We start from the raw sequence: 72089 nt of genomic DNA, 5'->3' as shown, positions 1-72089 counted from the left end.
CATGCTTCTTATTGTGAAAGTTGTGCACTTAGCTGCTAAATCATGGATTAAAATGCAATCTGATCTCTGTGTGCTCATAATCAGATATTAATGTGGTTGTAGCTAACAAAATAATTCAAAAAATCTTAACTAGGTTTCGTTAAATAGGTTTCAAATCTGCTGCTGTGAAAGAAACACATGTTAAAGTAAACCTGTGTTTTTATTTTCAAACATGACATCTGATACTGCAGCTATGGCCAAAAGTTTTGCATCACCTAGAATTTTAGGATTGAGACATAATTAAAGGGTGATGCAAAACATCTGGCCATAGCTAAATAAATATCATTCATTTGTAAATGTTAATCCAGAATATGTCCTGTTGCCCAGAGACAGCTGTTGAAAATGAACTCTGACAAATGACGAAATCTTTACAGCCTCATTTGTGCTGTTAGGACACGCAATACCCTATGACCTTTGATTTCTTATTCCTAAACTGACACATTAAACACATGCAGAAATTGTTACTGAAATGCATCTGTGCTACTTGGAAGTAATCCCAGGCAGAAAGGTGTTGGGTAAAGATAATATCCCATCTCCCAGCTGTCCTCATTTACACTGCATATCCTTCAAGTCTGCACTGGTATATTACATATAGAGATGCAATCAGAATACAGGGGCCACCAGCCAGCAAAGATAATTAACAACAGCAGTCGGTGTCTTGTACAGAGTTCAAAATGTCACCCCAGCATCTTTTATGTAAAGTTGATTTATACATAGCCATTAGTTAGCAATTTGAAATAAAGCCGAGGGTTATAGTTGACTGTCAGTCTTTTTCCGACACTATTGTTTAAATATATAATACACAGTTTTAACTACTAACAACCGTGTCTGAATCACTAGTTGGAATATAATCAACACATCTTAAATGACATTTTAACTCCTTTTTTTTGTATCAAACCTAGTATTTTCTATGTCTGAATAAAACATTAAAGTATCACATTTTTAAGATGAGTATGGATCTTTTCAAAACAACAACCTACATTTTTTTGATTTTATGAACACAGGGAAGTACTGTTTTATGTATTCAATTGCACTGGCATGTCACCAAAAATCACAGTGAAGCTACACAGCCACGAGGCAGATAAGGAGATAACGTCATTTAGATTAAAGAAATTCATTTGACTGTTTCGAATGAACTGTTTTTTATTTGAAATCAGAAATAAGTAATAAGTCATTTTTATTATCATGCCATTGGAGATGATTGTCTAGTTGGGATGAATTGTAATATGCAGTAGCTTTGCAGGGACTATTTATATAACACTTTCATAAAGGATTCTTGCCTTTCCCAAGACTGGAATTGCTAATAATGATTTGGTTGTGGAATCACATTCTGGAGATTAACAGTATGGAGGAAATTAAAGGAAAGTCAATATTTAATGAGTACAATATTCAGAACTATACTGTAGGTAAAGGGTATTTTTCATAATATATTTTATGCCAAAACTATGTTGCTTTTCATTGTAAATTATTAATTTTAACTTCATTTGAAACAAGTATTACATTAAGCTTCACTGCAGGTGGACCCATACATGATAGAACAAAAATGCAATAATAAGATTCAAACCTGTGGACAAAATTCACAGTTAATTAAACTGAATATAAAATGTAGTCTGAAAAAAATCAGCTCAACTAATAGACCCCATGGGAACCTATAAAATGAGGCAGAATAAATGGTGAAGGCCATTTCAGAATGGCTATTTTATATCACATTGAGGGGTTGAGTAAATAAAGTTATAAAAACCTGATATACATAATACATATGTTTGTATATACAGTAAGTTTCTTGTGATGTGTGATACAATGACATAAAGGCTTATACATTTCAAGTCAAAGTTCAGGTAAAACTTGTCTTAGGCTACCTGTTCTACAACAGGTTCAATTAATACAATTGACCAAATCTGTTCTCGAGGCAACGTATACACTGTAGGGCCCTAATTGACAAGAAAAAACATTTGCTGTTAACATTTTAGAAGAAACATATTCTATATAAAGAAAAACAGGCACTTGCAACACTGGACACCCTGGGATGGAGTTTTCTTCAGTACAATTTAGAAACACATGTGAGCATAAATACAAATATATCAATCTGATTAGCTTTATAAAATCTGTACTGTGAAAGATTGGAGGCATGCACATTAATATGAATAAAGATGCAGATCAATCGAATGCTCTTTGCACCACTTCCAATCTTGCACAGTCGTTTCAGAGTTGATCACATGCTTTGAAATACAGGTTACATCTTTATTTCATTTTATGTTTTTATTTCCCCTCAATATTCTGAATGGTCAGGCAACCCATTACCCAAAGCAAAACATTGATCCCTGAGGAATGAGTGACAGATGGAAGCACCCTGAGAGAGCAGAGCTACAAAAAGTTGTCTAAATACAATTCCTTTTCTAAAAGAAAATCAGGTGCTGGGGGCTTTGATTGTAAATCAATTTCCTTCTGCGTATCAGAGTTGCTTCTTTTAAAAATAGAAGCTGCAGAGCTAGATATAATAAACCTGTGCCAATGTCCATAGCATTCAATTTGCAATGCTTGTGTCTGCATACTTGTAGGTATCATTTCTCTCCCACGTGATCAGATAACTATTTTAAACCTAGACGCTGTTATCAAGGATTTATGGCATGTAGGAAACTGTTTAAAGATGGATAAAGGGTACATTTTATTCAATAAAACCAGAATTCACAGGGGGAAGTATTGTACTGCATCTGTTTATAACAAGAATGTGGTATTATATCAGAACTAACTGATCAATAATCAAGGTGTTATTTTAGGCAATATCATATACTCTCTCTATTCACTGTCACTATTTATTTCAGGTGCAACATGTCTTTAAACAAACAGTAACTTATTCAAATCATTTGACGTCTGAAGCAGATAGTCACTAAGGGGTAGCTGTCTGATTTTCTTATGTTCTTATGTTCTTATGAGAACATTCTAATTGACATAATGCAGTATATGATATTGCCTGCAACCCCTGACTTATTGACCCCTATACAGTGGTTAAAGAGTTTGCTGTTCATAAATCATTATGGCAGTTTAAACCATGTGCAGTAACTGTTTGTATTCATAATTATATACCCAAAGCAATGAGAGAGGTTTTAAAGTGCAGCACATCTGCACATCAAAGCACGGGGACGTTTATTAAACAGGATCACCGATTTGTTCTGATTTATGATCAAGAATATTTAGTGTTTGTTTCTATACTTAACCTATTAGGTACCCCAAAAAAAGGTAATTTGATAAAATCAGAAGCTGTATTTATGTAATGTAATAAATTACATTTAGACTTTTGCGGTTAACAAAATTACAGTAAGTTATCATAACAAAATAGTTAGAGAGAATTTTAATAACAGGTAGATGCCGGTTAAAAGTGCTCCAAAAAATTACAAAGTAGTAAAAATAATGTGATATCTTGTAACCATTGTAAGTCGCCCTGGATAAGGGCGTCTGCTAAGAAATAAATAATAATAATAATAATAATAATAATAGCCTGTCCTCAAATGAGGACAAAGGCACATAATGGGTTAATATTTACATTCTTACCTATGTTTTACCATGCTTTCTCTATACTTTATTACACTTTGCTATGCTTTTACTATGGTACACTTTTAAAAGGGAACGTCAAAATAATTATTCCAGCCCTGTATATTCAAAGAATGCACAGTCTTTCCCAATGAGGTAAAAAAAACACACACATCCTGGAAATGCTACAGACATGAACACCAAAAACATCTAAAACACTCTCACCTATATATTTATTTATCAGTACTGAAACCATAGCTCTTTACTCATTAAACCTGATCTCTCCAGAAACTCCCAGGATGTTCAAACCAAGCACGCTATTTGTGTAAATGAAATTAGAGCTCCTCATGTGAGCTCATGGTGTAAGATGTGAGATTTAAAGTATAAGTAGCAGCCTTAAAAACAGTGTTCCATCCTTCACACATCACATATACACTGGATATACGAAAAGAATATATATTATGAATAGATATATTTTTTAAAAAGCGATATTCATTTAATAGACTGAACAAAGTCAAAGCTTCTTGGATTGATTTGGCTCAGTTTAGAAACCTTCCCATTAAAAAAACCTTATTGTTCTTTTCTGACATACTCATGCTGCCTTTGCTATTTCTGATCCTGTGTAATGTTTTACACAGTAGGTGGAAATTGATCCAGACTGCAGCCCCTCCACACAATGGGGAGACAAAGCATTAACCTCAAACGGATGACTCTTCACACTGTTCAGCCTTACTGCTTCTTAAAAGCTGATCACAAACTAGTGAATCCTGGCCCATCAACAAAAATCTATTGGATGCAGACAAAGGAAGCAGGGGAAACAAATATTATATTTGTAGTTCAATTGATCAGAATTGTGAAAAAGTCAGTAGGATAAGTAAAATGATTGATTAGAATACAACAATTGGTAATTTGGTTAAATAGGTCAATGGACACTGTGCAATGATTTGTTGAAAATGACTGCTCTTTATTAGATACTGAATAGAACATGTTCATCTTGTTAGGTGCTTATCTGGAATTGTTATAGTACCCCTTCCATGCTCCATATACAAATGCTCTACTACAAATATCAGATATAATTTGTACCATACACAGCAGGCAAAGCTGTCTTTTCCATATAGTTAGAGACCAATATTCATATTAAATTCCATCCAATTCATCGACACTGGTGTTAGGGGGAGATACCACTGGATAAATGTTGGGATAAAAGTCAGGAAAATGCTTTTGTTCTTCAGAGAACAATTGGCTTGAGGACAAGGAAGAATTAAATTTATCATGCAATATGTTAGATAAGAAGGTTGTATCAGAAAATAATATTAACTCCTCATGTTACTATAAATCCTTTTTCATTTCTTTGTTTTGCTTCTTCAACAAGGAAACATCCTCATTTTCTGACTGCTTATAATAAATGTACTCTTCTTTGGTCACAATGCAATATGCGCCTTTCATTTAATTATAACAAATACAATATTAACTACATCAGAAGAAAACAAATAGATGTGCACATAAACTTACCGAGTGATAGGAATCAAATGAGAGAGCAATTGCTAATTAAAACAACCGTACATTAGCTGAGTAACAGTCTGCTGCATGCCTGCTAAACATTTTAAAGAAGATGGTGTTAAGGAAGGTTTTCATATATACTGTAGCAGTCTGCAATGCGGTACCACATTTTAAAAGTAAAAATGTGCCAAAATCAATTAGATCATTTTTACTGGTTTATATGAGAAAAATACAGGTACACCTAGGTCAGTCCAATCCAAAATCTGCCACAAACATAGATATAAAAGGGAGGTTTCTCTGGATCAAGCGAAAGGCAAGTACTTTAGTAAAAGAACATTGTCATTATATGTATTTTTAGGTTCAGTTATATAGAACATTATATTAATGGATATTTGTCGAAACATGCATGATGTTGAAAACAATAATACCACTGTCGTCATAAACACATTTCGGGAATTCAAGGGCTACAAACCTGCTACTTTATTTAATCCAGGCCTAAGTGGCCGTATGTAGTATACTGTATTTGATGCAATGTTGTATCTCTTGAAGACTCTCGAACAAAATATTATCTGATGAATTTGCAAACATTTTTTTTTTGCTTATTGTCTTCACTAAGATCATTCAAGGCAGTAAGGTGAAGCAAAAAAGGCTGTTGAACAGATCAATTCAATTTTATCAGGATTTGTTTTATTGTTAGGATCCTGTTGTACTTGTGAAATTGGATTTGTTCAGCAAGTCTTTCCTAAAGTTCCCACAAGGAAAGCCTGTGAGAAAATAGATTTTTATACATTCTGAAGACCGTGGCCTTTCGAACACTATCTGTGGTATTCAGGTCCAGTGATTCAGCAGTTTAAGTTTGTACATGCTAGGTCACTTTGCACTTACAATGTTGACACATTGTTAACACAAATCATTTCCTTTAGATGTTTCCCAAAGGTCCTGCAGATGGGTGGTCCACATTTAGCCTGTGAGAAAGTTTGTTTTTGCCATGGTGGTACTGTTGAAATCAACATTAGGCTATTTTAAAATTATTATTATTATTATTATTATTATTATTATTATTATTATTATTATTATTATTATTATTTTTGTTTGCTTTGTTTAGATTTTCCTCTACTTGAGTAAACTAGTTTAGATGACAGGCCTACATTAAACTAGGGTATGTTTAGTTAGTTAAAATAATAATAATAATAATAATAATAATAATAATAATATAGCGTGGAAAGGGAAATAATAGAAATGTCAATTCAGTGCAGAGGAGGTAGGTTTATTTTCCCTTTCTTTTCTTAAAACAGTTTCTAAGAGTCGCAGGGCTGAACTCTTTAATATACAGTGCATTTATTTCTCTTCAACCAGCAAGACATCTAAACACTCATAGTCTCCTGATCCATGTAGGGCTTCTGTGAGGAAGATGAGTTCATTGCCCTTTAGGTTATCGATTTGGCCGATCCTGTGACTATCCCCTAAACAGCAACGCAACAGCGAGAGCCACCACTGTCTGAACTTCCTGTCTGGATCTGGATTCTACTGCGCCTCTTGTTATCCAAAATACCATGCATACAACCAAAACAGAAATGCATTTAATAAACTTAAATACTAATCATACAGCTCCTGCATTACAACTAAAATGTATTACTTTTATTGCTAATTCCTAAATATATATTTATTTTAGTTCTGCTGTATTTACTCCTACAATAATAATAATAATAATAATAATAATAATAATAATAATAATAATAATAATAATAATAATAATAATAATAATAGTCTTACTGCACACCCTGGAGTGGGTTATTGTGTGTACTGGTAAATCATGTGCATGCATCAATAGACGGAATTGGGGTTGAATACCGTCTCACAATGTGAAAAATGCAATGCCCCTAAAATATATATGTGAATTTAAGCATGGGAAAGCCGAAAACAATAAGAAGTTATGTACAAATACACTTTTTTACAGGTTATTTGTGAGGCCCCAAACAGTGATCAATCCAACACAACCCAATCCTATGCATAAACAAGCTGAGGCTAAAACTGTGAACAAACAACCTTCACTCTGGAAGTAAACATGAAATTAAATGAGAATTCACGATGACATAATGTAGTCTAGTGCCACAGATAGGAAGGGGCTCTTAGGGCTACCTCCCCCCAAAAGACAAAGCCTCCAAACCATGACTGGATAAAATAAAGATGATGAATGGTTAATGCAACAACTGCAGTGGCACAAAAAATAGGAAAAGGATGAATGAAAAGTAAGCAGCTGAGACACGGGTCCGCCCCCCAGAGCATGAAATGCACTGAGGGAGAACCCGGCCTCTCCAGCCTGCCACGCACCGTGCAGAAACTAAATATGAACCGCTCAACACTCAGGTAAGGATAAAAACCCTACTCGCTGGTAGGAGGAAACCTTAGAGAATCCATGGCTGAGGGTAGCCCTTCCTCCAGGCTCTAAAGATGGCCGTCTCCCTGTTTGCGTGCGTGACTGAAAGACCATACAAAAGAAAAACATAACTAATATTTAAGACTACCAATATATGTCTTATTGCTTTCAAGATCTAAATGTTTTAGATGGCGAGAAAGGGTAAAATAAAAATACAGTATCTGCACCTTTTGCTGATGGCTAAATGCAATGTGCTCGGATTTTAAATGAAAGGCTGTTACAAATCCTGAAAAGCATCAGCAAGGAATTGTAAACAGCAGTGCTAGATCTTAGACCAGCAAACTGATTACTTTTGTCAGTCATTTGGAGTTCAAGGATAACTAGTCAGTTAAATGAATAACCAAGGCCACTTGTTAGGATGGAATAGTGCCCTGCCATGGAACACGCGCTGAATGTCTGCACCTTGCCTGTAATGCTCTATCCTGAGCCCAGACTAAAGCACATCTCATATTAGGTACTGCTATGATAATGTATTGTGTTTTTACATGCAGTATATTTTGGCTCATGAATGCATGTTTAATTCCTCATGAATGCCTGCTAGCAGACCAATTAACCTCTTTCTGAAGTCTGAGCTAGTGGCCACTGCACTGATCAAAATAAATGCAACAAATCACTTCTATAGTTGTACCTGAAATGTTGTTTTATTTTTTTGTTAGGATCAGGATGTAATTTAAAGCACATTTTGTACAGATTTCAATACATAGCAATAAAACATACTTTTATTCATCCTACAGAGATGCACATTGATTCATTTTGGCCCTATCACTTTTTTAAGCAAAATACATGATTGACCGAGCTAACCTCTGTTTACTTTTAATACATAGTACAAGGATGTCACAACATTTTCAACTGACAGCATAACTTGACAACCTGTCGTCGAAAGAACAGAAGCATCACTTATCATATAACAGTCTCCCTCACCTCTGTCTCACATTTTACTCCACTAGGACATCTGTTATCTCTTCATAGTTTAAGGATTACCTAATTTAATTTAATAATGAGAAAAAAACAGTATAGCATGAGGTGTCACTCACACAAGATTACTTTGAAAGACACGGAGGATAAAACAAGTTTAACTGGAAGGAGACCATCAAGTGCACACATCTCTTGCATAACTGTTACACTATCTTTTCTAAGTCTTAATAAAGGCTTTGAACATAATGTCCCAGACAATTAAATATAATTAGACAATCTGCCGGTAAAGCCCAGTTCTCATTTATGAATGATTCCTCAGTATTGTTCTCTGTCATCACTCTGTTTGTTGTAAGACAATCAACACATACTGATAATGTTTTTATCTTGCACAAGTTAACTTGTAGAGTAATCATAGAGAAAGCTTATTATGAGAACAAAGCACTTGCTTGATAGAAACAAATATAGTATGGCCATTGTTTTTGTTGAAGGGAGTAAAGGAAGATGAGCTGTTGTTGCCAGTTCATGATCACAAAACTACATTTTAGGATGAATTTTATTTGAAATATTGTAGGGAGTTTTGGATGAGCCTAAATATTTTAGGTTACAGCTTCTCTGATATATCTATATCTTCTTTTACTTCGCCATCCTTTCTCGTCAGATCAGACAGAAGTCTGTTCTTCCTGTGTGGTGCATAACAGGTATATTACAAAAGTTAATAGAAAATGTTGTTTCTCTCAACAGTTTAACTAGCATACTGTACAGTGACACACACCCACACACACACACACACACACACAAACACACACACACACACACACATATATATATATATATTAAAAAACATCTTGACATCTAAACTCTGTATGCATTGTCAGAGAAAAAGAACAGATTAGAAAATAAAATAGGAGAAAATATAACAAATACTACCACTTTTTCAAACCAAAAGAAAAAAAAATAGTACTATCATACTTATTTTTTCATATTTTGTTGCCAACATGTATTGGTCCTCTTTATATGCTCTACTGTATATTTTCTCTCTTTAACAACAGCTGTTAATGAGTGGGGTGTTGTTTACCACTGATGTATGCTAGAACTGTTTCCAACCAGGCAGAACAAACTGTTGTAGAGAGCTGTAGGTTGTACTTTTGTTTTGTCGTTGTGTAATTTACCTTCTTTATTTTAAGGAATCGTGAGGCAAACCTAACTGCATACTGTACCTCTCAATTTCATTTTTGTCTGCCCTACATTTTGTGACCCCTAAAGAAGCAAACTAAAATCTGCTTTGTATATTAGACACACATACAGAAGTGCTCAAATTTGTTGGTACCCCTCCACAAAAAACGAAGAATGCACAATTTTCTCTGAAATAACTTGAAACTGACAAAAGTAATTGGCATCCACCATTGTTTATTCCATATTTAATAGAAATCAGACTTTGCTTTTGATTTTTTATTCAACATAATATTGTAAATAATAAAACAAATGAAAATGGCATGGACAAAAATGATGGGACCGCTAACCTAATATTTTGTTGCACAACCTTTAGAGGCAATCACTGCAAACGTTTTCTGTAGCTCTCAATGAGACTTCTGCACCTGGTAACAGGTAGTTTGGCCCACTCTTCCTGAACAAACTGCTCCAGCTGTCTCAGGTTTGATGTGTGCCTTCTCCAGACTGCAAGTTTCAGCTCTTTCCATAGATGTTCGATAGGATTCAGATCAGGACTCATAGAAGGCCACTTCAGAATAGTCCAATGTTTTGTTCTTATCCATTCTTGGGTGCTTTTAGCTGTGTGTTTTGGGTCATTATCCTGTTGGAGGACCCATGACCTGTGACTGAGACAGAGCTTTCTGACACTGGGCAGTACGTTTCGCACCAGAATGCCTTGATAGTCTTGAGATTTCATTGTGCCCTGCACAGATTCAAGGCACCCTGTGCCAGGCGCAGCAAAGCAGCCCCAAAACATAACCGAGCCTCCTCCATGTTTCACTGTAGGTATGGTGTTCTTTTCTTTGAAAGCTTCATTTTTTTGTCTGTGAACATAGAGCTGATGTGACTTGCCAAAAAGCTCCAGTTTGGACTCATCTGACCAAAGGACATTCTCCCAGAAGGATTGTGGCTTGTCAATATGCATTTTAACAAATTCCAGTCTGGCTTTTTTATGTTTTTCTTTCAAAAGTGGAGTCCTCCTGGGTCCTCTCCCATGGAGCCCACTTTCGCTCAAAAAGCGACGGATGGTGTGATCAGAAACTGACGTACCTTCAACTTGGAGTTCAGCTTGCATCTCTTTGGCAGTTATCCTTGGTTCTTTTTCTACCATTCGCACTATCCTTCTGTTCACTCTGGGGTCGATTTTCCTCTTGCGGCCGCGCCCAGGGAGGTTGGCTACAGTTCCATGGACCTTAAACTTCTTAATAATATTTGCAACTGTTGTCACAGGAACATCAAGCTGCTTGGAGATGGTCTTGTAGCCTTTACCTTTACCATGCTTGTCTATTATTTTCTTTCTGATCTCCTCAGACAACTCTCTCCTTTGCTTTCTCTGATTCATGTTCAGTGTGGTGCACACAATGATACCAAACAGCACAGTGACTACTTTTCTCCATTTAAATAGGCTGAATGACTGATTACAAGATTGGAGACATGTGTGATACTAATTAAAGAAACTAATTAGTTTGAAATATCACTATAATCCAATTATTTATTATCTTTTCTAAGGGGTACCAACAAATGTGTCCAGGCCATTTTAGAATATCTTTGTAGAATAAGCAATAATTCATCTCTTTTCACAGCTTCTTTGCTTTATTCTATGACATACCAAAGGCATGCAAGTATACATGATAAAACAGCTTTTTATTTCATCACTTTTCAGGAGGATTGAAGCATTATTTCAATGAGCTGTAAGGGTACCAACAAATTTGAGCATGTCTGTATCTGTTATCTATGTCAAATCTACAGATTGCAAAGTAGGAAAAAAAATTATATGCTTCATTTTGATTGTGAAGTGAGTAGATACCTGCAACCACTCACGCTTTAGGAGGGTATCTCTACGTATAAAAAAGGACAAAAGCAGCTGTTTTTTTCAGTTCTGTATCGTCAACAAAATTGAGAGGTGAGCTGTTAACACAGAAGTGTGAAGACAAGAAATTGAATGGGATTTGCTGCCCATTTTTCTGTTTCTTTCTCCACCAATTCCCATAAAATTGGTTATATTTTAGGGCCAACAACTTGAACTGAACTCCAACTGTACATTTTTTATAAGCCTGCCTGGTGCACTATTGGAGACCAAATGTTGTATGTAATCTCTCATCTTAGATCCCATCCATCATATCCACAAAAGGGAAAAAATATGCATACTGTTCATCTCCACTTCCACTTCCTCTCCTGTCTTCCCACTGTGTTGCTAGTGAGGGAATCTGGTGAGGCATATGGCCCACTTTAGGCTTGATAACCAAACAAGCGTGTGCTAATTACCATTATGTTAACGTCAAGAATCTTGTGGGTCTGGTAATTCAAGTTCCAAGCTAATCCAATCTGTTTATTGATTTTAGTTGTGCTGATAGTGGGATTTCTGACTTGAAAGCCTAGGTACATACATTTCTTCTCATGCCTATAATCAATCAATCAATCGATCAATCGTTGTGGTGTTTTACTTTTAGCTGTGAACCCATGATTATCTTTTAATAGGCCAACCTCAAATTTAATTTCTTTAAACCTCTTTTTGTATTATTAGAATTCATCGTATAATCTTTTTTCCTCTTTATATTAACATAAAAATGTGAATGCTTAATAATGCATTTGATGACAAAAAAAGAGCACTGCATGAGGCACTTCACAGAACTTATTTAACCAGATATTCTCAAAACCTTATTTGACAGACACACTTTAAGCCCTCTGAGAATTGCTGGGTGCCTTGGGTAAATATCACAACCTGCATATGCATGAAACATTACCATTTCTAATGATGGGAAGTGATTTTTACTTTCTGCTTGATAGACATGAAATCTCCAAGGCACATTGGAATCATGAGCACTGAAAGGGAATCGAGAACAGAATCATAATGGAATCCAGCTTCAGATATTGCCATTGTCATTAAAAATACAGGAAGTGTCATTCTCTACTACATTGCAACAGCGACAGTGCAATCTTAGAAATATATATTGTATTTTGATTGTCGGTTGATTTCAAAATCAATCTAAACCCTAATTAACAAACTATACTCATGGATACTCAGGTTTAATCAGAAACAAACAAATAAAACAAGTCTGGATCTTGTGGACATTAATCTTTCTCAAGAAGACCAGTGGGTCTCAATTCTGGTCCTCTGATCCATTCCTTTCTATTTTCTTAACCCTAACCCTTTTCAATCAGGTCCTACATGATTGCATTGATCCTTAGAAGGTTCCATTCAATAATTTAGGACATTTTTAGAATAAAGACCAGAACTGGAATCGAAAAGTACCGGAGTTGAGAACAACTTACGAAGGGAAGCAGCTGCTTCAGCTGATTTTAAATAATAGAATATGTGTTTATACTTTGGGCCTCATTTACGAAAAGGCGCTAAATGTAGTGGTAACATGCACGTTAAGTAGTGAGCCCATGAATCTAAATTTACTGTCCCATTTACTAATAGAGAACACATTCATTTATGTGCAAACTATTTTGCTAATTTTACATACCATAGCATGCACACTACATGTATTGTGAGTGATAATTTAAGACCACCGTGATATAAAAAGACCCAGCTGTCTTTTGGTCAGTGGCTTGTTGTGAAAGGTGGATGTGGCATACACTGACCGAAAATGAGCCATCAACAGACGCAGCCCTCCGCAGGGGAAAGGCAGAGGCAACGCAAACTAAAACTGCACGCAGAGGAATTAGAAATTCTAGTGGAGGACGTTGTTTTAAATTATAATACCTTGTTTGGTCCAGGGTTTTATTTAACCAGTCTATTATGAGTACCAATGTAATGAATTATAAAATAAAATAAAAAAAATTATAACATTAATTTACGTTTATTCACGCTTAATTTACAGGTAATTTTCACTGTTCTATATGAAAACTTTAATGAAAGTAATGCCTCCATGATGTAGGTAGATTTCAGCCCAGAAAAAATAGGTTTAAATAGTGCACCTATCAGTAGTTAAAGCCTGGTTTATATATATATAAAAAAAATACATATAATGCATCTCATCTTTTCCAGAAGTGTTATTGTTAGTTGACACAGCCCAATTATATTATGGTCATAGATTGTCCAGCTCAAAAGCAAGGTCATTATACCAACTTTGGCACTGAAAAACATTTGAGTAATTGTGCTCTTATGCCACTTCAATCCACCTTTTCTGATCCAAAATCAATACTGGCCAATTTGCTAACTAGCCCCCTTTTCAAAGGTCATTTTGTGAACAAATGAAAGCCACAAAGAAATAGCGAATAGTGGTAATTAGGTGCCTCAGGAGCTCTGTACTTTTCATTGAATAAAGTATTCTTGTCAGGATCTAAATTTACCAGCACAATTTCAATACAGACGGTGGTCCTTGCTCAAACGAAGTTGCACTGCAGCAACAAGTTTTATTTTATTTGTTCCCTAACACTGCTTCATGAATTTAAGTCCTGTTTAATTTAATTCATAGCACTAAGAGGCATTTAAAGTGAAGTTCAGTGCAGGTTTACCAAATGTTTGAATAATTAAAACACAGGTCACAAAAACCATCTGGGCCATTGGGGATGAAAAGAAAGAGTCAGAAGAAGAATCCAGAATAATTTTATTCTAATGAAAAAAATCTCATGTTAGAGCACCTCATAACGCACCTTTAAAAACGAAGAGCAGCTGCACCTTTCTTCACCACTGACAGTGCAATTTCTATCAGACTCTGCAGCTGTCAGCCAGATGGATTGATTTTTTGATAGATGATAGATGAAAGATTTACATATCCTATGGTTTAAATACATTTGTACTATTTCACATGCAAATTCGAGCAATGCAAAATGAATTCATACAAAAAAGCGGCACCTGCACAATAATGTGTTTTGGAATTAAATCTAAATTATTTGGGGCAAGTTAAAGGACATGAAAATATGATCAACGTCTGAACTTTGCCTCACTTAAGTATCAGTCCTTGTTGCCTCAGAAATGCAAGACGCTTTCATCAGATAAAGTAATGTACAGTACATCTGATTGCACTCCCACACATAAGGTAGATATTCGCTTCATTAAATCAGTCGCAGTGTTCCAATACTATCCCTTAGAAAAAAGATATATAGGTGATCTTTCAGTCTCATACTGTTTGTGACAGTTCCTTTGAGTTAGTTTTGCTCTGGACTCAGGTGTTTTGTGGATACGTGAAATGAAGGCAAAGCACAATCTTTGTAACCAGCCATTTCAGCTTCTGTTACTACTGAGTTAGTTCCATCTTTTCTCTTATGAAGACTAGACCATAGATTGTTACATATCAGATGTTCCCTTGTTATAGTATATTACCTTTCTCTTGCTATATATTTTGCCTATAACCTTAAAAAATGTACAAAGAAAACCCATACTGTGCAGTACATTTTATACAGCTTTTGATGTCAACTAAATTAGACTTCAGAAAATGATGGGTATGGATATATCTCTCTGCATATGTATAATGTTGATTGTTCATCTTGCTGATAGTCAGATGACTTCGTTTTTAATGAAGTGAAGCTTCAGAGGAGACAGATACACAGATTTGAGCTTTGGTTGCCTATCTCTATCACTCCTGTTCCACATGTCAAAATAATTGGGTCAACATTATAAACCACAGCCAGGCAGCATATTAAAGAACAACCTAATGTACTACACAAAGCATTTTGTTTATAAGACTACAGGTATGTATACAAATACTAATTTATTGATTTACTGTATGCGCTTATGTGTGTGATATTAGATGTTTTTCTTGAGTATATACTATGCTATTGTAATGAATCTCCCCTCGCTTCAGGCACAGCAGAGGGATCCAGGACAACAGCAGGCACTAATGCAGCAGCCTTCCTTCTTTACTTTGGCATATATTCTATTAGTGCTGGACTCCTTCACACATTGCAGAAGGTTCCCATTTCCAGAGATCAGCTCTTACATCAACAGAATCATTACAATTTCAAACGTTAAAAATCTCTATATAGCAATTACATAAAAAAAAAAAAAACTTCAATCAATATGAGATACTAACACTAACATCATTTTCAAATTATATAATGCTTTTTTTTGTCATGTGGAAACTTTTTCTCAGACATTAATATTTGTCTTACTTTTATTTCCATAGCTATATAAATGCATAAATACATCCATGCGACATGCAATAAAAGCAGTTTAAAGGCACCCTATCCTATAATTTAAATTGCCTACTATTCCATTTTTCTTCATTCCCCGCTCAGTAAGACTGATTGCAAAAACAATCTAATGTACTGAAATATTTCTACCAAGGATGTTATTCATTTTATACACATGTAAGCGTTGTTTTTACTGCTTTCCATGTGTTTTGCAGCAATGCAATTACATGCAACACGCAATGCTCAGTGTGTGTTTGAAACAGAGACTCACTTTTGCTCATTTATTTTGGATACAGTTTTTATTTTATGCTGTTTAAATAAAAAAAAGTGCCAAGAAAATATTGGGATTGTACAGTTTTCAAAATAAGTGCAAGATCAGCTTTCACTGCAGCTTGAAAAGTAAAGTAACTCCCTCAGTTTGTATGAGTGAATGAAAGTCTTTATTTCAGTATTCGATGAGCTGGGTTCACTGTGGTCTGGAATCCAATGTTTCATAAACTGTAGGTTACAATCAAACTGTAGGGTTACAACTGACTTTAACTTCACAAAAGTTTTTTTTTATTTGTATTTACAGTAATCTTTATCCTTCCACTGTAAAGTTATGTTTAAAATGATTCTGATACTATATTTAGTCCCGGTTATACTGCAGATTCTGCTTTGTACTCATCAACACTCGTGAATCGTCTGAAATGTTTGCATACAGCTGATAAAATAAGGTTGACACACTGATAATACTTATTGGGAGTAAAAGCCTTTAAGGACCAAATTAGCTATGGGGGGTCATTTGTCCACTTGGAGTGTGTGATAATGCTTTAATCACATTGTAGGTACTTTTCAATTGATGTGTATGGATATGCAGTATATCCGTGCATTTCCATTGAATCTGGGCCTGGATAGAGATAACTTTACAATGCAACAGATGGGGAGAATCCTCTCTATTACCTACATTCCCTAAAGGTTTCAATTTATCACAGCATTGGTTGTTAGCTACTGTTATATCATTTACATGTCTGGTTTTACTCTAGGCTAAGGTGAAATATTATATATAATTATTATTATTTTTTTATTACAAAGTCATCCCCTTTCACCTTTCCTTCTACTAGTTAAAGTATGTTAAGCTTTTTCAACATTATTTGAATATGTGGGCAATTTTAATAAATGAACGAATAAATTACCTACTAAAAAATAATGGCTTCATTCATACAGTTCATATTTTTTTTATTTGCAAATCAAGTAGAAGGAAATGCTTATGACATAATCCACAGACAAAAAGTCAGGGAGACCTGACAAGTGTTTTTGCATTACAGTACATAATCAAAGTGACAGGGTGGAGACTGAACATGAAGAAGGTTAGTTCTGCTTTACTAGCACTGTCAAAAATTAATACTGTCTAATAATCACATGACACCGTGAGGACCTTTCCTAATTAAACACTTATCTTTTGCTCAATGGGAACTGATTTTTCAGTTCATAACTTTGAATTGGTGGCACGACAGGTTTAAGAGCCAGGAAAATGTGCCAGCAATTAATTTATTTCATTCCTTTATGCATTGTTTCCTGGTAAGAATTTCTCCATTTCCCTTGTTCCAGCACATTCATTTCCAAAGTGATAAGTAGGAATTTGATAATTCTGTGTTGGTAAACTGGATAACAGCCCTGACCTAAAACTAAGGCCTGTTGCAACCTTCTGATGTTATATATGGACAGCCCAATTGTAGCAGCACCATTACTGCTAAGGCACACTTAATCAGGGGAATTAGGTTGCTGGAAAAGCGTGCAGGAAGATAACCCTGCCACAAGCCTTTACTGCGATTACAGGCTCTACATATAGAATCCTACTGTTAGCATTCTGCTTTTGTAATAAATATGTTTTATAATAAAATAGATGAATGTGTAAGTAAAATGTTATATTATATGGAAGGGTTTTAGGTATCTTGTGTACTGGTTGCAGTTATACTTTTAGAACTAATAGGAGGTTTTCAAACTGTTTCATTAAGTCATAACAAATCTCACACTTTGGACAAAGAGACTATCTACTGTGACAATAACAAAGAAATACTGCATTGTAATTTCTAAGGCAGTGAGTGGTAATTATGATGTTATGTCCACAAATGGCACACAACCACTGTACTTTCCATGTGACTAGTTCCCAGTAGTGTGTTGGAAACAGCCACACGGAGATTGAATGTCAGGCTTATGAGGAAATTATTTCTGATTATTGATTTCTTTAAGACATTTTTCATTCCTTGAACTTTTTCTGTGCAAATTCTACTCTGAAAGAAATAGCCTAGATGGTAATTTATAAATATGTTAACATTCATGAAAATAGATAGAGGGTCTAAATTCAACATATCCCCATGAAATAAAAAATAGGCAGGAAGTGAAAATGGTGGCGTTTACATGCACAGGTCATGACAGTTTTCAGGAAATGCGTTGCTATGCAGTTCTGATTTAGGAAAAAAAATTGGACGTACCAATGCAAATTACTCAATTCATAGTCATTTAAATGACCATGTCTGCTTACTAAGTAGTAAAAGAACGACTCTTCACATTTCTATCTGATTAAAAACTGCTTTCATTCTGTAAGAAGTAAAGTTGCAGATACTGCTAACTGTTTATTTTGAAGTGCTGTGCTGTACAAAACTAAACTGGCCAAACATTTTTAAAAAATGCATGAGGAGACCAGAAGTACAAAATAAAATACAAATAAAGCAAGTCCAAAGGCTAAGGGAAAAGATGCATCACCTGCAAGATCATTTTCTCCCTACATTTTATGGCAGTGGATTATTAGTACTGAAGAGAAATGACTACATTAATGGAGCCTACAGCTCCTTCTGTGTAAGAATAGATAAGGTAGGCCTTTGAAGAGACCATTAAACAGCTTAAAACTGATGTTTTCAACCACAGGCTATAACAAAATCCTTGTATTTTCTGTAGGCCATATCAAGTTAATTACATGAAAAAACCAGCTCTTAGAAAATGGTTTTTAATGTGTATTATCTATCAGGATGTGGATTCTGCTTAAGTTTAAAATCATTAAATTGTTCATATATCTTTATTACTATTGCAAAACAATTAACCCTAGAACTGTCAGCCAATTGGAAATACTGTAATAGGGCAAGGCTTGAGTTTGTAATTTCTTAATGAGATTAATATAAATGTACAATACACATAAATGACTGTAATTTATAGACTAATGTATATTTTAGGGAGGGAAAGTTAAGGTCATTCCTATTAATCGAAAACAATAGTTGTATGTCCATTCAGTGGAGAAGATTATTGTTTTCAAATTCTGACATTAGGGGAAAACATTTTAACGTTAAAAAAAAATGATGAAAGCATTAAACAGAAAAAAGTGGCATATCTGCAAAGCTTCAATCTACAATATGTACATCACTTAAATAAAAAAATGGCATCTGAAAAAAATAAATAAATAGAATTTCAATCAAGACTGTCTACAATACATTAAAAATAACCCTAATTATAAAATAAATTAAGCTGTTTGTTGATAATGCCTTCAATTGCTATGGTCTTATTGCATTAGAACTCTATACAGTAGTCTCCGCTTATAGAAACCCCTTCTAAGGGAACACCCTTGTGGTGAAACACATTTTTCTCATTGTAAATGCTCCAACTAAAGGAATAGGAACTTCGCTTAAAAGAGCACCTTCTTGGCACCAATAGCGGTTCGTTCACAATGGATACAGTAATATTTTATAAAAAAGTGACTTGTCATCGCGAGAGTGTCTTGAGGAACACTGATTGGTTTAATAAATCTTTGCAGGACCGCCGTTATATCATTGAATTGTTTTATATTATTTAACATACACTTGTCTATTGTTTTGCTTTTACTTATTCCGTTAATTTCAGATGTTGATGCACGTGCGTCATGACAAGTAATACATATGTATTTATTTGTTGATTCATATTGTGTCTGGTGGCTAACTCTGTCTTAGAGAACACTTCGGCTATAAGAACACTTTGCTTGCTTCCCGAGGGGTGTTCTTTTATCCAGAGACTCCTGTATGATAAAATTGTATAATGCAATGTGTTGAGAGGAGGGTAAAAGGATACCCCCTATAGTATTTCCAGTCATGTTTTTGGGCTGCACAACTGGGGACTAGATTGTCAGGCTTGTTTGGTGTAGGAATACATTAACCGACCTGGGAGCGCACTTTCACATTAATAATTGGGAGGGGTCCCCTGCTAAAATTGTCCCTGTTTATGTTGTCATTGGGTTATGTTATTGTCACTTTAGGCTGAGCATGGGGGTGGTTATCTAGATGACGGATGTGATTGGGTTGGGATAACGTCCGTCATAAGGTTTAGGCTACATAGATTCTGCTGGAGCATAGAATGGGAAAGAAAGTTAGTGCAGCTCCCACCCTTGTGTAAGTTGAGACTTTAATAAAGCACTATTAATCCCCGCCCAGGAGTCTAGGGCAGAAACTTTGTCTCTGTGAGGTGAGTCCGTGTTCGGAAGACAGAGTCCCAGTCTAAATTTATACACACACAATGGACATTTAAATCTGCCCCACATTTATGTTAGCTAAGTCCTAATTATTATAATGAAATTACCTAACTATGTTATTGCACTGTTGATATGTACCATTTAAGATAAGTAATACTCTATAGTTTCCCATTGTTATGCTCCTTTAATTAAGCAATTTGAACAATGAAAACATCTTGCATATCATATAATTTGATGAAAATTGCCAATAATTGTAATTAAAAGCCTGCCTGAGTGCTAAAAGCTTAATTATTGGACTCAAATGATATGTACTACCACTATGTTAAAATATGTGTTGTGTTGGGGGGGAAAATGTTTAGTTATACTAATACAGTTGCATGTTAATGGATATGTTTGCATCAGAATAATTGTTGGCCTTGCTAAACACCCATAATAGGATCCTCTAGATTAACAACAGAAAGCTTTATTACATGTATCATTGAGAGACTTTAAATATGTTACAAAAACATATGTAAGTATACTATTGAAGATTATATAAACCTAAAGATCAGTGGATTCTTTACCTCATTGCCCAAATCAAAAACAAACATGTGTGAAAATATGTTTTTTTTTACTCTATATAACCTCCACGGTTATACTCATACCTAAAACATTTTGAACAACATCAATATTAAAATGAAAGATAAACTATCGGATACAACTCAAAAGTTTTATTCAAGCACATCATATCAAACATCTGCACAGCCGAAACGCTGTATTTAAATGAACAATTAAACATAAAAGGGTTTATTTTCTAACCACATATAAAGCACTACTTCAAAAATTGAAACACTATAATAAAATTTTTAAAAAAAATTAAATCTAGTGTGTAAACAGGTATATGTACATACATAAAAACTAAAGTAACATGTGTTTTCTCTTGTGTGTGTGTCACTCGGTGCAGCATAGAATCCAGGTACAGCTGCTGCAGTCTGCTGCTTTGTAGTTTTCTGATCGAAATGTTTCTGCTGAAGTGCTGTGGCTAGCTTCAAGATGAAATCTCTCCTACTGATATTTTCTCTGGTGCATTCCTTGTACAAAACGAAAGAATGGGTGGCTGACAGGTCCAGTAGAGATAACAACAGGCTTGTATATAAAAAAAAAAACAGAATACTGCAGGTTAGATTCAAAATAAAAAACATGCACTGTAAAAGGCAGTAGAGGGGATTATTACTTGTTTTTATTTTTGCGATCCTGCCTTTCAAACTCCATCAGGGTATTTAATACATGTATTTAGGAAAAGCAAAGAACGGATAACTGCATCTCTTTCGCACACGCAGAGTAATTTAAATTTTAAGAGTGAAAACCGTCAATGTAGGTAAGTCGCTGGTCATAGTCAAGCAACTTAATAACAGTAACTGCTGCTGAAAGGGAACCATGAGAAACCATCCAACCAGAGGTCACTGCCTGTCAGTTCTAACTCCTGATATAGGATGAGTAAACGTGCTTAAAGCAAGAGATTCAACTGTCATACTGATATTTTTTTTTTTACCTTACTATATCTCTTTGGAGATGTACATGAGCCTGGCACACAATCTCTGGATGTATGCCAGTGTGCCCGTAGAGCTGTTAGTGCTGATGGTATTCAAACTCATGATCTCAACCCTAATGTATTTCTTAAATGGCATGCCTCACACAGACGCTAGTCAAGGAAGAGTTTCAATCACTTTTAACATGTTTTATTAGTAACAAGCTCATTTTAAATAATTACCAGAAGGAAACATCATATTAATTATGGCATATCCTAGACTTAAATATTTTTTAAAACATATTAAGATATGGGCACAAATTGAATGCCGCTTCTAATTATGAATATACTGTTAATTGCCAACTTTTATTTATAAATATTCATACTGAAAAAAAAGAAATCTTGGATTGAAAACTGGTCATAACAACTAATTAAACTTCAGTTAAATCGTTTTGAGAAGATGTATACACACTAACACTATAAATTAATCAGTACACAATGAATTGCTGTGAAATATTTGTTATGTAAAATATGATTTAAAAAGATTAAAAAAAAAAAAAAAAACTGTATCCTTATATATGTTTATCTATATCCCTACAAGCTAGAATTGCATAAACCCCACAGTTCTCCAATTCTAAGTGATAGAAGGCATGTCTTAAAAGACTGCAGTGCCTGAGGATGAAGTTTCATTTTTTTCTGTCTGAAATCAATATGTGCTGTGTTGGGAACAGTGTCAGAACAGAAAACAGCAACAAGTCCCTTCAGTGGGCAGTTTCCTGTGTTTCACCTTTGCCTCAGCCCTTGTCTCAACAGCTTTCTGATAACTCACAAAAATACCTGCTGGCTACAACTCTTTCAACAAGTAAACAGAGCATGTCTCACCTCTTCTTTCTTTGTGCTAAGGTAACACAATAAAATACAGTGCCAATGGATATAACATACAATTTCCTGAGGGAACAATTAACATAATACTGATAACTAAAGTGCATGAAGAAATAATGTGTGGTTTAGATACTGCAGATTGTATGTGTAGTTCATTACACGTAAAGGCATTCAATTTAGTGCATGGTTGGCAACAGGTTAATTTAAATACAGAACATCTGCCAAATTCAAATTCAATGCAATTCAAATTCTGCCAAGTTCAAATTCAATGGTTCAGATGCCGTGAAAGAGATGTTTGTATTTAAAGCACACACTACATAAATGCATGAAGCTTTAATACTGGTATTTCGCTTAAGTTACAATGTTTTTCAATAAACAGTTTGATCATCTAGCATATACAGTATATATATATATTTATATATATATATATATATATATATATATATATATATATATATATATATATTATTTTTATTACAAAGTCATCTCCTTTCACCTTTTCCTTCTACTAGTCAGCTATTGTCTTCCAATTTGTTCTTCCCAATTATCTTTTTCATTTTAAAGTTGCTGTTCAGATCCTAAAACCACTGGCAAATGTTTAATTAACTTGATTATCACACCCTACAAAGGCCCCTGACATTTTTTTTAGATACTTCTGAGAGTTTGCTTTCATAACAGTTGCTATCATTTTTTAATATGCTGCAGAATGACTGCTTTGATCCCATAGCCGACAACGCTATCTGTACACTGTGATCCTAAGAAAAGAAACACAGTCCTAGTGGTAAAACCTCCTCCTCAACCAGAATATGTTGTAGTTAAGGAGCTGAAGATCTATATCCTCTCCAAGAACAAAGACTTTTTTTTTTTGTTTGTTTTTATTTGCTGTCCTTTCACAGCTTAAATGCACCAACACAGATGTATTTGTAGAAGAACAAACTGGAACAAGATCAGGCCTCGTACATTCTTCTACATTTGGCAAGGGCACAAAGAACATGTTTGTGTCAGAATGAAAAATATGCCTACCCTTGTACTTATCAAAACCTTCCTGACTCAACTAATATTGAAAAGCTAATTTTCAATGCTGCTATTCATCAGATAATCTAAACAAGCATTGTGTTTCAGTTAAGTATATCATTTATTTATTTTTGCATAGTTTTTCTACAAAGTATGCCAGATACAACTTGGCAGAGCATCTCCAGCTGTCATTGTTTTCCGTTTTAAAGAGTAAGCCCTAGCCCTTTTAAGATATTAGATACCTTCTGTACATTAAATCCAGAAGGAGACATGGCTTCACTGTATTCAGGGTCAATGTGTAAGTGTTGTCAGTTATAGGCTGAGATTCTGCCTGATAAATTCCATTGCAGATAAGCTTTGACATATTTGGGTCTTTAGTTGATATATTTTAAGAAATTCGAACTATTTAAATTCCATGTCTCTTAAATAAACAGAACTCGCCTGTCATAGCAATAAAAGGTGTAATTTATGTTCAGTATCTCAACTGAAGAAGTATTGTTTTATGTTGTTTATATAATGAGTCAGAAATGTAACCATTCTGATTAGAAGGTTAAACTGCCCTTAAGCAAAATGACTAGTACTACTATAGCACCGGCCAGAAAAGCTTAATCTACAGAACACTGAAGCATTTAAATAATTTTATCTAATAAAGAATGGAACAATCGCTTATTGTTATAGATGTTTTTAAAATGATGAAAGTACTCATTGTTTTACTGGAGGTTCACACACACAGCAGTTTCTGTTTAGTACTACTTGAAATACAAAAACAAAAGTATGAAATGTGCTGTTTATATAATATCCAGGAACACTGTTATCATATGCTGTTTTACTTGGCAAAATAATACTGCATTTTGTGCCAAGAAGAGAGGAGAATTTAAATGTAAGCAATTTTGTCTGTAATCTTACAATCACGCATTAACATACTACAGTAAAATGACTGAATGAAATATTATTGTATATAGACTTGTTAACATCCAGAACTAATGTTACCATTATGGATCTTCTAAGCCATGGTAAACTAGCATAATTGGATTGAAAATCTAAAGCTCTAAAGGATTTCATGATTTGTCCAATTTGAACAAACAGGAAATAGGTACTCAAACTAGGAGGTGACTGAAAGGACAGGGTCACAGCAAAACAGCAGAATCAGCTTTTCAATGAATGGAACATTTTAGGAATCCTTTTAAAATATTGGATGTCCCTGTGCAGAATCTAGCCAGGATAAATCGTAAGTGCAGCACTGAACCAAGAGATTGTTCTACATTATCCATTATGAAATATAATTTTAAATGTAGTGGTTTCAGATTGAAACGTTGTCCATCAGGCATCTGGCTAAGAGCATCAAAACAATCATGCCAATCAGCAATGGATTCCTACATTATGTTCTTTGTGTTTTAGATCAGGGGTCACCAACCTTTTTGTGCAAGAGAGCCAAGCTGAATAGAAATTTAGAGCAAGTGGCTTGCAAAGAGCCAGTTATTACAGCAAATCAAACCCCTTACAAAACAGGCTCCAGAAACACCAATCAGATCAAAGGGTAGGTGAACATAAAAGAACAGTGAGGTAGTAGTTGATGACTATGAGTCGAATGTGTGAATGACTAAGAGAGACATATTTGGTCAATTGAAGAGCTTTATAAAGAGTCACAAGAAAGCCTTCAACACCAGACAAAATACATCTTTTCCATTGGAACCATGCACTGGAATCTACATATTGTGAGTGTAGTTCAGAGTCGATTTTGAAATACTTTGATGTTGATGTTACAGACACAGAATAAATATATTCATACAAACATACTCTTTCACCTCATTTTCACCTCATTATCTCTACCTCTATGTCTATCCCTGCTCAAACATGGATCAGATAGAGTCAGTCACTCTGCATGGAGTTATTCCTCCTCCCAGTATAACATTTTGATAATAAAGAAAAGCTTCCCATTCTATTTACTGTGAACGTTACTTTGACATATTAACCATCATGAGCAGTTTCACTTCTCCAGATTATGCTCCAGCTGTCCTCCACTCACATTTGACCTATTGCAGATAGTTGTTCACTGAGCAATTTGCTTCCTCACAAGCTGCTCATTTTACCTCAACTATTCCCCTTAAAGGCAAAATGCAAACAAGAAAGCAGATCTAAAAAAGGGAACCTTTCATGCTTTTTAGCACTTACATTTGAGCCCCTAACCAACCTGCAATGGAGGTCCCTTGTAAAGCTAAGCTAAGTAACAGAGCAGAAAATAGTACCGTAGATATACTGTACATATAGTAAATAGCACATCCCCTAAGTTAACAGAGGAGGCTTTTCAGGGGGTTGTGACACTACTGTAAAAGCATGTGTCAAATTACACTCCATATCAGTTTATAAAGAAACAAAAGAAACAATGTAATTACACCCTTTTACAAAGACAATATATGGCATCTTAACAGTGCTGGGTCTGTAAATATTTAAGTGAACCAAATAGCTATCATATAACTGTCTCTGTGCCCAGTCATTACTTTAAAATGATCATCCAGTTGTATCTAAACAATATAACATCTTTTAAAGCACATTTGTGTATAAATTATTATTTATAACAGATCAAAAGAGACACTAACACTTCATATGAATTATCTCTATATAGAGAAATATCTAAAATAAGTAAATGAAATAAAAAAAACATAAACAATTACAATTAAAATAAATGTAAAAAAAAGAAAACTACACTAGGCAGAAAAGGAGGACCATAAAATCATATAACTTGGCTAACAACTCCCAGTGCAGACTGTAACAAAAAATTTAATCTGATGTCTATTGAAAATGTGATGCTGAAATGAGTTCCAGATTTGTAATGGCTGTGGGCACAAAGCAGTCTGAACCAACACTAAACCTAAAGGGTGGTATGGGAAAGCAAAGCTATTGTTATGTTTGGTATTTTGCCACCACTGGGGTCTGAAGATAAATGTGTTACAAATAGCAGCTGTTCAATGTGTTCTATAAGCAGGGCGGACAGAGAAAACATCTTTGTGCCAAAACAAACAACTTTATTTTTAGAACCTAAAAAAACTGTTAGGGCTACTATGTTCAACTAAAACTATTACTAAAAGTACCAGTAGTGGTGATGATGATTATAATAAAAGAGACGTGCCTTGGCACCATTGAACCGCTATAAATTAAACCATGTTATTTATAATACATGTTTCAATTTTCCATTGCTATTCGCACTAACAGAATCTCTTGCACTGCTTGTAATCTCTTTTGGTGTTGGTTTAGAATGATGTAATCATATTCAAGTAAAGGTCATACCAGATGAATATGAAGTGCCATTGAAAATTGCAGTTGATTAATCTTGGAAAGTTTATTACGGTACATAAAAAGCCAGTTAGCCTGGTGTTAAATGGATGTGTTTCCCAATCACACCAATTGCAATACAAACTCTTGCTGGCAATAGGTGTAATCTGGGATGCAACCGATGAATGAACTCAGTGGCTTATCAGTTTTAGACATATTTTATTTTTGTATTTTTAGACAGTGTCATTTTTACATTTTTATAAAATGCCTATTGTAACAGCAATTGATTAAATCAAATAAAAAGACCAGAAGTGTGTTTTCAAGAACATGCCTTGGCTGTCAACTTGTGCCAGTCTTTGTTAGACATCGCATGTCCTGTTTCTAACCACAAGCCTGGTCATTCCAAACTGTACTGGCATTGTGGGGAAATTCATTCATTCATTCATTCATTCATTCATTCATTCATTCATTCATTCATTCTTTAAGATATGGTAACATTACTGTAATAACAGAAAACAAAAATAATTATGAACACACATTTCAATTATAAAAATATCAAACAGCTCTGAAAAACACCCTTTGCAAGTATCTTTCTGCATATTGTGGCAGCAAGAAGTAAAACAGAACAGCATTTCACTTTTCTATGTGTGGCAACATGGAAAGATACCAACCATAACTCACCATACCACAGTAAACCCTAAATCTAAAAAACAAAAAAACAAATATACTATACAGAATACTATTACCCAAGTATACTGTGTACCTTGCACAACCTGTATTTTACACGCACAGATTCTCTAACTTCTTTACCTTTTATATATTGCATCAAGTAATTGTTTTCCCAGCAATTGCTGTATATGTGAAATGTGTAAACAAACTGTGTAAACAATGTTAATATTATATGCGATAAAGATAATTGTATTATATTTTAATCTGCAGACTCTATTCTGTCTCTACAACCATTAATGTAATTAAATGTATTTTGCAGCCTGTATCCTAGGTGTATCTATTTTCTATTTATCACCATAACAACCTAATGCTTATATTCCAAATCCAATTGAGTGCCATCTGTGTTAAAAATAAGCTTGGATTTACCACTTGCAAAAATAGCTTTAACATCAGGAGCATGTAGAGGAGAGGTGACATAATCCATTGAAACAACTTTAAGACTTTTCTATGTATTGCAGTTGCTAGTTTGGGTCAGATAAAAAAAAAAAAAAAAACATTTTCTATCTGAAAAATCACTTGCGGTTTTAATTGCATAGAAGGCCATTCAGAAATAAACAATAGGTCTCAGAACTTCGAGTCCTTGGGATTTTAGTAAATTCACGGAACTGACTCATCTGCTAGGAGAGGTGCAGTCACATCTGATTAATGACTCAGTGGGCAGGGCATTTGTCTCTGGGTGAAATACTGCTTAGATGTAATCAGTGTAACCTATTATTTATTCTTTCATCAATACCAAAATATTCTTATTAACAGATATTACAAATCCACCCATGTTTTTAAACTCCCCAATAAGATAGCAAACTTTGGAAAAGAGCATGCTTTCTAAAAAGATAGAACTGAACTATGAAGAAAGTAATGTTCTGCAACACCCTCCTCAGTGGACCACTAAGCATTCATTTCAAAGCATGTATGATGTCTTAAAAAAACTCTTATTATGAAATGTTGTTCAAAGATCTGTATCTCCTGATGATCTGCCTTCAAAGGCTTTGAATGTAAATACTTGTATTATTTTGACATGTAAACTTATTTTAAGCCTATTCGTTAAACACTGTAGTTCCATAGAGCAATAGAGTATCTAATTGTCCTGAACAGCATGATTACCAAACCTTGTATCTTCATTTTATTTTCACCATGCCTCTGTAAATTCGTATATGTTGCAGCTATCTTCATGGGAGCTTTCTAACCTTCCATATACTCCAGTATGTGCTGATCTTTCCCTGGCATTCTTCTCTTTGTTCTGCAATCCTCCTGAACATGCATGACAGCTCTTGGCCTAAACCTGATTCCACTGTGAGCTCATCATCAAAAGACTGGCTGCCAAATCTGCAGGCTAGCTGAGTGTGAAGGGTTAAATTACACTGCGAGTATTAGGAAACAGAGAGGTGTTGATCTCACTGAGTAGGCGTCTGCAGATACTGAGCAGCTCAAGCACAGTACAGCTCAGTTGAGTGAGTCTCAGTTTCTGTAAAAAGTTTTTTTTTTTTTTTTGCAGAGCTTATCCCAAAGAATGTATGTGTGGGGACCGGTTTACTAATCTCATTCTTACCAGCAGGTTCGTCAAGGTAAGTGCCTTTCTTGTAATTAGTAGGATAACGAAATGTTATAACAAAGCAAGGAAAGTGTAGAATGATTTGGTACACCAAAATGTGTAGGCACTCTGAGTAGATTGCCAGGTAAATTTTTTAGATTAATGTGTCTGAAACCAAAAGGTGTGAATGTATTTCCTTCAACAAAACAAACTGGAACCCTGGGGAAAGAACATGTCACAGGAAAAAAATATAAACTGTAATACTGGATTAGGAGTTATTAAAACATTTCATTTAAATTACAAACATACATCATATCATTAAATGACATCTTTAGACTATAAGTATGTGAGTATTATAAACAAATTGGTCCAAAAACATGTATAATGTAAGTATGAACAGGAGACTATTAGTTAATATGCTACTGATGAATAATCTACAAATATACTCTATTTAAGCTTGCCTTTGTGTTATATCATCATTTGTAAAGCATACAATCTTACAGTGTTCCTTTGAGTTTACAGCGTTCCTTTGAGTTTACAGTGTTTCTTTGAGTTTACAGCGTTCCTTTGAGTTTACAGCGTTCCTTTGAGTTTACAGCGTTCCTTTGAGTTTTAAGTGCAGTTAAGGTACAACTCAGTGCTTTCTTAGTAGTAAGCAGGGAGAAATCTATAGAGTTTTTTTTTCTTTCTGGTAATACTACTGTATTTCAAAATTCCTGAACTTGGAAAAATAATGTAATTCTAATGAAAGTCAAGACATTGGAATCAGAAGTATACACAGGTACAGCACCAACAGGTTTCGAGTTTCTTTTGACTGATCAAAAACTTGAACCTATCAGTGTTTTTTCTGTCAGGGACACTTTCTTGAGTTAGAGAGTAATACTATTCCTATAAATTCCAAGTCCACATTTCAGCCAAGGCTGCTGATTATATAAATTGTGTGATTGTAGATTGTAACTAACTCTTTTAAATAGGATGTACTTTAAGTGCACAGACAGAAAGTAATATTACCAAACAAAGATAGATTAAGAACACTACCACTACAATAGGTCATTGTATTTTATTTTATTAAAACAGTAAAGCAGTCATCACAGCAATTCTTTAAAGGTGAATACCTACCTTGTGTGTGTGTCAGTAAATAGGGATGAAAATAAAAAAAGTTATTCATGAAGTCTCTATCGGCCTGTAATTGTTACATAGTGTTGCCAAAGACTGTCAACTGTCACTGTACAGCACTTCATATTTGCATTCCGCTTAAAATTCAAATATAGACTTTTATATTCATTGGACACATCAATAAAAAACTGTTCCATGTTCTGCATGAATATAAGCAATGGGGATCTGCAATGTCAGGTTTTTAAACATATGGTTTAATTAAAAACTGTTTATTGAATTGTTCTTGCAGATAAAACAACGATGCTTCCTCAATATGTTCTGCTGACATAAGATACAAATGTGTACTGTTTTATATTTTAGAACATTTTACTTATACAATTATTGTACATGGTCATAATATAAGCAGGACAGATACACTATTTAAAAACACACACACACACACATATATATATATATATAAATCAAACCTCTTGTTTTATTTGAATTAAACACAGTGGGCAGGATTTTCAAAAGGTCGTAAATGATAACTTCAGTGTGAATCGGTATGTAGCATTGATTTTGGCATTTTCAAGCAGTCGTTATGTGTATTTTGTTATTAAATAATTGTGCTAATGTGATTTCCGAAATTGTGCTGAATTCTGAAATAATGTTAATATCTTAACAAGCAGTGCTTCTTGTGACCATTTATTTTGTTTGGAATTTAAAAGGGAATCTGTGTTAATTGTCATCATTTATCAGGAGTTAATTTGCACTTGGAAAAGGAGGGTTTTAATTAACGCTAGAGTATATATCTCACTTTGAAACAGAAATTTAACAGACCGTGGCTTTGATGCCGACGATACAGAGAGAGAGAGTGTACAGGACCACGGTTAATTTCTTACAGACTACAATATTTGTAGTTATAAAAATATTTTAGCCTTTTCTATACTTATGGTTATGAATGAGATTTATTCACTTGTTATAACCATTTGTAACCTTACGGGACGTTAATTGTATTACTAAATTAATATAATGTTATTTGCTACCAAGAAATTATCAATGCAACTGTAGCACTCTGAGCTCTGGATACGTACATTATGACAGCTGACCTCTACTGTACATTTCATTTGAATTATACAAATAAAAACCTAAGAGTAAATAATGAAATCTTGGTATAGAAAACAACATATTATATATTACAATAAAGTTTCCTTAGGTGATTGTGGATTTACAATGCACCCTTGGCTTTTAACACCAGTGTCTAATCCACAATTGCTTCCATTCATTTTTCTTGAGCTCGTTAACATGCATTTTGATTAACGACTTCCCCTTACCTAGTCGTTGAGACAGGAAGTGATGTAAGTGACCTGCGACAATTAAGCTTTTTAACGAGAAATGCTTACATTAACAACCTCATCGACTCAATTGCAAAGCATTAACGGATTGATTTTATTAACAAATTTAGTTTGAAAATCATTTGCTACTAAGGCTGTCGTTACTATACTGCGAGTTTGATACAATAACACTGTTTTTTCAAAATCCCCCCAGTATGTAATAATTTGCTTTTTCCATGGAAGTACAAAAAAGCAGTTTTAATCTTGAACCAAGCTGGCAGGTGTTTGATGCTACAAGTGCCAAAAAGTAATATAGCTGTCCATCTGAATAGTTGCCCTTTTGCCAAGTGCATTTCTATTACTTGTTATTTTCATTTAATATATTTGTTCTACAGCTTAATTATGGTTGGGTGTAGTTTGTCCACTCTGTAGCATCTTTTATTTTTTGATAGAACAGCATTACTGCTCAAGAGGACGCACAGCCCTGAGGCGAGTCTGAAATATTCAGGAAGGTTTCTCTAACACAGATAAAGACAATACAAGCCAAGGCATGTAAAAGGCTGTTATTGTGGTTTTAATAAATAGCTGACTCCTATTATTATATTGTCAATTGATTCCTTGAAAGTATGCTTACCTAATCAACATCACTGTAAAATCTTGTCAGCATAAGAATGTGCATATTCTCAGAACAAGCTTATTTTTGTTACTTACAGTAAGTGAAAGCAAGAGGATGTGTACTTCAACAAAATAAATATCAAAAACCCATTCTTTGATGTGTAAAAAATCCCAAGCATTCTTTTTCTGCTTAATTACGTATATTTTCATAGTCGCAGTCACAAAGCCACAACAAATCAACCAAAATATTTGCAAACATAAGTTCATTTTTTTTATGCTACAACAATTGCATCGTGTTTGATGACATGCATCAGCATGTTCCTTAACCTTTCTAAATTACGTTCAATAACTTTTTTTTTCATTGACTTTGTAAAAGGCCATATTCACAAAACAAAAAAGGACTAATTCAGGACTAATTAAGGGAATGCTTTTTTAAGGACTGCTTTTTATGATATAATTTTGAACTGCTTTAGAGGTTTTGTTTTGTTTTGTTTGTTTGTTTTTTTCTTACACTATGGCCCGGACCAAATCAAAACTATGACAACCCGCTAATCGCACTTAACAAAACTGTATTTAATAGTGTTTTCTTTTTATGAGTAGAAGAAATAAGATACTTACAAAAAAAAGAAAACGCTATTAAATACAGTTTTGTTAAGTGCGATTAGCGGGTTGTCAAAGTTTTGATTTGGTCCGGGCCAATGTAAGCTAATATAATGTTTATCAACACTGTAAGAGCAGTCCTCCAAACAGTCCTAAAAGTTTTAGGTATTCTGAAAACTAATGAATTGGTCATGTTTCTGCAACATTTTCAGGACTATTAGTTATATTAACTTGGAACTTGGTCCTTTTTTACAAACAATAATATTAAAAGTTTATTAACTGCTAATATATACAGTTTAACATTGTGTGTATTTAATACTGATAAATTAGTAAATACATACTGTATGTGTTTCAGAGGCAGTGGAGTGGACCGTTATGCAAATAGACGAAATGTGAATGGCTTCGTAAAGAGTGGATGTAGATTTCATAGTTTATCAGTCAAAACTGAAGTGATATTTCAGACATTTATCCCTTCCTTCTGATAGATCTTTCAGAACAAAGCATTCATTTAACCTTAAGCGATTGGAAGGTATGGTACTGTTCACGATAAAAGCAGTCAAATGGTTTGCCATTTATATTATTAATAAAAAAACAGATAATAAGGTTATAAAACTTTATAGGTCATAAGATTTTATTATATGTTTTGGATTTTCTTCAGGAAAATATTCAGGGAGTAAATCAAGATGGTAAACATTTTCCATTATAACAGACTGTGGTGTGTTTTTTATTTCTTTTTCTGGCAGAGCAGATACATTAACATGAATTCTGCTGACTTCTTAACTTGTTAACTTAAGAAAAAAGAAAAAAAAAAACATCTGCCTCTGTAATTTGCGTATATCAAAGGAACCAATCATTCTGCACAGTGGGTGTGGGTTAACAATACCATGCATTTCAACTAATCAACTAATTAATCTGAATTCAACTTCAGATCAGCAGTTGTTCTGAAATATCTAAAGAATTTGCAAAACAGCTGTGTTATATGTTAATTTAAAATGTTGCTTTAAATCAGTGACATTTATAAACTGGTTTTTATATATACATTCCATCTCATACAATATTTCAATGGGGAAAATAAATTAATGTACAATCATTATTCATAATTAGGCCAGGACATAATTAAAGCCAAGGGAGGTGTGTTTTACCTATTGCATTTAGTAATACATATAATTATAATTATGTGATTTTTTTTTTTTTAAGAATAATAGTTCTTTAAAATAGAATAATTCTCAACTTACAAACAACAGGATCTCCTCCTATTTCACCCATTTCATCACTGAGGCATAATTTGATTGACAGTTAACATTTCTCCAGTGTAACAACTCTCAGTGTGAGTAGGGCTTCTAAAGCATTTATGTTTTGTCTTGTTTAGCCATCTGTTCCCCAGACCACAGATGCAAATCTCAAAAATACCATAAATTACCTAGTCAGTCTCTCGATTCTCGTGATTATACCTACTTTGTAGGTCTTTTTTTAAGACTGGTTAAGGTATGTGCTTTTCCTTGACCCTGTGGTACACTGTTATAGAGGTATATGAAAACAAATTGACTTCCAATGGTTGCCTTGCCTTTCTATTTGAGCTTCACAAAGTAGGCACCCAGCTAAGCAAAACACATTTCATTTTGTAAGGTTGTTCTTAAACGATTATATTTCCCTGCAGTCATGAATTTTAATGATATTGCTTATACATATTTTGTTTCTTCAAAGCCATTCAGACAGTCATTCAAAAAGTTATATATATATATATATATATATATATATATATATATATATATATATATATATATATATATATATATATATACACAGTGCCTTGCATAAGTATTCACCCCCCTTGGACTTTTCCACATTTTGTAGTGTTACAATCTGGAATTAAAATGGATATAATTAGGATTTTTTGTCACTGATCTATACAAAATAGTCCATAATGTCGAAGTGGGGAAAAAATCTACATATTTTTCAAAATTATTTACAAATAAAAAACTGAAAAGTCTTGATTGCATAAGTATTCACCCCCTTTGCTGTGACACCCCTAAATAAGCTCTGGTGCAACCAATTGCCTTCAGAAGTCACATAATTAGTTGAATGGAGTCCACCTGTGTGCACATGTTCTCAGATTAAATACACCTGTTTCTGGAAGGCCCCAGAGTTTGTTAGATAGCATATCTAAACAAACAGCATCATGAAGACCAAGGAGCTATCAAAACAAGTCCGGGATAAAGTTCTGGAGAAGCACCAATCAGGGTTGGGTTATAAAAAAATATCCCAAACTTTGAACATCCCCCAGAGTGCCATTAAATCCATTATTAAAAAATGGAAAGAATATGGCACAACCGCGACTCTGCCTAGAGAAGACCGTCCACCAAAACTCAGTGACCAGGTAAGGAGGGCATTAGTCAGAGAAGCAACCAAGAGGTCAATGGTAACTCTGAAGGAGCTGGAGAGATCCACAGCTGAGATGGGAGAAAACTGTCCATGGGACAACTATAACCCGGACGCTCCACAAAGCTGGGCTTTATGGAAGAGTGGCGAGAAGAAAGCCATTGCTGAAAAAAACCCATATAAAATCCCATTTGGATTTTGCCAAAAGGCATGTGGGAGACACAGCAAACATGTGGAAAAAGGTTCTCTGGTCTGATGAGACCAAAATGGAACTTTTTGGCCTTAGTGCAAAACGCTATGTGTGGCGCAAAGCCAACACTGCTCATCACCCTGAGAACACCATCCCCAAGGTGAAGCATGGTGGTGGCAGCATCATGTTATAGGGATGCTTTTCATCGGCAGGGACTGGGAAACTGGTCAGGATTGAGGGCAAAATGGATGGAGCCAAATACAGGGAAATTCTAGAGGAAAACCTGTTTCAGTCTGCCTGGGACTGGGGCGGAGGTTCACCTTCCAGCAGGACAATGACCCTAAACACACAGCCAAAGCTACACTGGAGTGGTTTAAAAACAAGAACCTGAATGTCTTAGAATGGCCCAGTCAAAGCCCAGACCTCAATCCGATTGAGAATCTGTGGCAAGACTTGAAAATTGCTGTTCACCAACGGTCCCCATCCAACTTGACAGAGCTTGAGCAATTTTGCCAAGAAGAATGGGCAAAGATTGCAGGATCCAGATGTGCAAAGCTGGTAGAGACTTACCCAAAAAGACTCACTGCTGTAATTGCTGCCAAAAGGTGCTTCTACCAAGTATTGACTCAGGGGGGGGTGAATACTTATGCAACCAACAAATGTCTTTTTTTTTGTTTAATTAACTTTTGTGTCACAATAAAAAATATTTTGCACCTTCAAAGTGTTAAGTATGTTGTGTAAATCAAATGATAAAAATCCCAATTAAATCCATTTTCCCAATTAAGTCCAAGGGGGGTGAATACTTATGCAAGGCACTGTATATATACAAAAATGTTGCAAAGATAATTTAAAAGTTTAAAATAATAATTAATAGAGTTTAATTGTTGACAATACAGGTCTCACAGCACAACGGTCTAGAGTCGCTCCCACTACCATCAGATTTGTAACATTTGTTCAGCTGATGGAGCGGTTTTAGAGGGCATGTAAGGCACAAGGGACGGACTAACTGAGGGGTACCCTGCATCCTTTACAAGCAAGAGTTGAATTTCAGTTTCTCAGCAGATCTCACAGCGTGCTTCCTATTATAATTTATGATAGTAAATAGAAGGGTTCCAAAGCATGAGTCACTTTGTGTTGGCTTTCTGGCACACAGGTTCAGTTACAGTTACAGCTACAAGCTTTTTCATTCAAGGGGCTACTAAGCCATACCCACATCTTAAATTACATCTGCACTTATAACATTATTAAATAAAATAAGTACTGTCTGTCAGCAAAATTATTATAATCATGGGGTTACTTTTCTACCCAGGACATTGGTGTTGGTATACATTGAAGCAATAGAGAAGTGTCCAAACCTATTAGACCTTTATGCATTTCCATGGCTGGTCTGTTCACATGTATATGGTATTAATAAAACATTTAGAAAGGATATAATAGATTCTCTCTCATGTTTCTATCTGGGCTGGCATTTAGTGTTGTACTTAAAGAATCACTTAAAATGATATCAAAGAGTCTAAAGTGTTGTTATCATATTTAATTGTAAACAGAAAGTTGTTAAGTACATTCTGTAGGTCTTTATCCATATCATTCATATTTTCATATTGAATGTAGTTTGTGGGGCTTCTTAGTGATATAGGGATTGTTACAGTAACAATTGGGCAGACTGTATACTAAATCCCCAAAGCCATTCAAAGAAAAGTACCGTGAGTTAGGGTGCATGTCTTGGTTAGTTGATTTGTATTTATTATTTGTTTTTTATCCAATTTACTGTCTTTGTCAATGTTATTTTTATTTAGAACCATATTAACAAAGATTTTACCAGCGTGTTAAGCTAAAAAATAAAACAAAAAAAAATATGTCCGTCAAAATAAAAGCAGCTTAAAATTCCTCACATAACAGTAAGTTCCTACAAGGACCCCTTAGTTGTTTTTTTTGTTGTTGCTAGTACTGTAACATCAGCAGTTTGTTTTTCATTTAACAAAAATGATGCAAACTTGTCTTTGACAGGACAGATGTATTTGTGTAAGTTTCAGTATTTATGATACCGTCAGGTCCTAAAATGTATTAGCGAAATAAATAAAATAAAACGTTTTAATAATTAAAAAGTTGTTTATGTGTTAATGATGATCATGCTGTTTGTTCAGTACCTTGTTCAAAGTGTGTGTTCATAACGTTTATTCAAAGCCTCCTTCCTGGCTTTGTAAGAGTTACTGTGATATGCTGAAATAAAGTTACTGGAAGTAATCCGACTGCATCCAGTTATTTGATTTCTTCAACTCGTCATTCAAACTGGAGACTAGTTGCTATTGTGGTTGCTGTATTGCCGCTGAAGCAAACACTATTCTTAATTTCAATTATTATAATTTTTTACTTTTTTTGCTGTACTAAATGTAAATAGACAGATAGGACAGCAAGGAAGCAGAATTAGTCTACACTGACAGATAACATTCAGATGGTGTGTACAAGAACAGAGATTTTTCTTTCATCAAGCACAAAAAAGGTAAAATACACAAATACTGTATTTACGTATTTTCCGGCGGTTTGAAAGATAATATTCAAGGTCCTTTACCAGCGATTACAACCCTGGTATTGACCAATCAGGTTAAAGAAAATCCCTGATTCATTTTCTAATTTGATACCAAGCAATTGTGCTGGGAAGCATTTTGTGTGGTTTGTTACCACCTTCATTCTGAAGTTGACAGGGCACTGCAGTAGGGTTAAATTTAATACAGGCCTCTGTCCATATAATGCATAATATATTATTGATATCCAAGTTACAGTGTCATTTATTCACTTTATCAAGATGTCTTCCACTGTATTGTCATGTTACAAATAATATGTGTTCTTTAATAATTACAGTGTACTATAAGCACAAGAACATGCTATACATTATCTGTTACAAATTTGTATCAAGAAAGGTCTGACTTTTAAACGCCTGTAGACCAAGACACTGCAATGTACCAGGAAGTTGAGAATTAGTGTATTTTTTTATCTAAAAGGCAAGTGCTCCTGCTAATAACATTTATTTCAGTAATGCACCCTTTCCTCTTGATAGAGTGGACAAGCCGCAGTCACTGTGACATAATATATAGTCATTTCTTTAAGCCATGCACTTTTAGGGAAAGGCCCATTAGAGTGGATGTACGTTTTAGCAGTGAATTATGACACTGGGGTCATATACTTCCAATTGATATACAGGTAATGCACACTCACAGAAATGAAGGCTTGAGTGCAGCTCTCATAACTTATACAATAATATTCTAGAACGAAATACATGCCTAGAACCTTATAATTGAGGCTTCAGGTCACAGCAGGTATGATGTAATATGGAGTAATTGCAGAACTTTCCTAGGACCTGGGTGGCATTGGCATGCAAACTAAATAATCCCCTATAATCATACAAGGTGGTCTATGTAGATAAAGAAAATAAACAGTAGAATGGAAATGTCTGGCCTCTAATACCTGCAGTGCCTGCCTTGTGGTGGAGTGTTTGCTTTTCTCCACTGAATGAGTCATGATTTGATGCCTTACCAATTCATGCTGTGCATTTATTAATTCACACAGTACAAAGCTGATTTCCCAATAGTCCAGCCATATATGTATCCAGTTTTCCAGCTCCTATTTGTAGTTTTGTTCTATTACAACATACAATAAATAATGAGGTGTGGTTTTAGAAAAAGAAATAGAAGTACAATATGCTGGGCTTCCTGAGGGGGAGTAGAAGAAAATCACGTAATATATGTACACTTTGCCAAGCCTAGTTGTCCGTATATCTGAATACACAGAAAAACCAGAAGTCAACATTTGTGACCTTTTCCTCTATTTCAAATGTCCACTTTCTATTAATGACTATAGAATATTTGATAAATGATAATAAATCATATTAGTCTGCATAAACTTCTGTAAAAGTGCACACTACATGTACGCCATTATGTGGGTATTTTCTTTAGCTTGTATTACTACAAGAATGTAATCTAATTAGGATTAACGTTCACATTTTCCCAGGAAGTCAAACTCCAATTCAATGTGTATAAAGCTTCCTGAAATAACACAAACCAGCCTGATTCTATTCATATACAATCACAAATAAAGAAGAATATCTCGGGTGCAAGCAATGGAATAAACTCCCAACTCAAACCATTATGAGTCATTTTTATTTGTAAATACAATATTATGTGTATAGTATTCGTTAACAGTGCCATTTTGTGAGCACATAAATCATATAAAATCCTGTTCCCATTATTTTAGGTAAGGACATAAAGGAGCAGGTTGTTCTGTTGAATTTGTAACATGGGGCCCACAAACAAATTCTACAATGCAGTCTCCATTGTAATGAATAGAATGAAGCAGGACTGCTCGGCCCTGGAAGTCTGCTGCTTCTTGATGAGGATGTGGTGTTCTAGCAGTCTTTGGCATAAAGCCTTAAACTCCTTGGAAGCATATCAGAATTGAGTTTATTAGGAATTCTAGATTTCACTTTGTTCTCTGCTCTGTAAGCACCCACATAATCTGGCTTTTATTTAAATTGTGTTATGGTTACGATCACCTTTTTGCAAAAGCAGTTTTTAACAGATGTTTTGTCATGATTAGGTTTTGAGTTTAGGTTAAGTGGGTTTTTCTTGTGTATCTTTATGATTTTGTACTGTGCTCAAATAGTTGAATATTTTGAATAATACTGTATATAGGCTGCTTATGTTTTTTGGCTCTGAAATTCCTAATATGAATTTTAAAATATTTTGCATTTTTGTAACTCTCACTCTTAATGTATCCTACCCTTAGCCACATGGTCTGTTACCTGAACTAACATAACACCTCCCTGCATACAATTATCTCAGTTCATGTCTCTACTTCCTCTGATAGAAACATGTGGAATGAATACAAATAAGTGTGAAATACTTTTTCTTTGTAAGTGTCATGTGCCATCTGGAGCGTGACCACACACTGAACATATGCTTTGCAAAACATTTACACATGTAACCAAAGAATACATCACTATCAGTTCTCTACTCTTATGTTATAGTATTAGAAAAATAGGCCGTGTTACTTTCTTTCATGTACACAGTAAAGGTCAAAATATGTTTTGACTGTCATCAGATGTAAACTTTACACACAGGAGGAGCCAAACACACTAAATGCCCAACTCACTAGAATTACAAGATTTGTATGCTGATAGTACATCATGTGCGTGTATGCAAAAGAACATGCATGCTTCAATTAACATTTATGATCCATGAAGTGGACAGAACTCATGGGTTTGGCACATTTGCAGATAATTACTTGTGGTAAAACGGGCAACTCACCCAACCAAAATAATCAACCAACCAATGGACAGCCTAAGGCCTTTAGAAAATATGCTGTCATTTTGTTGAAATACAGTTTTGTATTCTAGGAACTTATGTCAGTTTAGGCCAAGTTGTATGTCATCAGTGAGGCCATGGATATTAATGGCTGAATATTGAAGTGGGTACTGTATGACTTGTGAGCAAACCTAAAAAACAACATAAATACCAAACAATATGGTATAATTGAAGTTTGACAATAGGTATGTATTAATGAACTTACTGTACTGAAATATGTAACAATCAATGTATTGTTTATTTAAAGTTATTCCAAAAGGAAATGCACAATTTTAAATTATTTCTTTGACAGTGCTTTATTCAAGTTCTCTAAACCTATTGTTTTCAGCCTTTTCATGAGAGTAATACTGCAAATGCCATTTTATTTATTTTTTCCCTACTGTAAGCACTTTTTATATGCAAGTTATTCTGTGGCTCCAATACTGAATTTGAACCTCTTTCTTTTCTGTATCACAATGTACCTGGCATGATCTGATTCTTTAGTATCCTAGTTGCGGTCCTTTTGAGCAATTCCATATTATAAAGATATCACTTGGTGCAACTCTGTTGGTCCCACTTGAAGCTAATGACCGTTTAAATTACAAACTGAATTAAATAAAAACATGCATTCATAAATGTATTAAAATAGGTGTTTTCCTGAACATAGTCTGAACATGTATTTTAAGGCTTTGCTCTCTGTAGCATACTATAAAGAAGTAATTGATGAAAACTAGTTATACTAGTCAGAAACTGAGAGAGAAGCTGGTGGATAGCCAGCATATAATCCCCAGCTCTGTGACACATCATTTTTCCAGTGTAGGAGAAATGTACAAAAATGTTAACTCTCATGCCATATTACACTCAGAAATACATAACTGTCTTCAGTTTAAAAAGCTTTTAATTCTGTGTATTTGAAAAAAAAAAGTTTGTTACATAGAAAACTACTAGTATCACTGTGAATTACGTAGAAGAGAGCAAAATAACAATGCATTTTTGTTAAGTTTATATAATGATAACGCATCAATATATACAGTATTACATCTACATACCTGACATACTGTAGGCCTGTATCTCTTTGTTATCTACGCATCTGTCTGCACCTTTCTATTATGAAACCTATGTAGGGAGATGGAAGAAGTTATTTAGGCAGCTGTAATTAGTATACTATCATCAAATGTTATTTTATACCGTGGCAGTTAAATTATTTAAATAACTCAATATGTATGGGATGCAGCTTTAAAAGGTCTTGTGGCCTCTTTGCATCACATTCTGAAACATGGCCTTTGTGCTTTTAGGGTCATATTGATCAAGACATTACCAATTTAGTATTATCAAATTGGAAAAAGTCATTCAACTTGAACGGTACATCTTCCATTCTGCTTCAAAAAGTCAATCAAGCTATTTAATAAAAATACATAAATAAACAAATAAATAAATAAATAATACAATAAAAATACATGAATAATGCATAAATAAACCAAAAAGGAGAATGCTAATTGTGATAGGATAGCGCTGTGGCCCAAGATGTTACAGGAAAGAGACCCTGAGACAAAAAGCTGCAGTTTTACATGCAAAGCACACTTTAACACAAAAACAGGAACAAAATAAATGCATCACTAGGGCTAAAATAAAAGGTTCACACAATCCAAATAATACAGGCTAAACAGTCAGCTTCACTATAACATTTACACACCAGTACACACAGGTAACTCCCTCTTCCCCCAACAAAGGATTTTACACCACTTTTATACAGGTGGCCGTTCTCCAGTTAGCACTCAATTACCTAATTGGAGAATGGCCACACGTGTGATTGTTGGCAGGGACAGAATTAACCCCATCCCTGCCAACCTTACATTCCCCACACACACTATTCAAACGAGCAGGGCTTTTGCCCTGCCACAGTAATGTACTGCTATATTAAAACATAAAGCCTGAACTTTTTTGTTTGTTTGTTTGTTTTAGGAAACCTGTTACATTAGACATTAAAGAAAGAAAGTGGTGATAATAACATATTACAGGTTTAAGATCATTTTTTACCTTAAACCTGGTATATCAAAATATTGGCACACTTACTGGAATCGTTTTCACTCAGTAAAAGCTATAGAGAATTACAGTTGGGATTCTTTGTCTTCATGTGTATATTGATGATAAAGAATGATATAAAGTATAGCTCTATGAGGCAAAACGTATATTCAAAAACATGAAACAGTAACACTTACAATCTAAACAGTGTTGATTGTGTTCCTGGCAATGTTTATTGTGCTTTGACACTATTTGAGAAATCCAACTCTAAATTAAAAAAATAAAATAAAATAAAATTCCAGAAGTTCAAGAAGATTTTTAATTAAATGTTGTTGTTCTTTTCTTCAAGAACATTTTCAGTTTTGAAGCCACATTCTCTAGACCTAACTTTCTGTAATTTTCTGTGAGGATGAATAATGGACGCTGTGGCTTGATTTCTTTGTCTCAATGTATCACTAAGACGGAGTGCACCAGCCATTGTTCTGCCAAACCATAGTAATTAATCTTGAAAGTCTGGTGTTGAACTATTACTAGAGTTAAAACGAAATCATATGAATTCTACAACATTTAAAAGCTCATTTATATTGTTTATGACGAATAATAGTCCCTGTTTTTTGACCTTGGTTGTTTCTTTGAAACATAGAGGGAAAAATGTAAAAGAAAAATGACATAAAGTAGACCCTGAGAAAGGTAATTTTGCCTTTCAGAGTGAAGTTAAACAGAAGGATATTAGCCATATGTGATTCATTTGCAGTGGTATGCTTCAATTAATCTGCTCAGGGTGGCAGACGCTGGTATTCGGCCCAGTGCCACCCACAGACGAATGATCTTTCTGGGTATGACCCACTGCTAAATAATTAGAGCGGAAAGAGATTATTAATATATTTTACATGACAATACTTCATTAGTTTAATGAAACTGTCTCTGACATAACTGAAGAGTCTTTTAAGTAATCTTGTTTCGGTATACAAACCAGTTTTGATTTGTATTTTTTTTCAAAGGAAAACATATGACAACTTCTTCTAAATAGGAATGATTACAAGTTATCCTTTGAAACTAGCAATGGACCATTTAGGGCCAGCTCTTTTAACATCTAGAGAGGTTAATGCATTGAATTTTCACTAAAATGACCAGCTGGGACTGCAGATTGCCACTGTAAGCAGTTTAATATTACATGCCATATGCAAGGCATGAAAACCAACAGGTTTATTTAGGAAGTACCCATTTTGTTATTGCCCATCTTTGTTCTGTTAGGGGATCATTGTGGTTCTTATCATGGGTTTAAATTGTTTTCATCTGAGCTTGTAGTTATTATTATTATTATTATTTATTTCTTAGCAGACGCCCTTATCCAGGGCGACTTACAATTGTTACAAGATATCACATTATACATTATTTCACATTATACAGATATCACATTATTTTTACATACAATTACCCATTTATACAGTTGGGTTTTTACTGGAGCAATCTAGGTAAAGTACCTTGCTCAAGGGTACAACAGCAGTGTCCCCCACTGGGGATTGAACCCACAACCCTCCGGTCAAGAGTCCAGAGCCCTAACCACTACTCCACACTGCTGAAACTGATGCAGCTCAATGCTTAAATCCAATACACTGTCCCTGGTTCTGGAAGGAAGATGTTCTACAACTGCATCTGATTGAAGACATTGTATGCCATCAAGGAAGTCATCTTGGTTACCAAAGTCTTGTGGCTTAAGTACAAGGCATAGCACTGATGTTTCATTTTATCATACTCCACTGAGCAGTATCAGGGTACTCAGTCAGAGAAAGTACCTGTTCAATCTTTTACTATTCAATCACAGCAGCCGGTCAAACTTCAAACATGCTTTTCTCGGTTAAAATGGTGCTCACGAAGTGTTGTATTTCACTTGGCTGATTTCACAGACCACAATTAGCACTAATCTTGAACTACAAAGGAAGTCAGGTGGTCTTCTACTACAGGTGGTAACACAGGTCTCACCTCTATTACTTCCAGTAGTTATAGTGTTACATGACACTACATACTGAATAATGATGATGTAATCCGATTATAGTAAATTGTATAACCATTTATACTAATTCCTGTTCCGAAGTAATCACTGGGCCAGAGTTAGGTGATGCTGTTGATCATTTCTTGTATACAATGCTTTGGATATTAAAATATTTGGATATTGATTTCTTCTATCTGTGCAGTTTTAGAAAGCAGTTCAAGCTGAAGGAGACAGCGGCTATGGAACAGAAATGTGCTGTGGTTGTACTGAACATTGCTTATAAATTGCACCTAATTCAATGCTAATGCCAGTGACTACAGTAGACCTGCATGGCTTGTATTATATGTTTAGCAGTATAACTGCATGGTCGAGGATATATTTACATAGTTTGGGTTGGATTTGTGCATTGCTGCATACTAAATGAATGGATATATGTGCTAATGCAGATAATCTGAAGGAAATGGTTGCTACTTTCTCACCTATTTTTTCAAATAATAATAAAAACATGTTTTTCTAAAAAAGAATGATGGTCCTCTGCTGTACAATCCAACAGTGCTCTTAAAAGATTACTTGTGATTTTCCCTGGCACAATTATGTAGTGGCATTTACACAGCTGGAGGGAGGTTATGAGAAGAACATATTTGGTTGCTGAACTTTCCAACTAAAAATCAACTAAAAACCTTTAGTATCTCCTTATTGGAACCATGTGTAGATCTGCTGTGTAATTTATATACCATATTAGGCAAGTTGCCTCCAATGCAGTAGATGTATTTAATAATGTTAGCTAGAACGTTCCGTAGAAATAACAAATACACATTATTTTGAAGCTGGTCATGTGCAATGAATATTAAAGCCTTGTCTCCTATGATTACATGAAGCACTTATGCAGGTACTAAAACAGCTTTAGCATAAACATTAGTTTACATTAAAATAACATTTTCAGGAACAAAATTATCTAGGTTAGGAGTTAAACATCAGGCTGTTTTTACCTTTTTGCATATGCCATATGGCCATTAGTTTGTTCCTCTCCCGGTATCACAAGGGTACTTGAAAGCTGTAAGATTTTCCATAAACAGGCTTAGGAGAGGTATTTACTTTTATGTAAATTGTGAATGGAGTGTGAGAGATTTTTAGATGGCAAAGATGAAAGAAAAGAAAACATGCATTATTGATGGACATTGATAGTAACCATTCATGTTAACTACTATAAATGCTGATGGTCTTTGTTTTTTAACCACACCATCTATTCATAACTCGTACATGTATCGATCACTGTAAATCAGCAATTCTGCCCCTTAACACATCTGGCCCACATTCAAACAGATATCCTGCTTGTATAGTGGATACGAAAGACTTTAAATAAAATGTTACACAGTCTCAAGGGTTTCTTGGCCAAGTTATCTGAACAATGGGTTCAGCCCTATGTGTCCTTGGATTTTCCTTTTTTTATTTGATTGTTTTCTATTGCATACTTGGATAAAAAATTAGAAGAAAAAAAACAAAAAAAACTTGTGCGCCAAAACTGAAAAATGCTACATATCAGTCCTGCCATCCAAGCGGTTTTAAATTCTATCAACACTGTCTGTAACAAATCCTAAGAACATGTCAAATTGATGTAACAAATTATGGAGGCTTTATCTCGGAAATGGCAAAAAGGAACTTCAAATCCAGTTTAGTCTACAAATATTTCCCAAGAGCTACTTGAAGGATCGATATCCTTAGAATAATTTGCTCTACTTTACTATTTGACTGTAATAATGACCCTGATACTATACTGACACAGTAAACATACGCCTGGATACTACACTTTTTAACATTAGATTACTTTTCCAAGCACCACACTGTATCAACTTCCCCTAAAACAGGAAATAGGATTGAAATGAGAAGATTCCTAAGAATTACAAGTCTAGACAAAATCATTTTCCAACTTCTAAAGGCATATTTTGTATGGTTTTGGTTACTGGTCTTTGTATCCAAGTATCATACTAATAAAATAATTATCAATTATTATTTTATATTTATAATACATATTTAATTATAGATTTATCAACATTGTATTACTAAACCCAACAACAGAAATGTATCTGCAATGTACATTTTACACATTTTATTATAAAGATTGATGATTGATTTATTTGAATCCAAATTTGAAGTAAGTCTTGTTAGCGCAAATGTGATGATCTGGTAATGGTGGTAATTTGTAATGTATTTTTTCATCACAGAGTAATTTAACCTCAAACATTTTGTGCCTATTGCAGTAAAACTCTTTTATAAGATTTATTAGCAATTGAAATGACTTTTCATGACATCATTTACTTTTTTGGTTTAAGCTAAAATAGGAGACCCCGCAATTACTGTCATTGGAAAATAAACATCATGCTATCAAATGTGAACCCTCTGCTAAACAAAATGGAGCTTCTGCTGCTTAGGAAGCTCTAGACCTGAGCGATTTCTGTTGAAGTTAAATAAAATTATGCAATGTTTTTACATTCCACATGTACTGGTACCTTTTTCTGCCAAAATGTTCATCATCACTTGTGTCTCTTCAATTGTTCACCGCACTCTTTTCTTAGTTTGTTCCGCCCGTTGTGATGAATGTCCTCATGTCTGGGACAGCATGTGAAGCTCTCCTCCAAGCATCACAGAGTGGTATGCATACTTAGACCTGTTCGGAGAGGGTCCAATCCAATCAGGTGTCACTTCCTGGGCCATCAGGGTTTAGGAGCAAACGCGCTACCTCTGCTCTGTACTTGCCTTTATACCACATGACCAGGCAATGAACACTGTACATACCCCAGCTATCATCACACACTATTTTCCATATGCACGGTAAACACTTTCAATGTAAATCTACACATACTTCTGCATGTTATTTACTGTTTGATTTCTGAAGTTCATTTGCTGTATTTTGTTAATATGATACAATTTTTACCAACATTAACCGTCAGTGTGCAACTGACTTTGAAAGACTTTGAAAGTTTTCTGTTAACAGACTTGATAACAAAGGAAATGTACATTGCTGTGTTTACTTTGACTGTTTAAAGCATATAAAAGCAGTACATTATAAAATATTGAAAATAATAGTAATAATAATAATAATAATAATAATAATAATAATAATAATCTAACATGAATGTGGTCTTAGAATTTGGAAAAGTCACATCTAGTTTCAGAGCCTTGGGATTGATTAGATAACACCATACTTTATACATAGATAACTTTAGTAATATCAATTGTCATTTGGTTAAGAAATACTTAAATAACCCATTGAATTAAAGTACCTTGTACCAAAAGTTTGGAACATATCTCAAAACACATCATTTTTATAATGAAGATATCAAGATAATTCTTTGAGAATATGTGTAGAAGAAATACAATTATCAATTGTCAGTGCCTTGATACCTACAGGGTATTATCTTTGTGATTGTTTGTATCCATTATTAGTTGTAATAACTACTATTAGTACAGTGCAAGGAAGCTAAGTACTGGCCTTGACATTTTTTTCCCCTCCATTCCAAACTGGATTCCAAACTCTGGCCAATACTCACGATATATAAACACTAAATGTAAGAACATCACCCAAATGCATAGCCGCTGGAGCTTCTCTGACTGTGACTTCCTTTGTTTGACCTCGAAGAGGTTATTTTTTGCAGATGTAACTTCAGAAAGCATCCCATTCTCTAAACAAATCCTCACTCCCTGACCTTTTCCTGCATATCTGGGTGTGCTTGCTGACTAATAAGGCTCTTTTTGTTGCTGTTCAGTGTTGTTACAGCTTGCTGCATGTAAAGGGGATACATCCATCTGGATCAACCCAGCAGCACATTTCTTTATAATAATAATTCACTGCTTACTGGAAGGACTACTGATTAAATAAAGTGTGGTATGATTGAATACTGCTCCTGTTTTACTTTCTGGACTCAACAAACAGTGAACAATAACACAAAAAGAAAAAATATCTGGTTGAGGTTAAGGAATTTATTTTTGCCATTCACCAAATTGTATTTTTCACAAACGACGACACTAGTGCTAAAAGTACCTAGGTGTGAACACGCTGACAACGTGGCTGAAGAAATTAGACCAATGTACAAATCACATTCCAGTTCCACTAGACATTTAAAACCCTGCCCCTTACCGAAGGAAATGTGTCAGTTTCAATATTATGTTATTTCGACCAATCATATGATCAAATCAACTCTTTATTGTATTTAATTCACAGAGCTAAGTGGTTCTTTTTCACTATTATAATGAGTATCTCACTGTATTATTCTCCATGTTTATTAAATTAAACAATTCCGCTTGGGAAGAAAATAGCAAGAAATTGAAGTATAGCACATGCCACATACTCTTATAGTTCAATAACGGTGCAAAGCTGTGTTTGCTGACCTAAATATAAAACACCATACTTTTAAATAAAGCTTATTGTGTTACAACTCTTTGTATTTTATATAGCATACTGTATTATTAAAAAAAAAAGATAATATCTCTAAACATTACATAATATGATTTAACTTGATAAAGTTGGCTGTGATTTACAATGGATTCCATTAAACAGAGTTCAGTGCAATGAGAAGCAGCTTGTGATGTAATCCTGTACACTACTGCCACCTGGGTCTAGTCTACTGGATTTGCAGCATACCAACTATGCACACTCTTACAATACTAAAATCAGAATAAAGTGACTGTTGAATTGATTAGGACACTGAAGCGTTGTATATATTATATTTACTAGACCTTGGAGGTGGTGTTTGAGATATTAATGGGATGACATGAAGTGCCACAAGGTTTTCTGTGCACACTGTCTGAAAGTGATATGGATAATGTTCTAACACTGCAGTGTTGTAGGGGAGTTTTTTTTTTTGTTTGTTTAATGTGGTACGTATTATGTCTTGGTAGCAATGTGCATAGAATGTGATGATGCCATAGAACTATTTTTAGTATGGTGAATTGTATTTAATCTGCTGCTGTACCAACCTTTATCCAAATAAACATAATCAGATATGTGCACATACCCTCCTATTTAATTATGCTGATCTGTTAAACGATTCAAACAGATTTCATTTCATCTGCACGGAAATAGAAGACTGCAGTTTGATCATATGCCCCATTATTTTATTAATATGCTACCAGACAGAATTTGATCCAATTTTAATTATGACAATTTGGAATAAAGCCAGATGTGACCGATCTGTGCCAGTGTAGCAGGCACATACAGTATAACTAAACACTGCAATGAGATTTGAAGACATGTGTAATGTAAAAGTTGCATGAAACTGAACCCTCAATTTGAATAAGATCACAAAAAAAAGTTTTTAAAACATATAATTTATTTTCATAATGACATTGAGACTCTTAGGTGCATAGAACATGCATCATCATCAGCTAAGAGTCTGGCATTCCCTCTTGTCATCTGTGACTAATGATCACAAATTGATAAGATTGATCAATCATGCGTGACATAATCAGCATATCGCATTTTAACCACAAGCCATCCATTAAGTCATCCTTTTGCCATTAATTTGATGTCACTCAGACATCCATACAGCTAGGACAGACCTAACAGTAATTAAATAGCCATAGCCAATATTAAGCAGATCCCATGCAGTACTTATTGTTTATGCTAATCACTCTGAATGACGGTATCAAGGTCGGGTAAAAATAGCAGAATGCTGCCACTCCTGATTGATAGAATAAAACATAAGTAGCTACTGTGGCCAGTTTAATAAGCTGTCCTTCATTGTGTCAAAAGGCCAGAGTCAGCCACGCACAAGGATATTAAATTGAACACCTTCCAGTGCTATTCTCCTTATGAAAGGGTAGTCTTCCCTTAAGCTTTAATGTGACATCTGACAGCTGTGAAATGCTGAAAAGTGTAGCCCTTTAGTCACCAAATAGACTTCCCAACGCCCCTGTATTTGTTTATCTTATCATTGGCATAACCCCCATGTTAAACCTGGGGCTCTTTAAACATTGTTTGCAAGCTGTGCAAAACTGGTTCTGATCCAGTACATGGACAGTCATAACACATTACCTTAGAAGACTTTGCATGTATCACAATGCTTTAGTCACTTTAACAAAGGCTGCATTTGAATCTCAGGAATAAAAGACACTGCTGATTAGTTTGACAAGCTTGTCATTCTGCTGTCCACAGCAGGAGGAAACAATTATCATAATGTACATTTTTTCTTCTGTTACTTTTAGGATAATAACATATAAAACAGCAACAACAAAAAAACAAGATGTACTGTATGAAGTTTCTAATGCAAGACAGATTAGATTGAAAGTTACAAGCTCTCATTAAGTAAGCATTTTATCTCAGCAGGATTTATCTGTGCAAAGCCCAACACGCTTCCACAGATACATAGATAATCTTGGTATTGAAAAGCTAACGTTTCTTGCATCTATATATGTGTTTTAATCTATATGATTATATTTAAGGATTGTATTTAATGTCACATACGGTAGGACGTCATTTTAACAGGAGACAAAAATCACATCTGTGTTTAGTCACAGTAAGCATTACTTTTTTTGTTTTTGCCAATATCCACACATGTTCCCTTTCAAGAAACTATATATACAAAACTATGTAGAGGATTTGGAAGTGCTATTTTGAAAGATGAAATGTGATTAGATATACAGCCAAGTTAAGTTCAAATCATGACCTGTTTTTGTTGTCCTGATTTGTGATTAACAGTATGCCACACCTTTGGTGGCTGTCCAATTTTAACCAACATTGGTTTTCATTAAGTGATTTGTCTATAAAACTGAGATGAAACTTATAAGAAACTAAGTCAAGCTGACCCACTGAAGTAAAAAACCAAATAACAAATTAAAAATCTGTGGAATTCAGCCACTTTGTAAATCTTCTCTTTACAAGCATTCTTTATACTGGGAGGTGGGAGGGGCAGAAAGAGAGCGAGAGAGCAGTAGAGAGAGAGAGATCGCTATCAACGGAATTCATCACTGTAAACATCTCCCAGGGGTTTAAAGGGGAAAAGGCAAGTCTTACATTCGGTATAAACAATCAGATCTGAGACATTATTACTGGAGTATCAGGCAGCAATCACTGGAAACACACGCATACTGTTTGGGACACACACGGGGAGTGGGAGCAATAAGTCTCCATAGCTTTTGCCTAATGTAATCCTTTAATCTCCAGAAGGAACACGCAGCAGAGGAAAAGGACGGAGACAGAGTGTGATTCCTGTGTTGAAAGCTGCAGAAGCAGGACTGAGACGCGGCAGAGTGTGAGGCTTGCAGAACTGTCCCCTGGACTGAGCAAGAATGCTGTTAATGAACCGCGGAGCTGGTCCGCAGCACAGAGCAAGCCCGTCTGTACCATGTAGAATACTGCTGGAACAGTGGAATGTTTTACGCCTCCTGAACGCATAAATTGTTTACTTGAAAAGAAAGAAGAACATTTAATATAAAGTTTCAAAGGATGCAATATGAAGAGGATTAAAACCTAATTTAAGGTAATATTTTTTTTTGTAAGTCTATTATATATCACTTTTGCTTGCTTGTTTCAAAACATAATAATAATAATAATAATAATAATAATAATAATAATAATAATAATAATAATAATAATAATAATAATGTACGCTATGCTTTGCTTTATAACAGTCACAGAGTAAACTTATACAGCTTTAGATTAAACGTGGGTGCAATATTGCTTTATTAAAGGTCTGTTTTTTGGTTTAATTGCGGTTATGGAATCTGTAAAAAAAATATTATACTGCAGATCCATCGACAGAACAATCTACTGTAGATGATCTGTTCATCTGTATAGAAAGTTCCAAAATACTAAAAAAAAAAAAAAAAACGATTTCATCAAAATATATTGTATATTATCACATTGATGGAACCTCTCGTCTTTGCCTATTAACACAATGTATTCATTATACTGCTGTAACTGTAAACTATACATGAAAGGACTTAAGTGTATCCCTTATATTTCTTGTTATGTGTTCTTTATTTTTAGTATAGACGGACTATAATTTAACATTTAATTAGACTTCTAAAGGTGTAATTTATTTATAAATTATTTATTGATGCTATCCCAGCGGCTGATTGATCTGCAGTACATATAGGTCAGACAGGTATAATAAAAATCGAAAAGGTCGCTAATTTAGACAGTCAGCTAAAAGTAATAACCCATCAATACTGAGGACCTCTTAATTGAAAACAGTATCTCACAGCTTTATACAGAACATCAGGATGTATGTGGATTTCAAGGAAGATTTTTATTTTGGCACTATCGAATACAAAATAAAAGAACACGTATATACTAAACTGATTAAATCGTCTTCTGTACATCCCAATAGTATGGTATGAGGTTTGGGTTTATGTGAGTGTAGCAAAGGCAAGTTAACTCTTTCAGATGGTTTGGCAGACCTCGATTAGCACTAGTCTTCCATACTTTACCTACAATATAATTAGGTAGTGCACGATCGGCGCTAATCCGTGAAACAAGACATTTAATCTGTGAAACAAGACATTTAAATGACAATTACAGATATATTTGACAAGCCAGAAGTACAAACCTGTCAATATTTGACACTGCATTTTTCTCTGTTAGCTATACAATACCCTGTTTGCATTTCTCTGTGTATGGAGCTTGTTCCAATTTATAACCTTTACTGATATTCATCTTCATCTGTAGGTTATTAGGATAGTCACGTGTGTTCTTTACTTTAGAGTCACATCTAAAATTATAATTAAAGCATTTACCAAAAGTATGTGACTCATCTTTTGTTTTTCTTTATAGTTTGGTAGATGATCAAATCAAAGTCGATTTGTACTACTTTTCTCAGTGGAGTGTTTGGAGTTACAGTATGTGATCAATTTCATAGATTGTAGACATGTTGTTTTTACATCTTTTGAAGAGACTGAAACAGTGTATATTTCTATGTTCATGTTGCAGGTAAATTGCAAAGCTCTCCATTCTGTCTGTTGACTGGTTCTATTTGTCATATGAAGGTTTCCAAATAAGTGAGTTTCAAAGCCATTTGTGACCTTCTGTTTCAGATTCAATGAAAGGAGATCTGATTGTTAATGAGATTTCAAACTGTTAACTGTTAATTGTTAATTTTAAACACATTCAAAAATGGTATTCTCTTTAAGGGCACGGTGATTGTAAGGATAAATTAAATATCATAAAAAGCTTTTTTTTTTTTTTTTTCAAATATGTGAATGACTGACCTGAAGCTTGTATGGTGAAATGTCAGGAATGTGACAGATTAAATTATTCAGTGCCTTCTGTTAGGGGGTAACAGTAAAATAAAAATGATGCGCCTGCCCATTCACATGAAATATCAAAGTTAAATTCCTTGTAGTCTGGGTAATGGAAATAATCTTGTCTTGTAAATCATATTTAACTTTTTATTTTTTTTAATAATTCTGTATCATGTGCTGTTAATTAGATTCTGAATTTGAGAAGACCTCAGTACTAAATCTGTAAGGCATTATTTGCTGTTAAAAACAAACTCCTCTAAATAGACTGATTTTACCTCAAGCAGCCTCTGAAAATGAAAGAAAATTGGTTTAAACCCATAGATCTGGTAGAACAGGCAGGCATAAAAAAAAAGTATTTAAACTTTGTAACTGAAATTTTATTTTATTTTAATTTTATTTTTATTTTTTTTAATATTCAGCAGATGCGTGTTGGCTTTTTTATGGATTGTTCTAATATAACTTAATGTACCATCTGTAACGAATATATGTACAGTTAGATTTTACTTCCCAAAAGAACATATCATTTGAAAATAGAGTTCCTCCTTTCCTACTGTAGTTCTGTTTGCTATGTTGTGATATGAATGAGGTTTTATATCCAGATATAAAAATGATTCACAGATCCTATGAATAAATAACTAGTTAATCATAAAGCAATTAAAATATAGGCTATTATTACTACATTTGCCAAATAATAATCAATGCTACTTAATGGCATCTCCTATATTTCTAGATTACTTTTATTGGCTTTTTTTATTAACTGCTGATGTCATCCAATAGAATATTATATATTTTTTTGTATAAAGCCTAAAAATTACAGAATCTATTAATCTCCAATTTATTTTATTGAAATAGGTCTTTGGATCCAAATGTCAAGTCCAAAGGAGGCAACTTCTGTCAGGGATCAGCAGTGTGTGACGAGGGAGCGAGTGCAAGAGAGGGAGTCCTGCATGATAAACCTGCTGAGTATTTCCGATGTCTCTCTGTGCTGCTTGATTTTAAATTGGCCCTTGCCTGGCTGAAAGCAAAATGTGATGAGCTGTGCTATCATCTGATATCCAAGCATGGATGGAGGCAGTCAGAAGAGCGCCGCAAGTTAATGAGACCATTGCTCTTGTATTGGGAGTTTAGGACAAGCAATTATAGAAGGATTACCCTGACTTCTTCCATAAAGCAAACCTGCCAGAGAAGTAAGCATCAGCGAGAACTGTTAAAGACATTCTGTTTAGTGGATTTCTTTTTTTTTTTATTCTTTTAACTTTTTTTTGTATTTGCAAAAATAAAATTAAGAAATCCCTCCATCTTAAAGAGATGGAGTTACAGACTCGACTATGGAATAAAGACTGGGCACCATTTTTAAAATCCTGGATAACCATATTACTGGGCCTCCATGTGCAGTTTTATAGGGCTGCTTCTTGTCCGGAGCAATGCCGCTGCGATAAAGGTTTCATTTACTGCAACGAGCGGAGCTTGACATCAGTGCCTCATGGAATACAGGAGGGTTACAAGACTCTCTATCTCCACAACAACCAAATCAACAATGCTGGATTCCCGGTTGAGCTGCACAATATTGTTTCTGTGGAAACAGTATTCCTATATGGTAACCAATTGGATGAGTTTCCTTTAAACCTTCCCAAAAATGTGCGTGTGCTCCACCTACAGGAGAATAATATTCAAACTGTCTCCCGGGCAGCTCTGGCTCAACTGTCTAAACTACAAGAGTTGCACTTGGATGATAACTCCATCTCTACAGTTGGAATTGAGGAGGCTGCCTTCAGGGAAGCCATTAGCCTTAAACTCTTATTTTTGACAAAAAACCACTTAAGCAGTGTGCCAATTGGGCTACCACTGGACCTCAAAGAGCTCCGGCTTGATGAAAACCGAATTGCCACCATCGCTAAGGAAGCATTCATGAATGTCACGCAACTTGAACGCTTAATTCTAGATGGGAATCTTCTGACTAATGAGGGGATTGCAGATGGGACCTTTCAGCATTTGGTAAAGCTGACAGAGCTCTCCATGTCTCGTAACTCACTAACCAGTCCTCCATCTGACTTCCCTGGAGACTTTTTAGTCAAACTCAGCTTGCAGGATAATCAAATGAGTGAGATACCTGTGGCAGCCTTTTCCAATCTGTGCCACCTACAGAAACTGGATATTTCAAACAACCAGCTGCAGTTGCTGACAAAGGGGGTCTTTGATGGACTTACAAGCTTGAAACAACTCACTGTTCGAAACAACTTATGGTACTGTGACTGCAACATTAAATGGGTGATTGAGTGGTTAAAATCTTTGCCAGCGTCTATAAATGTACGTGGGTTTATGTGTCAAAAGCCTGAAAGAGTACGAGGCATGGTAATCAGAGAGCTTAACCTGAATCTCATCACTTGCCCCAGCTCTACAACCTCGTCTCCACCAGTTACTCGTCCACCCACAGAGCCTTTTCCTTCAACTTTTGCTACCAACCCTACATCTGCATCTACTATTATGACTCCAGGCACTTTAGATAGAATCCCAACTTCACCTTCATTTACAATGTCCCCTCTGCCGGAAGGAGACAATAAAGAGAGGACTAACCCTCCTCCACGGGAGCCAATCCAAATCATTATTAATTTTGTAAATGACACGTGCATTAAAGTTAGCTGGATGTCCATCTTTTCAGTCACAGCATACAAGGTCACTTGGGTTAAAATGGGTCAAAGCTTGACAGGAGATATTGTGCAGGAGAATGTGGTCAGTGGGAAAGGGAAGAGGCTAAGCCTTGTAAATTTGAAGCCAAAATCCACTTATCGCATTTGCATAATCCCTCTAGATGCTTCTAATAATTACCGTCCTGGAGATGATACAGTATGCTCTGAGGCTACCACTATGCCTGCTACTTTTAACTCTAACAATAAGGCCACTGGCCCTGAGCATGCCACTCAGCAGGACCCAAGCTCTCCTTTTCTCCTAGCAGGATTGATAGGGGGAGCTGTGATTGTTGTCCTTGTTTTCTTGCTGAGCATATTTTGCTGGCATATGCATAAAAAAGGACGATCTGATTCTTCCAAGTGGAAATACAACAGAGGACGAAGAAAAGATGACTACTGCGAAGCAGGGACTAAAAAGGATAATTCCATCCTTGAAATGACTGAAACAAGCTTTCAGATAGTCTCTTTAAATAATGAACAGCTCCTTAAAGGAGATTTCAGAATACAACCCATCTATACCCCAAATGGGAGTATTGGCTTCAGAGACTGCCACATAGCAAACAGCTTAACATATTCCAAGGGCAATGTTCCTGATGAGGAATGCTGCCACACATGACAGATTTTGGGAAGAATATTTGTAATAATAATACTTTTGATATACAGTATATATATATATATATATATATATATATATATATATATATATATATATATATATATATATATATTTCCCAAGCCTGTCTACTGTGTAATGTATACTGTGGGCTATGACACGGAAAGCTATCTTTTCTATTCCTTAGTAAAATGCAAATTGTTTTATAATTTGTTGGTTGAGTTGTATTACTTAAGTACTATACAGTTGTATTTGTACAATCAGACCTCCCCAGCTCCTTGTAATAGTAGGTGATCAGTTTTAGCTTCCGGTAAGTTTAAAAGATATGTTGCTTTGTTAACCACAGAAGCCCTGTATGCCTTTAACCAGACAGAACAGGGTCCCATTACAAAAAGCAAACATGCAACGATACAACATTGTCTCTTCTGTATATTCTGTGTTAGTCACAATCCTTCTTTTCTGTCAGTCTATATAACACCTAGCTACAGCCTTTACTTGAACTAAGTAAAGCACATATATTTTCTTTCTGTAGAGACATGTTTATTACCACATGTATGTACAGTATGTTATAGTTTAAAAAAAAAAAAATGAAATTGCCCTTTTTCCAAATGCTGAAACACTTACTAGTTGTAATTTAACATGGATTTATAAGATCTAAAAAATCATATAAACCATTATAATATTTTTTTGATTTATATATGATTTATGTTTCAAGACTTCTACTAGCACGGAGGCTATTAGGAATACATACTTGAAGGTACCTTGTACTTGGTTAAGTATTTTTCATAACTACATATATACCTATAGTTCAAATAATATTGCTTATACATATATGATCCTGAGGCATTGAAACAAGCACAGTCATTGTATTTGTGTACCTGCTAGAATAGGAATAGGATAAAAATGTACTCCTCCTATGGCAATGACGTCTTCATGTTGTATTGCCTTTTGCTGCATGTACCACAACTCGATAATGTAATAAGGGTATTCCTTCAATACCAGTAAGACGTTATACATGGCAACCAGTTCTTCTGTGGTAATCAAAGGTTTAAAAATGTTCCAATCAATTGTGACTTAAAGACCTTCAGATGTCAAAAAGCTAGGATTAACAATCTCTTTGCCTGGCTCATCGAAGCTTTCAGGGGACAAACCAGGGCTTGCATTGGTCTCCATCTTCAATAGTTTCCTTCGATTTACAATGAGAATTATAAAGATATGTGTCAGTGGAGGTCAGAGAACATGCATTGTGTTTATTTACAGAATGTGAAAACAGAAAAAGTATTCCAAATGTTTTAAGAATGTATCTGATGTCAATTTTGTCTCCATGTCTGTAGCTTTGGTTTAATGTTACTTTTTAAGGAGTTTTATAAAATTATATTATAACATAAAAATAGTCCAGTAATAGTAGTTTATTGTACTTGTTAAAAACATGTATTGAGGCTTCTGATTAAGATCAGTAGCACCAAACACAATTTAAATTCAAAATTGGGAGTTTAAAATCTGAAGTCCAAACGTCACTAACCATAAGCACAAAATCTACACTAATACATCCAAATTAAAAATACATTGAAAATTACAGTAAACAACACACCATATGATTAGGAAGAATGAAAGTGGCCCTGCTATGGCTTACTGTAGGTATATGCTGGTTATGACTTGTATTATGTTATGTTTATCATAGTCTTCATGTATCAGACAAAAACTAGTGCTACTTTCTGCGAAATTTTCAAATGCAAATTATTTTTAGATGTATATAAATCAGAAAACAAATAAATGCTGTCAGTACAGTTTTTATGTCTGATCTAGGAAAAAAACAATAATGTGTTTGGGACATCTCCTAAATGCCTATATTCTTCTGTGGGTCTTTTAAACTGCCAACACACAGTTAATACAAATTAAATCCAAACTATTTTAATACAAATTGGATACCCCAATCAGAAAATGATTTAACTATTCACCAAATGTAGGATGTTCTATTTCTGTCAGTAAATATAAATATCACAGTCTATGGATCTGGTTCATAAGAAAAACAAATTAAGGAACCAAAGTTTTGTTCTCCTATAAAACAATTGTTGGTGTATTATGTATGTGCCTTGAACTGAACTCACAGTGTTATGTCTTTGAAACCTTGAAATGTTTTTGCACAAAATGTATTTAGAAGTAAAGCATTTTTTTTAAAAACAATAAAGAGCCATGGAATTTGAGTGGATGAATGGAATAATGAAGACATTATTAGGCATCATAACCTGACAGATCCAAGGTTTAACATGAACCTCTACTGGTATCTTGTACATTGGAATTTAAAATGTACTATCAGTCCTCTTATGAGTTACAAGATATGGTACTGACTGCACAAGATCACCTGTAAATAAAAAGAGTGAATTCTCCCACTGACACATTGCTCTATTTTCAGTGCCCTTGACAATAAATCTCATCATTTTACTGTCTCTCCTATACCCCTTTCACACACAAATGCCGCTACTGATCCCACTCAGAGCCGTTAAAATCTTTTTTAAAATACCCATTCACAAAGCATGATATTCCACAATCTAAGCCAGTATAATACCGTTCTAACCCTTTCACACAGCCAAAGGGATCATGTGTGTACAACTTTCAAACCTGTCAGTCACCAAACAAAATCACAAAACAAAATGGCACCGTCGTTTGTCGAAGTAGTACATTTGGCTGCATTTTGTTGGTTTTTAATTTTCAGTTATATATGTAACAACCTGGTAAATGTCAAATTGCAGGAACTTTAGGCACAGTGTAGGTCATGTATAAAGAAAGAGAGTCCAGCTCTTCAGGCAAAAGCAGAGAGTGAAAATACATTGGATGATGGTATTTGCTATATGTAAAAGATGCTCGTGTGAAAGCTCAACAATGGAACACCAGCATTGTGATGTATTTTGGAACATCTCCCAAAATTTTTGGATAGTGAATGGAAAAAACATTTCCGCATGGGAAGAGAAACATTTCATTACCCGGCTGAACAACTGTGTCCAGTATAATTTGCTGTTATGGAAACTACTAGCGAGATGGCTCTCTCACCTGCTAACAGCAGTCAAATGGAAATGAATTTAAAAATAATGGGAATATCTATTTTGATATTCATTTAAAATTCTGCATTTTGTCATGCAGAATGTACATTTATTTAGATAACTTCACATATACAATGCTGGGTTACGATTATCTGCCGTGTGGGTAAAAATCGGACGGTGCAGAAACAAAAAAAAAGCTTTTTTAATTTATTTTCTGTTTCAAGGTGAGTTATAGTCTTTCGTTAACTAAAACCCTCCTTTTCCATGTGCAAATTAACTCCTGGTAAATGATGACAATTAACACGGATTTGCTTTTAAATTCCCACGCAAACAAAAAAAATAGTCGCAAGAAGCACTGCTCGTTAAGATATTAACATAATTTCGTATAACAATAATCAGAAATCACGTTAGCATGATTATTTAATAACAAGATAGTTATTGTATTCCTTGCTCTTATTGTATTACTTGTATTGTAACGCTTGAAATGTTTTTGCTTACGATTGTAAGTCGCCCTGGATAAGGGCGTCTGCTAAGAAATAAATAATAATAATAATAATAGGCATAACGACCTCTTGGAAATTCCCAAATCAATGCTACATAACAATTTGTTGATTAACACTGGAGTTATCATTTACGAACTTTTGAAAATCCTGCCCCATAGTTTTAATATTATATTGTCTTGGATCAGACACAAAAAAAAAAACACCTAATAAAATAACTCCAATGAGGACATCAACTTGATATACATATATATATCCATTCTAATTAGACTATGAAAGTAAAGGCCCCCTAAATTAACAAAGCACAATGCAGCTGATAAAAGTACAGTATGCTGTAGGTTACCTAGCAACATCCACCCACTTCAATTCTGATTATAACGGTCTCTGAGGAAGAACATTGTAAAAAAGGAAAAGAAAGTGATACACTGCAGATCACGGGGGGTGGGGGAGAGGGGGTCAAATCTAAAAGTTGTCCACTAGCATTAATTTTCACTTTGAAATGAAGGTTTGTTAGATGAAAATGTGTTTGATATGTTTTGCACGTTGTTTTCTCTTTTAATACAAATGCCTTCTTTTTTGTTTTTTTGGTGTAATTAACATGGTGGAAATGTTTACTTTTTTTGGTATAGGAAAGACTGTATTATGAAAGTAAGAAAACTGGTTAAGGGATGTAACTATGTAGTTAGTTTATTAAGATACCCGCCTGAAGCCACATGCTACATGTTAATCATTTATAAGAATCTGCAAATGAAGATTTTAAAAAGAGATGGGCAATCTGCTGTTACAAACCCCACAGGCACAAAATAAATATGTTTGTTATCACACATTGTACAGTATGTGTATGTGAGACAGTGTGAGAATATAGATTTCTTACATTTTTGGTACAACTATAAAAACACAGCCTGAATACAGTGATGCTTTTATTATCAACATGTTGTTATTCCAATATTGTTAAAATAAGAATTTTTCTTAATCATATGTCATCTTCCCTGTATTATTTCGCAAAAGCAAAAACATAAAACTCACAAAGTTGACACTGTTGTTTAAAAATCTGTCCCAAACATTTGTGCTGATGTTGCCTTGCTTGCAAAACCCCTCTGGCACTGTGATTATTAAGCATTCGTGTGAGGTGACTTGACAAAGACCAATAGCCTTCAAGGGTCACTTGTAATATATAGGTGGTTACTAAATTATTGTCTCTTTTCCCAAGGCTGTGGATTCATTATTAAGTAAACACTGCACTATTGATTTTGGGATTATTGCTTCATATTATGAAAAATGAGTCCACTCTATTTCTTAAGACCTAACTGGATTTTTGTTACTGTACAAATCAAATTCAAATATGTATTAATGGAGAGGATGTATTCAGCTTAGTGAGCTGGGCACTAGTGTTCTTGCAAATAATTATTTAAAAAATGAATAAAAGTTTGATCGTGAGAAATTGATTGAAATGAACAACATCATCACTCATCACTGTTTCCCCTGTCCCTATGCACATTATAAGTTAACTGATGATGACAAGGTACAATTGTACAGCCTGTTGACCTGATAGTTTAATGTTGAGGTACTGTATGCACATATTTTATCTGAACCATGCATATACACATACTGTTGTTCAATGGCAGAAACAACATAAAAAGCACAGAGAAATGCAATTAATTGATTAAACTATAAAAGAGTAGATATATTGATACAAATGAAGAACTGTGGCAAAGCGGTTTGCAGTGCGCAAGTGTAGAGGTGATGTGATTACGAAACAGAAGACAGACAACAAAGCACATGATCCAGACAGAAACATTTATTTATAATCCCGGTGTGGCGACCACAAAGAATAATCCCAGGCCATACAGCAATGTGTATTGCACTGTTTCAAAACACCGGGTTACATTCCCGAAAGAATAAACACAGTTGGAAAGAATAAACACAGTAGAACACACACACACACGATCACAAGTCCAGAGTGAGTGCTATAAAATGCTAGTGGTGAAATACAATTTATTCGTTCACAGTTGTGAAGTGTTGTCTGGGTTTGGTGCTGGCCTTAAGCGACAGCTCCGGATCGTGTTAGCCATCTAACAAGAATAAACAAGTATAATTAGACACGACAAACAAACAAAACACGCACGGTTATTTTACAGTTCTCCTTTCTTGTTTCAACCTTAACTATAACAAAAGGAACAGATCACCTAGCCAAGTCCCCTTTTGTCAGTCATGCCCCCTTGGTTAGTGAGTGCAACCGTTTCTCCTCCATTCCGCAGTTGCCACATCGCTTCCCTTTTGGGGCGATGACTTGGTGTACCGTAGCTCCGCCCCCTTTCTAGATGGGCGACTTCCAACTTTCCCTTCGAATGTCAGACCATCCAGTCCTGGGCACTCTGTTCCCTTTACACAGCGTCCTCACGGGTCGGGAAGGAGATTTATAACCAAGATTCATTCTTTCTCTGTCACAAGAACCAATAGCATCTCAATATAATATTTTTTTTTAACAAAAATCTCTGCATTTTTTAGTGTTATTGCAATTGAATGCATTCACTTTAAAATGTAAAGTTGCCCTAAATGTGTTTCAATACTCTTTGCAGATTTCATTTAATAAGATTAAATGGTAAAGGGAACCAATTAAGCCATAGGACATGTTTCATTTCAGAATTGTTTGTTTAATTTCAGTATTTTTAGTTGCACTGATGTGCATTGTATTTATGTGTCTATAATTGTACATGTTGGACTATCACATGATAATAATAAAAAAAATGGAACACGGTACATATGCTTTTTATTATAAAGATTCCTTTAGTATCATTGTAAATGATTAGAAAAGCAAAATACATATTCATTAGTAAACTTCAAACCACTTAATGAATTCAGTTTGGCACTTTGAAATAGGCTTACTGATGCAAACTCACAGATGTTTTTGAATTAGTTCAGAGCACATGCTTAATTAAATCTTTTGTAAATGGAAACTGACTGTAGAAATGTGGAGATTACTGTTATAAAGGCCTTTATAGATTGCGTTGCCGATTTTCTGTAATAAAATGGTTTGTCACCTAAAACCCATATTAAGATTTTCTTTTGCATATGATTTTAATACTCACATATACGGTATGCTAACGAGGATAGCTTGAATAAAGTTCTATAAATATTTGTACAGGCAAAATCTATATCTTTTTATTGGTGTATAATTATTTATTTATATTTTAATTTAATTTAATTTTTTTCATGTACACCTGGATTACTAGAATGTATTTCCATAGTTTTTACCTGTTTGCTTTTCTTAGAACATTATAAATTGAAATGACAAAATCCAATGTTTTTGCCACCACCAAATCTGTGGAACAGGTAAAGAAAAAAGTTAATACAGTAATCCGCCCTAAGCGTTTATCCACCATGATCAAGCTCTTCAGCACAGTGTGTGTGAGAGAGAGAGAACTAGAACCAGGGTTGGGTACCGAAGTGAGTAAACAGATCGAAACCGCCAACAGCCAGGCAAGTAGCTGGAGTTCGTTTATTATTGAACAGAGAAGATTAGTTCAGAGATTGTAAATCCCGCCAAAGTTTCCGTACACTGTGTTGTATGTGCTCCGTGCACAACCATTGCTGGAAGTGTCATGTGAGCTGTTCAGTGTGTTGATATGGAAATAAATCCTGTTAGCCTGCAGGGCGTATCAACTTCAACCTCCGTCTCAATCTCCTGCTTGTCACTCAGCAGCGAATGCACGCACCCACACGGCGGACAGCTACCCTGTCACAAGCATTAATACCCGGTATCTTTCTAAACAAATTAATTTATCCAAATTCATATCCACCCTTACTCTGGTCCCACCGCAGTCGGATACGCGACGGACTACTGTACAGTAGTGTATAACTTTTTCCTCCAGTGATCCCCCTATCACCATTCCTGATGTACCTGGATTCTCAGACTGCTGTAATGTCCTAGTTTTGAATATCCCATGTTTAATACTAAATGAAGTTCAAAGAGCTGCATTCTTCTCATCATGATGTAAAACATGTTTTTCACAGAAAACGAACTTATCTCAGCGTGGTCATATGCAGTAAATGATCAGGGCATGCCTTTAATAAACATTTCATGGTAATGCAATTTAAGAAAAAAAAAGCATTTTTAAGTAAATCACAAGATGGCCTGGTATTTTTGGTCCAGGTATGTAACATTTTCGCAAATGAGTATGGCTAAAATGAAAAAAAGCATTCATTATTACAAGACTCAAACAGGGTTCATGGAAAGCACGGAATTACTGTATGAAAAGCCACAGCATAATCTGGACAGATGGTGAGCAGTTTCTAATTTTAGGGGGCCGACGTAGCCAATCTAATACGTTGGTAAATTAAAGGAAACAACGTATCAGTAAAAAATGTATTTCAATAAAAAAAAAGTTAAAAGAGATTATAAACACACAGTATGTGGAGTGTTGTAACTACTTTTCCCTCAGCAGATACACATTTTCCCCTGGCAATTCTCTATCTGTGTCAGGCATTATTGCTTAACCAACATGAAAATATCAAGTGATGCTGAAATAACAGCAAAAACAGCCCGGATGAAAAACAAAAGGAAATATTGAATTCCATGACTATCCGGGCCAGTTGTCTTAAAACATCTGAGCAATAATACCCATCACCAGTGATTACAGCCCGATGTTTGTCAGTGATGAGTCTGATGGTTGTTTCATGATTTTTTAATGGCTGGGACTGAGACCTCCCTTTCATGTATCCTACTTTTAACTGATGTAAACACACATTTAGTTGGATCCTTTCTTATAATGTCATTTCTGTTAGGTTCCAGGGTTAAACTGAATTGTGTTGTTTTTTTTATGATGTTTTAAAATAATAAAAAAAAGTAAATGACGTAAACTCAAGGTAGTTGAAAAGTTAAGTGCATTATTTGGCTGTCCTGTGGGCATTATGGAATGACTATGAGTTTTACTTTACAGTAAATATAGCAGAACAGATGAGATTTTAGTGGTCTTATTTGATTTTCATTATACTCCGACTGTTGTAATAAGATGTGCTGCAGTTCTATTTTTCTTCTTGAATCATGCCTAGGGGAAATCATTATGAAACTTCTTGGTCATAGCAGAGTATGGGGTATATGGAGGTTAGCAATTGATTCTAAGGTAGAGAACATTCACCCTCATAGGCCACTAGCCTGAAGGCTGACATTTCTCAATTTCTCAGAAATATTAGGCTGTTTTTCTCAATTCCAATTCAGGATCTGATAAAGCTAAACCACACCATGTTTAACCTTCCAAATGTTGCAATGTCATTTCTAACCAAGGTCTGTCATTGCTATAAATACTTTAAATGGTAAGAAGTGAAGGCCACTAAAGGTCATTGTATAGTGGCCTTCTAAATCCAAATAAAGATGCAAAGAATATCGTCCATTGAATGTTATCAATAACCTATTCAACCATGCCTGAGCACTGTATGTTTTTTAATTAAAGGATTGCACACCAATGTAAGTACAGAACACATTTTAAAGACTCCAAGTCCCCAAGTCATCCATGAGGTACAGTATTTCTCCTTTATGGAGGACTATGAAAATATGTCACATGTGACATTTCAGCCTTGAAAGGCACAATGCCATTATCTTAATCTGACAAAGGTCTTAAGGTCAATTGGGAAGTAATAATTGTCCAGACCAAAGCTTAAGTGTATTTTAAAAATGGGAAAGGTGACTTGATTGAATCTTGAATCATTGCAGATTTGGATCAAGCCATGTCAAAAAATTGTAAAAGCTCATGTTCTAGTCTATAAAATAAGAACACACACAATACCCAATGCAGACATATAAGCAAGACTGTCAGAGCTATTTACTCCAAACCCCATTGCCATGCCAGTATACTGTATGCATATTCCAGCAGGGGGAGTCTCCAGGTTAGGTTGCTTTTTTTGCAATTAAAGGTGAATGCATGTTCTACCATTATTGGATCTTCTTTTTCTTTCGTATGGCGATTGAAAAGCAACGGGCTACAATTGTAATTTTAGTTTTGTAAGCCATTCCATGGCATCCGGGGTAGCTGTGTGGAGTCCACTTGTTCTGCCAGAATATACGAGTTTTGGGCAATCTTCAGTGATATGCCTGATGGTTTGCACCTCAACGCATCCGCAGATTGGTGAGTCCTTGATCTTCCATTTATGGAAGAAATATCCACACCTCCCATGCATTGTTCGGTTGAGAGCTGTGGTTGGGGCAAGGAGGAGCCAGGCTGTTCATTCGTACGATCTTCGATAAGGTCCTCGTTTGGGACAACACTGTTTTCCCACATCCACTGGGTGGGTGGGAGGACCCTTTCCAGCCAACAGAAGGGTCAAGGCATGTGTCCAGAGTGGCCGTCATGACTTCAGATGGGAGGGTGGCAAGTATGAATTTGAAATCTCATCTCATATTACTGCAGTTATACTGTAGTTTAATGAATGTCCATGATGTATTGCAATACCATTAATGATTTACTACCTGCCTTGAAAACTATAGCATATCTCTGTTTTATGGCACAATACTATTGAAGACAAGATTAATAAAATGGATTTGGCTGTATTGCAACAGTTCACAGGCACATTAGTAGGACCTGTCTATCCAATTGTATTTGCCATTGATCTGATTAAAAGTCAGCTTTATCATGTGATCCCTTTCATTGAGTCTATATAAAATGTGGAAAGGTATAGATCTAACAGCATTTAGAGGCATGAGAGTGGGTGCACATTGAGCTGGTGCCACAATAGCAAGGGCAGTCAGGAGGCTACTCCAAGACACAGTGTGCAAGTGTGGAAAAATGAAGGGAAAGTGGTAGCCAAAAGACAGCTGTGGCCACAAAACAGTTAGTGATGGGCAGAGGGAAAACACAGTTAAAGAGGCATGTCAAGTCTGACCACCATCAAATGGTTGCTCAAATGACAGTTGATCGAGACACCTTCAAGCACCTTGTGCAGTTTATGTTAGAGATGCTACATCATGTGAATGCTGCGATCAGGGTAAACCAGTCCCAACTGACATTAGCTATGGCAGAGAATGTTATATTATGAATGGTCCAATTGGAAATCTACAACACTACACTACTGGTCATAAAATCCAAAAGTTATTAAAATTGCCTTGGTCAGTCATATTTGAATACATAAAAAGGAAAATTCTGGAATGCAAATCATGTAAAAATGATAAGAAAAAAATAATCTACTTTTAAAGATTCTGGCTTGAATGGAGCAATACAAGTGAAAGGTTATAGCCATGTTTCTTTAGGACTTGATGCTTTTGTCCTTGTGTTTTCTTCAAACAAAACAAATAAAAATAAAGCACTCAGTAAATTTGCCACAACTGAGCTGTCAATGAAAGGTTCTTTGGATGTTTGCCATTGTTATATCCCTTAGATGGAATAATTTCACTTTCTATAGGTTGGTATTTTGCATTTTAGATTCTTTGCATATTGGTATTTCAAAGCAGGACTGATTCACAGTAAGCTCTTTTTTATAAAGAAGTTGTATGCGGTTATAGAAACACAAATACTGTAAACCACCACGTCTCATTTATAATAAGGCAACTCGCACAATGTATTACACAATGTGTCATGTGCATTGCTTGCATGCATATCAGCCTCAATTACTTAACTTAAAAATCACTATCAAGACTAGGAATTCAACTGCATTCTAATTAGAAGTCAAAATAATCTTTAATCTTCCAATGGTAGTTACAGAAGGGAACTTGAAAGAATAGGTTCAGTTAAATCTGGAATCAACTACAGTGAATGAGGTAAAATGCAAATCTTAGTTCACTTGAGGCAACACTGGCAATATACAGTGCCTGCCTGAGGTATCTCAACCTTAGACAAAGTTCTTAAAAAATAAATAATAACTGCACAGCACAGGATAGCTTTTGTGAGAAAATAATTTTCCCTGATTATTTGGAAATACTGCAATGCTGATGTTTGGTCAGCTGGAGATATTTACTGAAGCGTAACCATTAAAACTTAAGCAACTGTAGGTGGATTTAGTTCAGTGATTTCCACTGCAAGTGAGTAGTCTCCCTTTCCTCCCTCAAGTTATCAAGACCATGGTGAGCAGGCACAGCGAGTGACTGAACAAGACCCTGGTGGGGTGAAAAGGTATAGTAATATTGAGCTTGTTGTAAGAATCAGGAAATCTAGAAACAATCTGAAAATGTGTTGCAAAATGTGAAATCATTATACAGTTTACAAATAGCATGGCATATTGTAATTCAGTTTCAGTGTTTGACAATGCATCTGGAAATTCCAATAGACAATAAAAAGTGAATTTGAGATATTTTGTGTTTCTTGATTGATTAAACCCCTGTATGAGCGTATCTTTTTCTTGTCATTTCCATCATTTAGTGTTTTTTTTTTATATATGTATTTACTGTCTGTAAGGTTTTGCTTACAGTGTACTGTATAATTTCTCAAACGTAGAATATGTCTGTGTTTAACGTTTGTTTAACTTTTGTTAGATTATACAATTTTATTAGAGAAGCGTCTGCTGTTGGCATTTTTTCCCCTCTGAGGCTTTTGTTTTGCTTACAATGTATAAATGCCTGGCAATTGCTTCAATGTGGCAGTGCACATCTCATCATTAGCACTGATTACACTGCAGAAGCCATTATATCCTTTCTTCCGCTGCTGTTCATCAGGCACTGCTGGCTGGTTGGCATTTTAGTCACATTTCCACTCAGATTAATTCTTCCCAGACAGTTTGAAGGTCCATTGCTTCAATCGATACCCATCATTTAAATTAATCCCTGGCTTTTTTAACTCAGTAAAGTTGTGGGATTTGATGGATTCAAGGCAACTATTAAATTCCCTTCCACATTTGCCTCAAGTCTCTTCTTTTGAACTGTGCACGTGTCAGCTACCGACAGACATGTAGTGCATGTTCTTAAACAATTTAAAAGAAGCTTTCAGTTTAATCTCTCATTCTCAGCTATTACAAGACCTCTACACCCATTTACAGAAATGTAAGCTGGATGAAGGACAAACATTTTTAACTGACTTTTACCAAACCTACCTGCATTTGCAGAGTTGTTTGCAGCGTAAGTCATAACATTATGTGTTATCTTTGGATTCTTGTTCTTAGATTTTATTCAACTTCTGGTTAAATATTTATTCCTGCTGCGACTGGTTGCCAGAATGCAAGCTAGTTAATTTAATTAAAAAAAAAAAAATTAACCAACAATATTTACTTTCACAGCTGTACTGCTCCAGTTTTGCTGAAGAGGAGATATTGACATATATTGCTACAATGGGTAAATAAATTATACATATTTTTTATAATTGACAAATAACATGTTTCCATAATTCATGCAGAAACAATCTGAATTTGTAGCAAACACAGGTCTAACGTAGATCACTGTTAAATAAATAACTTCATACTAGAAAAATCTACATTTAATATATATTTACTGAAATAATAATACGCAGTATGAAAACTACACGCAAACCACATCAACTATAAATGTATGTCATATGTCAACAACATCTTGCAAGCATCTTGTCCAATTTTACTTTTTCATGAGCATACAAAGCAATATTGCCGATGGCTCTTCCAGTATGTTTGCATGACACTAGAGTGATTTTAGATACACTGCATTATAGACTAACATTGCTCAAATGACCTGGAAGGTTCTGCATTGTCAGATTGCTGGTGTACCCTTTCTGATGTAGTTCAGTGCTGTAGCTACTCTTGGTTCAGCTGCTGTGTGTCCTACAGGGAAAAAGAGAAAGTATTGGATATGCTCTGTTGAATCAGATTAAGATTTACCTGCTTGCTGTCCATGGCTAAGTGAATGGATTAATATTGCTGCACAAATAGATGAATGGACAAGCATTGACACAGTCTAATGTCTGGTAGTGATGCCCACTTTAAATACAGCCCTCACTGTTTCGATGTCTCTTCACAGATTGGACATGAGAAAGCTTTTCTCTGCAAGAAACCCTGGATTTATAAAAGCCTGTGATAAAGTACATTTTGAGATTCATTTTCTCATATTTAGGAATGCCATTTATATTAACAGTATATACTTTCAAGTGAACTACAATACACTACAGTAAACTAAACTTTAGTGATAGAATTAATTAATTCTGTCTTCATATAGATTGTCCTTACGCTGGTACATTTTCTGTTTTGTGGCTCTGGTGTTCCTACACAGACTTAGGTATCGTCATGGAAAGGTAATCTAACGCACAGGACGAACCTGGTACCGTTGCACAGTGGTATCAAAAAGGTTGCTTTGGGAGCGTATGGTCACCTGGACTAAAACTTTTTTTTTTCATGGACAGATTTCAAAGTTAGAACGCCTAAGATGTGAGTCTAGAGTTAAAACCTCTGCCTGTTAGAGCTTCATATGACAGCCTCCTTAGTCACGATTGCTATGTTGAACAGCAGGGGGTCTCTTTTGTTCAGTTCTGTGTATAATGGATGTATAGCAAAAGAAGATATTTCATGATTTTTGTTGGTTTACAAATAATGGTTAAATCAATGTTGTTACCTTGACCCACCTAAGGGAAGATGAAATACAGTAGAAGAATGGCCAACTGTTGGTAATTGCTATTTTACGCCTACCAGTGGTTCAACTTTGCAGCTCCTGGGGTCATTTGTTTGCTTCTAGCAACAAAGAAATATAGCCTATTTATTTTTCATCATGCGTGTTGTGCAAGGTGGTGGATCGGCTGAGACACAAATAAATCATTAGGTCTAAGTGCTTATAACATACTGTTGTAATGCATTTGTTTAGCTGTTTACCCATTTTGTGTTTTGGTGTCACCATAAAATGAGGAAATGCATGTTTTTTTTAATCTAAAACTGGAAGTGTATCCCTGATTTTTCCTTCTAGCTGAAGAAGGACTTGTAGTCTGAAACTTCATAATATAATTCATTTTGTTTCAATTGTTCACATTTTTGTGTACGTACATTACCTTTTTCTTTTTGATTTTGCTTCTTTTGGTACACGGCAGTTTTTTTTTTTAATATATAACAATGATCATGCTGTATACTGTATTTATTCAGCCCTAAACCTGTTCCGATAAAAAGAATATCATATACTTTACATGTTGATCTCAAAATAAATTGTGAAAAAATTGGAAGTACCCAGAAACATGGCTCTGTTCTGTATCTATGATGAGATACTTATTGGCAATTTTCAGATGGAACGCTAAATAAATTAAACCTGCACGTTTACTGAACTCAGTAATGCAGAATGAGAATGGCTCAAACATGCTGGAGGCTCAAGTGTTTCTAATGAATATACTTTTGCAAAACGATCCATCTGTTCAGGTGAATTTAATTATTTACTGTTTATAAATCTACGGCAAATATACAAAGGTTATAATATATTTC

General features: G+C 34.9%; 1 protein-coding gene across 3 annotated transcripts; it reads left to right on the top strand.

The window, feature by feature from the left end:
- Window positions 1–28907: 28907 nt before the first annotated feature.
- LOC131697611 (leucine-rich repeat transmembrane protein FLRT2-like) lies at window positions 28908–59382 on the top strand. 3 transcript variants are annotated; one of them, XM_058987822.1, is made up of 3 exons: window positions 28908–29144; window positions 51834–52149; window positions 54764–59382. In XM_058987822.1, the coding sequence occupies exon 3, from the start codon at window positions 55220–55222 to the stop codon at window positions 57212–57214; it is 1995 nt and encodes a 664-aa protein (XP_058843805.1). In that variant the 5' UTR covers window positions 28908–29144; window positions 51834–52149; window positions 54764–55219; the 3' UTR covers window positions 57215–59382. The 3 variants fall into 3 exon arrangements, with proteins under 3 accessions (XP_058843805.1, XP_058843807.1, XP_058843804.1); XM_058987824.1 differs by lacking the exon at window positions 28908–29144 and adding an exon at window positions 53601–53668 and having other exon boundaries at window positions 51646–52149; XM_058987821.1 differs by lacking the exon at window positions 28908–29144 and having other exon boundaries at window positions 51646–52149.
- The last annotated feature ends 12707 nt before the right edge of the window (window positions 59383–72089 follow it).

The sequence above is a fragment of the Acipenser ruthenus genome, chromosome 15 (assembly GCF_902713425.1).
Source record: "Acipenser ruthenus chromosome 15, fAciRut3.2 maternal haplotype, whole genome shotgun sequence".
Taxonomy (NCBI): Eukaryota; Metazoa; Chordata; class Actinopteri; order Acipenseriformes; family Acipenseridae; genus Acipenser; species Acipenser ruthenus.
Note: the sequence above shows the minus strand (reverse complement) of the source record. Positions and strands in the feature narration are given on the sequence as shown.

Excerpts from the sequence above, each read along its gene's own strand:
- LOC131697611 (XM_058987822.1), top strand. The coding sequence starts at position 55,220 with ATGGAGTTACAGACTCGACTATGGAATAAAGACTGGGCACCATTTTTA.